The sequence below is a fragment of the Nicotiana attenuata genome, unplaced genomic scaffold (genome assembly GCF_001879085.1).
Source record: "Nicotiana attenuata strain UT unplaced genomic scaffold, NIATTr2, whole genome shotgun sequence".
In the NCBI taxonomy this organism is placed as follows: Eukaryota; Viridiplantae; Streptophyta; class Magnoliopsida; order Solanales; family Solanaceae; genus Nicotiana; species Nicotiana attenuata.
In genome coordinates, this window is record NW_017670761.1 from 333666 (window position 1) to 392930 (window position 59265).

The following is a 59265-nucleotide window of genomic DNA, read 5'->3' on the forward strand; positions in this document are numbered from 1 at the left end:
ACATATTCCGGGAAGTGGTAAAAAGCCTAATGATCCCCCTGCACTTTTATTTTGGGACAACGGGGCGGTATCCCGGGAGCTCGCTCTCGACGCCCCCTTTTTCTTCCAAAACGGAGTTCGGAATCGGGTATACGACATTCGGGAGGACAACTATATTGCTTTGCGAGAATTGGGTTTTTTGGTTTGAAGAGTCGCCACCTAATGATTATAGTGCATTAGGACACTTTAAGGAAGATTTTGAGATGAAGAACCAGAGTTTGGGTAAGGGATAGAAATTATCTCGGGGGGAAGGTGTTAGGCACCCCTCAAGATCCACTAGTGTGGTTCCCGGCCATGCTACAATTGTGACTTTGAATGCAAACAAACAAGTAAACAAGCAAGCATTGCAAATACGAGAAAACTATTACAAATAAGGAGCACAAAAGGTTAAAAAAAGTGCTGAATTTTAGGGAAGGAACAGTTTAGTTAAAAGTGCAAGTAGGAAGAAGTCAAGTACTTAGTGCGAACAATCTGAAAATTATGTGAAAAAACAGAAGTCGAAAGTGCAACAGCTTTTTAAGATTCAGAAAATTGTTAAACTAATAAAGAGGGAGGGGGTCCTAGGTTTATATATTACATGGATCATTCGCACAACACTGGTACTCAATTGTACGCATAGTGTTATCGTGTAATCATCATCTCCATGTCTACCCTTTCCCACCCCGTTAAGGTATTGGAGCGTGGAATGGTATCGTTTGCCTACTGCATGCTATTACCCGTCCCAAGCTATCAGTCCCGGGGCATTAGGACTTCTAATCCTAATAGGGGAAGAAAGGGATGGGGGCCTTTATGGAGTTTAAAGGACAAAAATTCTGATCGACATTCAAAAACAAGTAACAAGTAGGGGGAATGAACATACAAACAGGTAAGGCTCACATAAACCCCGTAAATCAGATAACATATAGTTTAGCATGCCTTTACACATACCGGTTTGGTCTTTAAAATTAAAAATTAAGCAGAGAGCGAACTGGTTCGATACATACGTTTAGACAGGAAGCCCACATTAGGCAACTTGGATCCAATTGTCAGAACTTAAGGTATTTTAAGCGAGTGATTTAGAAAGTACTGTTTCTAGAAAAGTAGTCTAATGCCAGAAAGTACAGACTGCAGTCAGTTTAGAAATAAGTTTTAAGAGAATCATGAGTATAAACCATAAAAGGAGTTCCAGAGTCAGAAATACTTAAGGAACGAGTAAACTGCAGAACTGTTTTAAAGACAATTTCAGGATGACCAAAACTGAGTTGGAAAATGTTTAGGCAGAATTTTAGAAAGAAACCATTTCAGAAGAGGTGCTGATTTGAAAAACTCAAATGTATACTGATTCAAAAGAGTTTTGTCAAAAGATTGAGGCTGAAAACATTAATACATTAGAGACCAGTTAACAGATTGTTATTGCTTAGGAAGAATCGAACAAACTTGATACAGAATCCTATGATATCTATATCTGATTTGAAAAAGTGTGTTAAGAACTGGTAAGAAGATGTAATTATTTAATTACCCTACAGTTTGCCTAATGCATATGCATTCCCTATAGGCATGATTTCTATATGCACTGATTACATGAACGTTAAGGTCCTATAGGCAGTATTTCTAGATGACTTATATCATAATTAAATGTTAAACCCTATAGGCATGGTATCTAGGTGACTTGAATCAGAAACATCGAACCATCTTACGTGCAGTATTTCTAGTGAAAAAATTAAAGTCCTAAAGTCATGATATATACCCTTTATTGATGCAAGAAAGTAAAACCCCTTCCACACCCTTTTACTAGATTCCCCGAGTTCTATACAAGTTATTACAACCCAATGAATCAACTGAAATAATAAAAATACATCAAAAACTAACAGCTAGATCCAAGCAGCCTAATTCAATCTTAATGTCCAATAATATGTATTTAACCAACTCCGGGGTCAAGATCTCCAAAGCCTTCTCATTAACCAGGGTGTTTCAAAGTTTCAAGGAACCTCAGGGATTCCACGCATTGCTTACACCCAGGATGCCATTATGAACAGGATGGTGCAGTGTGGTATAGCCAGGCATCCAAGTTCAGAGGGAGCTCAGGGGTCCCAAAGCATGGCTTGCAAGAGAGGGGCAGAACTTATAGCTAGGAGTAAGTGCAAAGTGAAAGGGAATTACGGGGCCATGACCGGTGGTGGTCATACCTAGCCATAAGGTAGGTTGGCACACCCCTGACCACTTGCTAGATGAACAAGTCAGGAGCAGACCTTTTGATGGTCAGACAAAGGTCTGGATAGTGATTAGGACACTATCAGACCTAAGTCAAGGCTCAAGCACATAATGGGGAGAATGGGAAGTGGGAATTGATTGAGTTAAGGAGTTCAATGAACCCAGTTCAGGATCATAGACAGCAATATTAGGGTGTTGCTATGCTCTGAACAATAAACTTACATACAAAGGGGTAAAAGAGGTAAGGGAATTCATAAAGCATCATATTCACAACAAACAAACAACTGTACAGATTATTTAAATGCTGGACTGTAAGATGAGGGGAAACACGTTATAATATGCTAGAAAACATGTGTACGGAATTAAACACATTGTTCTTGGGGCGTATAAACTAACTGAAACATACCGGTATAGAAGTAAAGAATGCAGAAGAAAGCAAGCAAAGTCCACAGCATTGTGAGTATTAGAAAGAGAGAATGAAAGGGAATTATGAACTTAGATGATATTCTGTGTTCGTGTGTAAAAGTGTAGAAGGGTAGCCTCATTTATAGTGTAGAGAAGCAAACAAGAAAGGTAAGAAAACCCTTTTAAAAAAAATATCAGTCTCAAATATTCTCCCTTTAGTCAAGGGATTTAATTTCAAGTGGTAAAGTGTAAACAAGGAAAGGAAATTTGAATAAAATCCTTCACAGTAGCATAAGAAGGGAAAATACACAAGGTATATTTAAGGAAAGGTTTCAATTGTACTTCATTTGTAAAGAGAAAGGAAAGCGAATCAATCAAACAATTAACAAAATCAATGTACTAAGTTTAAATCAAATGAACCAAACCAGAAATAGGTAAAGAGGGCTTAATCAAAGAAAATCATTGGCAATCAATCAACACCCCATCAAAGGGATCCAAAATCAATCAAGCAATCACCAAAAACCTTGGAAGAGGAGCTTCTTGCATATAAAGCAAACAATTCATACAGAAGAGTTTAACATTGAAGTGTTTAGAATCGTAAACAAAAGAATATGAGTTCAACCAGAGACTCATAGTGAGTCTGAAGGTACAGGGTCCCCAAAGTGGAACCCTAATTCAATTTACCAAGAAAAACCCCCAAATTCTAGGGTTTCCCCATCGAATCAAACACAGAAATGAGAAGTCAAGTGAACAGACTCAAGGAGTCTCATGAGAATCAGGCAAATACAATGGCGGGCTTGAGACAATCAAATAAAGGAAACCACTTTAAGGCATGAAGAACATGCTCAGAAAAAACTTTGGCATTTAAGAAAACATGCTTAACAAGAACACGAACATAGTTCAGGAAAGCAAAGCATCAAGAAACTCAGTAGTAAATATGCATGGTAGAAGAGTGAGAAAAATAGACTAATCATTTGAGCATACATATAAAAGTAGAAAGACAATACATGCGTAATAGAGGAGGAAAACATACGAGCATAATATAGACAAACATCTAAAATAAAAGAACAACAAGAATTGAAAGACTTTCAGAAACCCTAATTTTGAAAAACCAATGATTTTGAAAAGGAAATTTGGGGAAAACACTCAAAACGTCAAATATAGCATAGTTTCAACACAGATCTAGGCAAATAAACAAAGAAAGAACCTCGAATAGTTTAGGGTTTCTGAGAAACCCTAGAAATGAGAAGGCGTGGAAAGGGTCTGGTCTCGAACAGATCTGAGCCATAGCTAGGCTCTTGAAGCTCGAACACACCGGGACATGGCCGGAGAATCCATAGAACCACAGATCTACAACGGATCTGAACGGACTTTATCGAGGTCAGGTCTCGAAATCTCGAACAACCACGGTTTGGGGGAAAGGAAGGTAAGCACAGGATGTCCATGGCCGGAGAAGCCACGGACTCCGATGAGGTTGCTCGGAGAAGACGGCGGAGGCGATTAGGGTTTCGAGTGCTAGGGAGCGTTTGAGAGAAGGAGAGAGTTTGGGGGCGGCTGTCTGAGAGAAATGAGGGTTAGGGTTAGGTCGTTTGGAATTAAAAAGGAAAGGGTTATTTGTGGCCGTTGATCAAAAGGATCAACTACCTGGATTTAAAGGGATCCCGGGCGGGTTTAGTTTAATGGGTCAGGGGTTGGGTTAAATTAGAATTGGGCTGGCCCAATTGGGCATTAGGATTGGGCCCAATTGGGTTTAAGATTAAAATTAAATTGAGGCTAAAATTGAAATGAAATGTGGCCAAAAATTGAAATAGCCAATTTTTCCCCTGTTATTTTATAAAAATAGTGAACATGATTTTAAAAGAAAATTGAAGATGCTGAACCAATTAATAATACATATGTATTAATTTAAAAATATTAGAACTAATTTTACAATTATAAAACACTATTAATCGTAAAATAGGCTATAATTGCCTTTATATGCAATTAGCTTTAAAAATACCAAACAAATTTGTAAAAATATACAAAAAATTACCTTAATTATATTTGGTATAAATATGAGAATAAAATAAGTTATTCACAAAAATGATAATTTTGGGAATAATTATTGGATTTTGTACTGTTAAAATAGACAATAAATTGATTTAAAATAAGGAAAAATACCAAAACTCTTGGGAATGCTTATATATGCATGTATATGCTATTTTGAGGATATTTTGAGTACATAAAAATACATAGGGAAAAATTGGGTATCAACAGCTGCCCCTCTTTACCCGGGAAGGATGAAAGAGTTGTCGGGTAAAGATATGATGGCCAATTTTGACCGGAAGTGGCGATTTTTAAAGAATTTGACCGAGCTCTGGTTTCTGAGCTGCCTACATATCCCTGGTTTTACAGGAATCAGGCCGTATGTAGTTCAGGAACCATTGACGGAACATGCCGATGGAGATTCGAAAGGACGGACGTGATGCTTTTGGAGAGGCAAGAGGTATTTGGGAAGCTGATCAGCTGCAAGAACCGGAGAGGGACCGCTCCTGCTGAGACGGCCATTGTTAGCCGGTGTACCTGCAAGTGAGCATTATAGGTGTATATTGTGCATAAACTAAAACATGAAGCAAGTTCCCGTCGGACCATGAATGCTGTCCTCGGACGGTTAGGATGACGTCCTCGGACCATGATGTCCTGGGCCATGAAGCGCAAAATTAAAGGATTCGCAGGCTATGAAATGAAGTTCTCGAGCCATGATGATGGTGCCTCCGAACCATGATGCCTTTGAATAATGATGTGCAAGATATAAAGTGGGGTCCTCGGGCCATGGCATGGTGTTCTCGGGCTATGAAGATGATGCCTCCGAACGATGACACCTTTGGACAATTTGGCGATATTTCAGCCCATGAAATGCAAGGTTTGGCGGTATTTCAGCCGATGCAAAAACGTAAATGGCGATGTTTCAGCCGACAGAAGATTGAAATAAAGTTTAGCGATATTTCAGCCGATATGAAATAAAATGGCAATATTTCAGCCGATGTAAAAAGTAAAATGGCGATATTTCAGCCGACAGAAATTTAAGTAAAGTTTGGCGATATTTCAGCCGATTGCAAGACGTGAGGTGGCGATATTTCAGCCATGCAAGAAAGATAAAGTGGCGGTATTTCAGCCATACAGGTGGAGGTAGAGCTTAACCTCGGAAGGCAGAAAGGTTGCCTTATGCAATGCAGGGAATGCAGGATGGAGACAACGCTTAACCTCGGAAGGCAGAAAGGTAGCCTTATGCAATGAAGGAAATGCAGATGGAGACAACGCTTAGTCTCGGAAGGCAGAAAGGTAGCCTTATGCAATGCAGGAATGCAGATGGAGACAACGCTTAGTCTCGGAAGGCAGAAAGGTAGCCTTATGCAATGCAGGAATGCAGATGGAGACAACGCTTAGTCTCGGAAGGCAGAAAGGTAGCCTTATGCAATGCAGGAATGCAGATGGAGACAACGCTTAGTCTTAGAAGGTAGAAAGGTAGCCTTATGCAATGAGATAAAAGCGGGTAGTAACAAAAGATTCTTAGTTGACAGATGGTAGCCGATTGTGATATTGCGGCTGCTGGGAAATATTGCGTGCGGACAGCAAAATGCGGGTAGGTGTGATGGCTCAATGCGATTGCGTAATATGTTTGTGACTCGGGCGCCTGCATCCAAAGAAAATTGTGAGTTTTGTCAAGGGGGGAAAGGTTAGTTCATTTTCCCTTGGCTTCCGGCATTGCGCATCGTTGGGGTAGCGTCGCTAAACAGTAGCAATTCGAACAATAATTATGCATGATTTAGTAAATATAACATAAGTAGAAAACCGTTTTGTTTAGATGAACCAACGACTGCAACGTGGTTCAAAACATTGCAACCTTTCTTGCTCCGGAGTTTTGAGGGTCCTCCTCAAAATTCTGCCCCAGTTTACTAGGTTGGCACTTCTGACGGCTGCGCTGAATGACTGAAGAATCAACTTCGGAATTTTGAGGGTCCTCCTCAAAATTCTGCCCCAGTTTACTGAGGTGGCATCCCTTGCGATGAGTGGCTGAAGACTAACTTCGGAATTTTGAGGGCCCTCCTCAAAATTCTGCCCAGTTCCAATAGTAGGGAAAAATGAAATTTTTATTAAATTGTGACCGAACCCATAGGGCTGCCTACGTATCCCCTCTTAAACGGGAATCAGGTCAGGCGTAGTTCAAATTACATCATAGAGAAATCATAGGCGATTACACATAATATCGTTTCACTGCATCTGAGTTGATTGGCTTTGGCCAGACTTCTCCATCCATTTCTGCAAGAATAAGGGCTCCTCCAGTTAGAACCCGGTGAACCATGTACGCACCCTGCCAGTTGGGAGAGAATTTCCCCTTGGCTTCATCTTGATGTGGGAATATCTTCTTCAACACCAGCTGCCCCGGTGTAAACTTCCTTAGCTTAACTCTTTTGTTGAAGGCTCTGGACATTCTGTTCTGGTACAACTGTGGCAAACTGCATTCATTCTTTTCCCATCTATAAGGGCTAGCTACTCGTAGCGACCTTTTACCCATTATGCGTCGTCCAACTCTGCTTCTTGTATGATCCTCAGGGAGGGAATTTCTACCTCGGCGGGGATGACCGCCTCTGTACCATAAACCAGCATGTAGGGAGTTACTCCGGTCGATTTGCGGACTGTGGTGCGGTATCCTAGTAAGGCAAATGATAACTTCTCATGCCACTGTTTGTGACTTTCGACCATCTTCCTTAGTATCTTTTTGATGTTTTTATTGGCTGCTTCTACGGCTCCATTCATATGAGGTCTGTAAGCTATAGAATTCTTGTGTTTAATATTGAATGCCTCACACATTGCTTTCATTAAGTTGCTGTTGAGATTGGAACCATTATCAGTGATGATTGATTCTGGAATCCCGAATCGGCAAACAATATGATCATGGATGAAATCTGCCACAACTTTCTCAGTCACTGCCTTGTATGATGCTGCTTCAACCCATTTAGTAAAGTGTTCAATCTCCAACAGGATAAATCTTTGCCTGTTTGATGCGGTAGGATCGATAGGTCCGATAACATCCATTCCCCAACGGCAAATGGCCACGGTGAGCTAGTCGCAATAAGCTCGTTTGGAGGCACCTTTATCATGTCTGCATGTATCTGACAGCGATGGCATTTGCAAACATATTTGATACAGTCTGTTTCCATAGTCATCCAAAAATACCCTGCTCGGAGTATCTTCTTTGCTAAGACAAAACCATTCATGTGTGGTCTGCATGTCCCTGCGTGCACTTCATCTAATAGTCTGGATGCTTCCTTTGCTTCGACACACCTTAGCAAACCTAAATCGGGAGTCCTCTTGTACAAGATTCCTCCGCTGTGAAAGAGGTTGTTGGATAATCTCCGAAGTGTGCGCCTCTGAGTGGCGTTGGCGAGTTCTGGATACTCCCCTGTTGTTAAGTACCTTTTGATGTCGTGGAACCATGGCTTTCCGTCCGCTTCTTCCTCAACGTTGGCACAATAAGCTGGCTGATCATAAATCCTTACTGGGATGGGATCAATGAAATTTGTGTCTGGATGTTAGATCATGGATGATAGGGTAGCTAGTGCGTCAGCGAACTCATTCTGAACCCTGGGGACATGCTGAAATTCGGTCTTTGTGAATCTTTTCCTTAACTCCTGTATGTGGTGCAAATAGGGAAGTATCTTAGAGTTTTTGGTGGCCCATTCTTCTCGGACTTGATGTATACGAGAGGTCTCAGTCCCCGATCATAGTAACTCTTGAATGTTCATGTCAATGGCCATCTTGAGTCCCAGGATGCAAGCTTCGTATTCGGCCATATTATTTGTGCAAGAGAACCTGAGTTTGGCGGATACCGGTAATGCTGGCCGGTTTCTGATACTAGGACTACCCCTATGCCAACTCCTTTAAAATTGGCGTCCCCGTCGAAAAACAACCTCCAACCCTCGTAGGATTCTGTAATATCTTCTCCTACAAAGGACACTTCTTCATCGGGAAAATACGTTTTCAGGGGTTCGTATTCTCCACCGATAGGGTTCTCGGCGAGGTGATCTGCTATGGCCTGGCCCTTAACTTCTTTCTGAGTCACGTAAACAATGTCGAACTCACTCAACAAGATTTGCCACTTGGCGAGCTTGCTAGTGGGCATGGGTTTCTGAAGGATATACTTCAACGGGTCCATCCTGGATATGAGATAGGTAGTGTAGGCACAGAAATAATGCCTCAATTTCTGAGCAACCCAAGTTAGAGCACAACAAGTGCGTTCTAATAAGGAATACCGGGCCTCGTACGGGGTACACTTCTTACTAAGATAGTAGATGGCCTGCTCCTTTGTTCCCGTTTCATCATGTTGCCCTAGAACACAACCGAACACTTCATCAAAAACTGCAAGATAAATCAATAGGGGCCTTCCTGGCTCGGGCGAAACCAAGACTGGTGGCATTGATAGGTATTCCTTGATTCTGTCGAAGGCTTTCTGACAATCGTCGGTCCATCTAGTAGCAGCGTCTTTCTCTAGCAATTTAATAATGGGTTCACAAATGACTGTGGACTGGGCTATGAACCGGTTGATATAGTTGAGTCTTCCCAAGAAACTCATCATGTCCTTATTGTTCTTTGGCGGTGGCAATTCTTTGGATGGCTTTGATCTTTGATGGGTCCAATTCTATTCCTCGACGGCTTACGATGAAACCCAGCAGTTTTCCGGCAGGAACCCCGAATGCACATTTGGCAGGATTCAATTTCAGATTGTACCTTCTCAGTCTGTTGAATAATTTTCTCAGATCTTCCATATGATCAGCGACTTTCTTGGATTTGACGATGACGTCGTCCACATATACTTCGATCTCCTTGTGTATCATGTCGTGAAAGATAGTAGTCATGGCTCTCATGTAGGTGGTGCCAACATTCTTCAACCTAAATGGCATCATTTTGTAGCAATACATTCCCCACAGCGTGATGAAATCCGTTTTCTCTGCATCCTCCTCATCCATCCATATCTGATGATACCCGGCGAAACAATCAACAAAAGGCTGCAACTAATGCTTGGCACAGTTGTCGATGAGAATGTGTATGTTTGGCAATGGGAAGTCGTCTTTGGAACTGGCCCGGTTGAGATCCCGATAGTCGACACAGATTCTGACCTTCCCGTCCTTCTTTGATACTGGCACGATGTTGGCTAACCATGTCGGATATTCCACTACCCTGAGAACCTTGGCTTTGACTTGCTTAGTGACCTCTTCTTTGATTTTCAAACTCATGTCGGGTTTGAATTTCCTGAGCTTCTGCTTTACTGGCGGACAAGTCGGGTCTGTTGGCAGTTTATGAGCTACAATGGATGTGCTGAGGCCAGTCATATCATCATACGACCAGGCAAATATGTCCTCATACCCTTTCAAAAATTCCGTATATTCTTCCTTTTCTGATGGTGACAGGTGAACACTGATGCGAGTTTCTTTGACGTTCTCTGTATCTCCCAAATTAATGACCTCAGGTTGGACATAGGTCTGTTCTCAAAATTCTCAACCTCTCTAACGACCTCTTCAGGCATTTCATCTTCTTCTGAATCTATGTCCTTTTGTTGCGTTGTTTCGTTGCAAGTCACAGCCGTTTGTTCATCGTCAAGATAAGTAATAGTAATGCTGTATAAAATAGAATAAATGATGGAGAAAATTATAAGCGAGATATCTATGATAAAATGAAATGCTTTGATTGAATCCGTAATTGTTTGAAACATCGGAGCTCTTTTTCGAAATAAAAGACGATGCGGAAAGAAAATCAACTAGTAGAGTGAGCTAAAAATGAAATGCATGGTGCTTTTGTTTAGCCGTGCTACCCCGAAGCCTTCCGGGCCCTGACGGTCCTAATTGACCAATTGCTGAGGCGGTCTCCTTTGCTTGCGGCTTGTATGGAAGGGCCTTCCTCCCCCTCCTCCTCAAAAAGAACACAACAGTCCATATCATCATCCTCTAGGAACAAATTCTTCATGGCTGCCAATGTTTCATCTTCTTCGGACCCATATATAGTATCTGCTGGCTAGAAGGTTTGATTCAGGCTAGGTATCGGAAACTCCAATGGATGGTAGGGGCCGCGCCATGGTGGCGACCAGTTCTGGAATTCTTCCCAAGTATAGCCGTACCCTAAGCCAAAAGTAGTGTCATGCTTTTTCAGTGTGATGGGCTCAGTGATCCCCTGGAGATTCTTGCCGAGTCCCTTTCCAGGTTCGTACCCACACCAATTTAAGATGTTTTCAATCTTGTTGTCCCACCATTTGTCTTTGTCCACAGCGTTGACCCTTTCGATGTGGTGGTATGTCTCTCCGCCTATTCTCCTTCTGCCCCCGATCATTGGGATGGTCTGGCGACTATATATGGGATTACTACCGTCGCCATGAATGATCACTTCCTGGTGATTCCATTCGAATTTTACCGCCTGATGCAGGGTCGATGCTACAGCTCCGACAGCGTGGATCCAGGGGCGTCCTAACAGCAAGTTGTAGGATGCCGAGACGTCTATTACTTGGAAGTCGACGTCGAACCACGTTGGCCCCATTTGCAAGCACAGGCTAATTTCTCCAATAGTAGATCTCTGGGATCCATCGAAGGCTTTGACATTGATAGCCCCGTCTTTGATCTCGTGTAGGCCTTTTCCCAGAGTTCTGAGAGCTACAAGTGGACATATGTTGAGGCTGGACCCTCCATCGATTAGGACTCTGGTGGTGAAGTAATCTTCGCATTGCACGGTGATGTGCAGTGCCTTGTTGTGGCTCAAACCTTCTGGTGGCAACTCGTCTTCATGGAAGGTTATTTTATGGCTTTCCAACACTTGCCCCACCATATTCGCCATCTCACCCCCGGTTATATTGCTGGGCACATAGGCTTCGCTCAGTATCTTCATTAGGGCATTCTTGTGAGCGTCTGAACTTTGCAGTAAGGCCAGGATAGATATCTGTGCCGGCGTTTTGTTCAACTGTTTAGCGACCGAATATTCCTTAGCCTATATTTTCCTCCAAAGGTCGTCGGGCCCAGTCTCAATGGGACGTCCCGGAGCTTGTTTACTGGATTCGGCTAGGTGTTCTGGGGTGTAGACCCTCCCTGTTCTAGTCATTCCTTGTGCGGCAATTGCTTCTCCTGTCTTTGTCTTTCTTTTCCTCCTAGCTTCGGCAGTGTAATCCCAGGGTATGGCGTTTTAGTGGAACGGTGTTACTTCAGTCATTACTACCGGAATAGGCACCCTTGGTGGTAACACAGCAACTTCAAAGGGTGTAGGTGTCTTCGGAACCCCAAATTCAACCTCGATCGGCCCAGACGCCTTGGCAGAAGGAGGCGCTTCAAATTCAAGTGGTACAGACATATTTACTTCGTCGTTCTTGGAGGGCTGATTCTGTACAATAATTGGGTTGAGGGTAACTGCCGGATTCTTTGGTTCATCCCCTTCAGCAATCAAACCTATCGACCCTTTAGGGTCCCAATTATCCTCGACCTCAATCATATGAACGTCTCCACCTTTGTGGTCAGGCATAGGATTGTTGCGGACATTAGGAGCAGGCTCCTTTGCTACAATGACCTTGTTGTCGATCAGGGTCTGAATCTTATCTTTCAATGAACGGCACTTGTCAAGGGCGTGTCCTTTCATGTCGGAGTGATACGCACATGTCTTGTTGGGGTTGACCCACTGGGAGGGATTTTCTTGAGCTTTGGCTGGGATGGGAGTGACGTAACCGGCGGCTTTAAGTCTTTCATATAGCTGGTCAATTGGTTCTGCGATGGCTGTGTATTGTCTGGGAGGTTTTCGGTCGAAATTTGGTCTTAGCCTTGGAAAATTTTGGCGAGTGGGTGGTGACTGGTAGTGAGAGGGTTGAGTGTTATAAGCTCGGTAAACAGGTGCTGGTTGAGAGTATCTGGGTGAAGTGGGTTGATATGTGAGAGGTGGAGAGGACTGGTAAACGGGAGGTGGATAGGAAGGTGCGGGTGCTTGGTAATTTGGGATAGGCTGATATGTAAGTGGAGGTGATGGGTAGGTGTGGTATTTTGGTGGTGACTTGGCTCCCTGTGCGATCATCACGACACTTACATCTTTCTTCTTGGAAGCGCCACCAGTTTGTAAAGCATTATTGGTGGCTTGCAATGCTTCAAGATTTGTTACCATACTATTCTTGATGCCCTCTTCAATCCTTTCTCCGAGTTTGATGATATCAGAGAACTTTTGACCCTCGATCAGCATCAACCTTTCATAATATTGGGGATCCTAAGCCCGGATGAAGAACCTATTCATTTGTTCTTCTTCCAGGGTCGGCCTGACCTTGGCAGCTTCTGACCTCCAACGAGTAGCATACTCGCGGAATGTTTCGGTGGGCTTCTTTTTCAAATTCTGTATGTAGAACACATCCGGGGCGTTCTCGGTTGAACCAGAATCTATCCATAAAGTCCGATGCCATGCTTACCCAGCTCGTCCATTTCCTAGGGTCCTGACTGATATACCCGGATAGTGCATCTCCCTTCAAGCTCCTCATGAAGAGCTTCATGCGGATTTTCTCATCTCTTCCAACCCCAACTAACTTGTCGCAATAGGTCCTCAGGTGAACTCTGGGATCTCCGGATCCATCAAATATTTCGAACATGGGAGGTTTGTACCCCTCCGGAAGTTCAACATCTGGTTGAATTCACAAGTCTTCATAGTTCAGCCCCTCAATGCCTTTGCTACCTTCGACACCCTGGACCCGACTGGTTAACTTCTTGAGCTCGGTTGCCAAGTTCCTTACGAGGGAGTCTTTGTCATCAGACTCAGGTGCATTTGAGATCGGTTAGGTGTAGTGAGGTACAATTTCCACAAAGATAGGAGTGTTATGGAGATGGTCGTTTATGGTGTTTGGTGGCTCGGGAATGAGCAATGGAGTGTTGTTGCATGTGTTGCAAGTTTGGACATGAGCAGGCTGTATTTGCGGTTGCAGGGTGTTTTGTGGAGGTGCGGGATTTTGGGTGTTGATATCAGGAGTAGCAAGAGAGAATGATAGGCTTGCCAAGTTCCGAACTTGGTCCAACTCTTCCTGGAATTTCAGCAATTTTTGTTCAAGATGGGCAGCAGTTCCCTTAGCAATTGGGGTACCCTGAGAAGTTTCCTCTCTTTCAACTTCTTTTCTAGCATTTGTGTTTTCCATTTTTCCTTTGTTCTTGTTCCGGACAGGACTTGGAGGAGGAGGCGGTGGAGGGCCCTTGGATCTTGTGGAGTATGCTGATGGTGCCAGAATGCACGAACTAACCTTTGGGGAGGGGAATAAGAAATAAAAGAAAAACAAAAAAGGTAACAAGTTAGTGCGGGTTATAAGAAAAAATACTGCAGTATTTAAACACATTGTGCGGGAATATAAATTGCGTCCTAATTTTGGTGCCTCGTTGTGCCCGAGGTAGGCCTAGCGTCAAATAGTTTTGGAGAACTTATAATGCTAAATGCCTCATTTTATTGATAAAAATTAGACGAATCCCAAAACGACGCTAAAATTGCATAAAGTAAAATGTCACTAATGGCCATTGGCCTTATTACATTTTAAAGCGAAAAAGAAAAGAGACTCCTAACTACTTGGTCCCAGAAGGACCTTCCCCAGGTTGAATGCTCTCGTTGATCAAATCCTCCAGCTCGCATAGGTTAACCAGTAAAAATGCCTTTCCCAGGCGTTCTCCTTCGTTTCCCTCAGCGTTCTGGCAGTCGGTGACTCTTTTTCTTACTTTTCCTTCCAATTCCAGCAGACTGTATTCCAGATATTCCATCTTTTCGCTAGCCTTGGTGACCCTCTCTTTCCATTCATTGATTTGGTCACTTGATGGGATATTCCTCCACCAGGTCAGCAAGAGTGAGGGTATACTGACCATACCGAAGTCGGGGACCTTGTTCTCCATTTTCTGCAAAATAAAGGGTTAAGACCATACCCCCCCCCCCACGGACTCGACTATTTAAACCAATAATTAGCATAAAAGCATTTAGTTCTCCAAATAAATGCACAGAATATGGTGGCGTCCATTTGGGTTTCAAGGAAACCCAGTGGACTTTGGACAAGGCTATCTTAAAGAGTCATTATGTGGACAACATAACCGACTCGACTAGGTTTGACCATGATACATGTACAGTTTAAACAGAGTAAGGTTTCTATTGGGGTATTAGACAGGTACCCTTGAGCGGACAACTCAAGAGGGAAAGGCACGGAACCGTCGACTGCACCGCTGATCGACTGGTTTTACCGCAAATATGCCTTTTCCAAATTTAAGGGGTGATAGTATTGGAAGAGCGCAACTACTCATTATAAGCGTTGCTATAGTATTTGTTTGGCACGAGTGGAATATGATGTTGAAGATGCAGTTTACAAGAATGAAACATATTGACATGTATTTTCACGTTCATACAATAAAGTTTATAATGATTGCTCAAAAAAAAATTACAACAGTGTTGACGGAAAGCAGTAATTAAAGAAAAAGAAACAAAAGAAACAAGTCAGTTTCAAATAAAGGTATTAAACAAAAGCAATAAAGAAAGCAATAAAGCCACATATAGCATGTAATGGTAAAAGCCTAAAGAATCCCCAGCAGAGTCGCCATGCTGTTGATGCCCCCTTTTTCTTCCAAAACGGAGTTCGGAATCGGGTATACGACATTCGGGAGGACAACTCTATTCCCTTGCGAGAATTGGGTTTTTTAGTTTGAAGAGTCGCCACCTAATGATTATAGTGCATTAGGACACTTTAAGGAAGAATTTGAGATGAAGAACCAGAGTTTGGGTAAGGGCTAGAAATTATCTCGAGGGGAAGGTGTTGGGCACCCCTCAAGATCCACTAGTGTGGTTCCCGGCCATGCTACAATTGTGACATTGAATGCAAACAAACGAGTAAACAAGCAAGCATTGCAAATACGAGAAAACTATTACAAATAAGGAGCACATAAGGTAAAAAAAGTGCTGAATTTTAAGGAAGGAGCAGTTTAGTTAAAAGTGCAAGTAGGAAGAAATCAGGTACTTAGTGCGAACAATCTGAAAATTATGTGAAAAACAGAAGTCGAAAGTGCAACAGCTTTTTAAGATTCAGAAAATTGTTAAACTAATAAAGAGGGAGGGGGGTCCTAGGTTTATATATTACATGGATCATTCGCACAACACTGGTACTCAATTGTACGCATAGTGTTATCGTGTAATCATCATCTCCATGTCTACCCTTTCCCACCCCGTTAAGGTATTGGAGCGCGGAATGGTATCGTTTGCCTATTGCATGCTATTACCCGTCCCAAGCTATCAGTCCCGGGGCATTAGGACTTCTAATCCTAAAAGGGGAAGAAAGGGATGGGGGCCTTTATGGAGTTTAAAGGACAAAAATTCTAATCGACATTCAAAAACAAGTAACAAGTAGGGGGAATGAACAGACAAACAGGTAAGGCTCACATAAACCCCGTAAATCAGATAACATATAGTTTAGCATGCCTTTACACATACTGGTTTGGTCTTTAAAATTAAAAATTAAGCAGCGAGCGGACTGGTTCGATACATACGTTTAGACAGGAAGCCCACATTAGGCAACTTGGATCCAATTGTCAGAACTTAAGGTATTTTAAGCGAGTGATTTAGAAAGTACTGGTTCTAGAAAAGTAGTCTAATGCCGGAAAGTACAGACTGCAGTCAGTTTAGAAATAAGTTTTAAGAGAATCATGAGTATAAACCATAAAAGGAGTTCCAGAGTCAGAAATACTTAAGGAAAGAGTAAACTGCAGAACTGTTTTAAAGACAATTTCAGGAAGACCAAAACTTAGTTGGAAAATGTTTAGGCAGAATTTTAGAAAGAAACCATTTCAGAAGAGGTGCTGATTTGAAGAACTCAAATGTATACTGATTCAAAAGAGTTTTTGTCAAAAGATTGAGGCTGAAAACATTAAGACATTAGAGACCAGTTAACAGATTGTTATTGCTTAAGAAGAATCGGACGAACTTGATGCGGAATCCTATGATATCTATATCTGATTTTAAAAAGTCTGTTAAGAACTGGTAAGAAGAGGTAATTATTTAATTACCCTACAGTTTGCCTAATGCATATGCATTCCCTATAGGCATGATTTCTATATGCACTGATTACATGAACGTTAAGGTCCTATAGGCAGGATTTCTAGATGACTTATATCATAATTAAACGTTAAACCCTATAGGCATGGTATCTAGGTGACTTGAATCAGAAACATCGAACCATCTTATGTGCAGTATTTCTAGTGAAAAAATTAAAGTCCTAAAGTCATGATATCTACCCTTTATTGATGCAAGAAAGTAAAACCCCTCCCACACCCTTTTACTAGATTCCCCGAGTTCTATACAAGTTATTACAACCCAATGAATCAACTGAAATAATAAAAATACATCAAAAACTAACAGCTAGATCCAAGCAGCCTAATTCAATCCTAATGTCCAATAATATGTATTTAACCAACTCCGGGGTCCAGATCTCCAAAGCCTTCTCATTATCCAGGGTGTTTCAAAGTTTCAAGGAACCTCAGGGATTCCAGGCATTGCTTACACCCAGGATGCCATTATGAACAGGATGGTGCAGTGGAATAGCCAGCCCTCAGGCATCCAAGTTCAGAGGGAGCTCAGGGGTCCTAAAGCATGGCTTGCAAGAGAGGGGCAGAACTTATATCTAGGAGTAAGTGCAAAGTGAAAGGGAATTAGGGGGCCATGACAGGTGGTGGTCATACCTAGCCATAAGGTAGGCTGGCACACCCCTGACCACTTGCTAGATGAACAAGTTAGGAGCAGACCTTTTGATGGTCAGACAAAGGTCTGGATAGTGATTAGGACACTATCAGACCTAAGTCAAGGCTCAAGCACATAATGGGGAGGATGGGAAGTGGGAATTGATTGAGTTAAGGAGTTCAATGAACCCAGTTCAGGATCATAGACAGCAATATTGGGGTGCTGCTATGCCCTGAACAATAAACTCACATACAAAGGGGTAAAAGGGTAAAGGGGATTCATAGAGTATCAAATTCATGACAAACAATTGATTACACACATAACTTAAATACAGAAATATAAAGGAGAGGGAAACAAATATCAACTAAAGGAAATAGACAGAATTAAACACATTGTTGTTGAGGCATGTAAACTAACTGAGACATACCAGTAGAGAAGCAAAAGAAGTGCAGAAGAAAGTAAAGTAAACACAGTCCACAGCAGCACAAGTATCAAAAGAGAGAGTTTTAAGTGAAATTGAATTGTGAACTCAGATGGTGTTCTGTGTTCGTGTGTTCAAAGAGAAGGGAGGAGAGTATTTATAGTGTAAGAAACATGCAAAAAATAAGGCAAGGATTGCAGTTCAGCAAAAATTTAGGGGAACAAGTGTCAATTAAAATTAAATCAGTATCAAAGACTTCCTTTAGTTAAGGAATTAAAATCAAACGGTAACATGCAAGTGCTAAATAAGGAAAGAAATCACATAGGCTGAATATGACTAATAAGGAAGTATTTCAAGCATAGTACAGGTACGTAGCAGGTAATAGAGGCTAGGTTCATCAGACTCTAATCAATGGAAGGTCTATAAGAATCCAATACCAGTATAATCAAGGTAAGGGAATCAATCAACTTGAGTAGAAGAGGCAGGGTCGAAAAGAAAATATGTCAAACAACTCCAAGAAACAAGGGAAATCAAGACAATAAAGGAAAGAATCAATTACACAGAGAGATTCGAAATCAGTCCACAATCAAAGGTTATTTCGAGGAGGAAATTTAACCTATAAGAGTGCATAGACATTAAGCATGTGAGGCTGGATTTAAAACAAAGAGGAGTGTCATGCATTCAAAATCAGTGAGTAGAGGAAACAACTTCAGGAATTCAAATAGATCCAAAGAGACTAGGGTTTCGAAATGAAATACGTTCAGAAACAAGTCACGTAACAAGTAGCCTCAACAATTCGAATGAACCCCAAATTTTAGGGCTTTTACTAACAATTAAGTCTAGAGATGAAAGCAAGTAAGTGAGGCAAAAATAACAACGAAATAAGTACAGAAGTCATAAAAAGGACACGTTCTTCATAGTAGAAGAAAGTCATGAAAATCATAATAAGAGGACGGTCATGCAAATACAGTACAAGAGCTCGTAAAGACAAGGTAAGAAAACCACAGTAGAAGAAACACATGAAAATCAAAGAAACCCTAAATTGAACTCAAACGACTTTAAAAGGAAAACTTGGGGAAATCACTTAAACTGTAAAGTATAGCATAGATTTAGCATAGATCTAGGCAAACAAACAGAGAAGGAACCTCGAATAGCTTAGGGTCTTGGAAAAAAACCCTAGAGATGAGAAAGTCTTGGAAACGGGTCCGATCTCGAGTCGGAGGGGTCAAGAATCAGGCTTTAGAGCTTGAATACACCGGAGCATGGCCGGAGAGGCCAGATCTAAGAAGATCTAAAAGCGAACCATCGAAGTCAGCCTCCAAAACCTCGAACACCCATGGTCTAATGGCGAGGGTGAGTGGGTATAGGCCATCCATGGCCAGGACCGCCATGGATTCCGGTGGAAGTACGGTGAAGAAAAGGTCGGAGACGATTAGGGTTCCGAAGAACCTTCGAGAGAATTTGGGAGAGGGAGAGTATCCAAATGCGGCTATCAGAAGAGAATGAGGCATTAGGGTAGGGTTAGGCGAATAAAAAAGGAAAGGGGTGATCTGGACCGTTGATCAAAATGATCAACGGCCTGGATTAAAAGGTAATCCGGGCGTGTTAGATAAATGGGTTATTGGGTTGGGTTAAGTGGGATTGGGCTGGTCCAATTTTGGGTTTGAAATTGGATCAGTTTTAGGCTAAAATTGAAATGTAGATGGGGCTACAATTGAAATGAATTGGGGCTATAATTGAAATAGCTAGTTTTCCCTTTTATTTTATAAAAAATAATGAAAATGATTTTAAAAGAAAAATTAAAGATGCTGAACCAATTAATAATACATATGTATTAATTAAAAAATACTGGAACTGATTTTGCAATTATAAAATACTATTAATCGTAAAATAGGCTGTAATTGCATTTATATGCAATTAGCTTTAAAAATACCAAACAAATTTATAAAAAATATACAAAAATCACCTTAATTATATTTTGGTGTAAATATGAGAATAAAATAAATTGTTCACCAATAATGATAGTTTTGAGAATAATTATTGGATTTTGTTGTATTAAAATAGGCAATAAATTGGTTTTAAGAACTTTAAAAAAATACCAAAACTCTTGGGTGTGCTTATATATGCACATTTATGCTATTTTAGAAGTATTTTGGGTATAAAAATACATAGGGAAAAATTGGGTATCAACAACAGTAAGTCTCCCTGTCTGTTATAAAAGAAGTTTTTCCTTCATCTCCTGGATCCATCTTGATTTGATAATAGCCTGAATATGCATCTAAAAAACTTAATAGCCCATGCCCTGCAGCAGCATCAATTAACTCATCTATGTGCGGTAAAGGAAAGGAATCTTTTGGACAGGCTTTATTAAGGTCTGTGTAATCTACACAGAATCGCCACTTACCATTCTTCTTAGGAACCACAACAGTATTAGCTAACCAGTTAGGATATTTTACCTCACGAATTGAACCAATTTTTAGCAATTTTTGAACTTCCTCTTGAATCACCTTATTTTTGAAAGTTCCTTGCTTTCTTTTCTTTTGCTTGACGGGAGGATATGATGGATCTTCATTCAATTTACGAGTCATGACTTCCGGTGGTATCCCTGTCATGTCAGAATGGGACCAAGCAAAATAATCTGCATTAGCTTTTAAAAATTCAATCAATTTACATTTTACCTCCGGGCTAAGATTAGCTCCTATGTACACTTTTCTCTCGGGCCAATGTATAAATAACACCACGGCCTCTAGCTCTTCTATCGTTGTTTTGATGTTCTCGTTCTCCTCCGGTTCTTGAATGGTATCAGGTCTCGAATCCACATCCGTTTGATGTTGCTCAGGTGAGGTTGACATCGTGTTACCCTCACCTAAATTCTGTAATTGCTATTTGTCTTCACCCTTAACAGTTGAATCTGCAACGGAATTGATGCTTCTAGATGTTTTGTTGATCGCCTCTGATATGGCGTATTCCCCATGGAGATGGAAATTTAATAACTTGATGTAAAGTTGAAGGAACATCTTCCATGTCATGAATCCATGGCCTCCCAAGAATCATATTGTAAGTCATTTCCATATCTACGACTTGAAATTTGGTATCTTTAACGACGCCTTCTGCGAATGTAGCAGGTATTGCCTCCCCTTTTGTTACAACACTAGAGTTGTCAAATCCCGACAAAGTATGCGCCTTTGGAATTAATTTATCCTCTGCTTGCATCTCGCGCAATACTCGTATTAAAATAATGTTTACAGAACTACCTGGATCAACCAAAACTCGTTTCACGTTAGTGTCATGTACAAGTAAAGATATTACCAGTGCGTCGTTATGCGGAGTTATGAGTACCTCGGCGTCTGCGTTGTTGAATATAACATTCTCCTCTTCCAGTACATGTCGAGGCCGCTTCCCGTGGGTAATTGTTACTTTTGAAACCTTTTTATATGATACATCGTTGATCTCTTCACCCCCACTTATAACGTTGACAGTTCTCTTGGTCGAAGGTGGTTTTGGAGGCTCTTGCCTGTTCTTCATGTATGCTTGTTTACCTCTCTCACTGAATAACTCAGTAAGATACCCCCGTTTTAACAAATGATCAACTTCACCTTGCAGAAACCTGCAATGTGCTGTTTTATGCCCGTGATCGTTATGAAATTCGCACCAATGATCAGGGTTTCATCTGTTCGGATTCGATCGCATTTCCTTTGGCCATCGTACCTTATCTCCCATGTTTCTTAAAACAGCCACGAGTTCAGAGGTGCTTACGTTGAAGTTGTAACCACTGAACCTTGCCTTTAGACTTCCATCATCGTCTCGTGACCCGCGTGTGTTCCGATCATTTCCGAACCTCCATGAGGAGCCTGATTCCTTGTTTCTAGGTTTGTGATCGTACCTTTGATTATCTTGCCTTGATCGTGAGTGTTTTCCCGCAGGTCCCATGTATGGCTCGTACCTGTTTTTACCGGATCTCTTTTCATTTTCCACACGCCTTGAGCTTACCTTTTCTTCTGTTTTATGTCGTAAAATAATGTCTTCTTCAATCCTCATCTTTGTACTGTATCTGTTGTAGACATCATTCCACGTTGTTGCTGGGAATTCTCGAAGGCTTTTTTTGAGTCGCCTCATGGCTTCTGAACTCTTCTCATTCAAATTACTAGCAAAGGCTATGGGTGCCCAATTGTCAAGTACTCGTGGCAGCGTCATTCTTTCCCGTTGAAATCTATCTACGAACTCTCTAAGCAACTCTGAGTCTCCTTGCTTGATTTTGAAGATGTCTTCCATTCGCTTTTCAACTTTTTGAGCTCCCGAGTATGCTTTGATAAATAAATCTGCAAGCTCAGCAAATGAATTTATAAAATTTTCAGGTAAAAGAAAATATCATGTTAAGCCCCCTTTAGTGAGTGTTTCACCGAATTTCTTGACCAAGACCGACTCAATCTCTTGCTTAGTCAAATCATTGCCCTTGACATCGGTTGTGAATGCAGTAACGTGATCTCGTGGATCTGATGTACCATCATACTTTGGAATATCAGGCATCTTAAACTTCTTTGGAATTGGGGGGGGGGGGGCAGCACTTGGCTTCCATGGTTGTTGGGAATATTTATCTATATCTACTCCCTTGATCACGGGCGGTACTCCAGGTAATTGTTCTATGCGTTCATTTTGCTCCTTAAGCTGTTTCTGCAAGGTTAGTACTAGATTCTGTAAATCAGAATTAACTGGATTACCTGGGTCTCCCTCTTGTGTTTCACTAGGGGTTCTACCAATGCCTGAATTAATCAACCCAGAACGAAGATTGTCCAAAGTATTGTTGCTTGGAGTAGATGTGGGTAGAGCAACAAGTAATTGGCTAACAAAAGCCTGAAGAGCTTTATTGACTTGAGAGGCAATAAGTTTTTGCAAAGCCTCATTCATGGTTTCAACATTTTCAAATGGAGCCTGTCCATTTGTGTGAGATCCATCAGGAGTGCCTTCACGAGACCGTCGTGGGGAACCTCGTGGAGAGCCTCGTGGAGAGTCTCCCTAAAATTGCTGGATTGTTTGAATTTCTGGGTTTCCTTGAGTGTTGTCATTGTTGTTTGACATGATTGATGCAATCAAGAAAATCAAATTGAAATATAATTGATTATCAGATTCCCGGCAACGGAACCAATTTGTTTAACCAAAAAATAGATTTTTAGTCAAAGCTAGAAATTAGAAGAATCGGGTTACTGATAATCGGAAAAGTAAATAAAGAAAAAAATTTTAAAATAGCCAAGTATAAAAGCTGGTAAATCAGAGTATCTCTCCATAGTCGTTTTCCTCCAGTGGTTACATATTTCTCCTTTTATAGGACCCTTTGGGAATCTTTGGAGATGCACGTTATGCCTAAGCCATAATGAGGCTATTATGAGTAATTAACATTAAATGCTACGTTACATAATTATTAAATTGAATGTATATATTCCTTAACGGCCCCAGCATTTAATACCCTTTAAATGCCGTATTTGCATCTTTTTCTTTATCCAGATTCATTCGTCTCATTGTTCGTATGTAAATAAGCTTAAACAGGAACAAGGCACTGAATCTCTCGTCTCGTGCCTCTTTTTACCCGTACCTGTTTGTAACTCTTGAACCGTGGCAAATTACAACTCATTATCCATTCCACGTGTCAGGACACGTCATCATGTATATATGAACACAAATTTTCCCCAATATAAAATCAGCTTATGGTTACTTATAGGGTGTCTATGGTTCGATTCGCCCGGTTATTTTGTCAATTTTGTACCATACCAATTTTTCGGTTATTCATTATGTATAACCAAAATTAGACTTTTCGAAACCGTCCCAATTATATCGGTTTCTCTTCGGTATCGGTACGGTTCGGTTAATTTTCGGTATTTTTTTAAAATGTCATGTAAAAGTCACTAGTAGAAGTAGAATGCAATAACATACATACTTTTATAGGACTTAGTAAAACTCTCTAGACATTTTTACATTTTAAAGGGTGATGAATTAAGAAAATATGAAAGATGGCTAGAGTATAGATCCATCAACTACTCTACAATAGCGTAAAAGAAACTAAACAAGTTAATATAAAGAAAATATAAATCACATGAGTGGAAAGATATTAATCAAACTGGGACTGGGATTCAAGAATAAAGTCTATCGAAGATTAAATATTCAAAAAGATAAATTTAAATCATACGAAAGGAAATATAATAAATACATTGTAGTTTGCTACTCATAATCGCTATAATGCCTTGTGTCTTGCAAGTGAATATGCTGAAAATAATTTATTTTCGATGGGAGTAGCATAATAGGTTTAAGAATTATGATTTTGCGTTTATTACTTGTTGGCTTGTAATTGTTTTCATAATTCCAAAATCCAAGAAAAATTTAATATTCTATTATTTTTAAACTTAATATATAAATATATTTTTCACATGTAAATTTATTCGGTACGGTTCGGTATTTTTTCGGTTTATTTTCATAAAATAAAAAACCTACCCTAATTATCGGTACGGTTATAGATTTATATAAAAGCCTACGGTTTTATTAAAAGAAACCTAAAAATCGGTTCGATACGATACTGTTCGATCGGTTTAGTCATTTTAAGTATCTATTGACACCCCTAGTTACTTACGTTTTTCTTTCCCTTCCATTTTCAAAAAGATAAAGTACTAATTGCAAAAATATGGACATCCTTCAGTTTGTAGTCGAAATCATATATATGCTAATTAATGTAATGGAGTAACAGCGCACAGTATTACCGTTCACTATTGATTATTTTGGAAAAGTTTAAAAAAGACACGCTAAATTAAATGCTACCTCATGCTTGCGCCAAAAAGTTTAATTTGAATCTTTGAACTAGGAATATATGTAACTGATGTGAATAATATGCGTGATATATGTTGATTTATTAAAGCATAATCCTTTAACAATGGCTGGCTCTGAAAAATATAATCAATGCCTATAATACAACTCTGAAGTGGACTGTATATAATACATACTTGATGTCTAAGGAGAAGTATATTCAAAATTGGAGTAATAAATACTGAATTTCATTCTGTCAAAAATAAATGAAAGATTTTTCACCTTTAATTTCCTGATCTATTAACAGTTAAACACCAACTCATTCATTAATGCACATTCTTGGCCTCAATTTATCTTCTTTTTTTTTGTTGATGCCTCAATTTAATTATTTTTTACCTATGGTAAATTAGTATAATTTGATGCAAATACCGGAAGGGGTAAATATTTATCCCCCATCCACCCTTCTCTTTTTTTAATGGTTTGCTCATTGCAAGTTTAATTTACTAGTCCGGAATAATTTTTAAAACTGAGAAACAATAAATTGGTGAGAAAACAGAAGCATAAGAAAATTCCAAAAATGGGAAAAAAGACAAGAATATAGATGGTGGCCAAAAAAGGCAGGAAACATGGGAATAGATATAGACAAGCAAAAAGTAGAAGAAACATTAAATGGGGTATATATGCTAGCAGAAGAAGAGGTTGAGTTCTTCATTAGTTTCCATCAAAATAACACATGCATATCTCTCTCTATATATACATATCTGTATTATTATTATTACTAAAATTCCCATTGGAGTATCTTTTTCATTTTACTATAATAAGCTATTGTAACTGTAATGCCTCCTTCCTTACATAGTACCATAGCATTAAATTCTCAATCAATAAACATTTACTACTTCTTTTCTTGCTATTAAATCCAATAATATTTCATCATTCATCATCACACACAAAGTGCAAGTCCTAGTCCCACTTTCCCCTTACCTTATTGATTCATATGAAATTTCCCACATCAGATAATTCATGTACTTCTCTCAAAGTTGAAGCACCATATCTGTCCCCAACTACTGTCCTCTCCAATTTCCAAAATAAGTTGCAGTCCGAGCAGAAAATGGAAAGTCAAAGGACAGAAGAAGTGTCACAAAATCAAACAACAGATGAACAAGAAAACGATGATCTTATTTTAGATCTAAGCCTTAATACTGACCACGGGTCCAAGTCCAATATTCAGACAAGTTCATCATCGGATCCTAACTCTCGAGGTAATAATAACGAAACTGAGCCACGGGTATTTTCTTGCAACTATTGTCAAAGAAAATTTTACAGTTCTCAAGCACTTGGCGGCCATCAAAACGCACATAAACGAGAAAGAACAATGGCGAAAAGAGGTCAAAAAATTAGTTCAGCAGCCGCTAATTTTGGTTATGACAAATATTCAAGTATGGCTTCACTTCCATTGCATGGCTCATTCAATAGGTCTCTTGGAATTCAAGTCCACTCTCTGATTCACAAGCCCAGTAGCCCATTTGGTGCACCCTTGTACGGACATCCAGGTTGGTCAATTCGACGGCCTATTGATCAGCAGCCGGCTATTGGTCGACTTGCTCCGCCAGATTGTTATAGTAATAATACTTACAACGGAGGAACGTCGTCAGGTGGTGGCGCGGCTAGGTTTGATAATAATATTCAAAAGTTTCCTGCTGTGGTTGATGGTATTTCAGCATACAGATGGGATAGTGGTGGTGGTGGTCCTCATATTTCTAAGAGTAATAATCAAGAAGAATTGAAGAAGCTTGACTTGTCTCTCAAACTCTAGGAGTCCTAGTAGTAGAAATTTAAGTTGTTTTTTTCTTACAATTTTTCGTCCTTTGTTTTATTCAGATTTTACTTTCTTTTTCAAGCTTCGTACTAGCATATCTGGTCGGGTTAATTTAGGTCCACTGTAAATGTTCTTATGCGGCCGGCTGCAGTAGTAGTACTCTAGCTGCAGACGACTAGTTAATTCTTATGATGTGATTTGCAACATTTTGGTTTAAGATCATGCTCGAATCTTGCCTTAAATGGTATGTTAAATAATTGAGTTCAAAGTTTACAAGTACAGGAAATGCATGTTTCACAACACATACCAAGAAATTAGCTGTACATTTGGCCTTGGAAATTGATTCTATCATATATGGGAGCTTTAAAACAAAGTCAAATTGTATTCGGGTTCGAGCCGTGAAATCAGTCACTCACTGATACTTGCGTCAGGGTAAGCTGTCTACATCACATCTCTTTTCGGACCCTGCGTAAACGCGGAATAATTTGTGCACCGGACTGCCGTTTTATATATTTCTATAAGATCATAAGATCGATCTTGAACGTGAAGCATATGTCACATGCCGACAAAAATCCGTACTGTTAATGAATTAATAACAACTACTACTTCAATTAATCTTCCGGTTTCTATGGCTGAGATTTTATCCAAAATGGGCAGTGAACAGTTGATGAAATAGACTATCTTTTGAAAGGTCTTTCTCATTGAGTTGGTGGAAGCATGTGGAAAGTATAAGTTTCTGTAATGACTCTAGTCCACGCTCACTTTGATATCTTTTCAAGTCTAATAAAACATTTTTAAGCTATTCAATCACATCAAAATCGTCATATATTTTAATGCTGTAAAATCTTGATTGCATTGATTTCTTACCTAAGAAATCTTTTAAACAGGAACACTCCACAATTAGGTGGGACCAAATTAGACTTTATGATGGATTTAAAACTTAATCATGTTATTTTCTCAAAGTAAAATCCAACTCAAAGCAACAAACAAGAACAACTGACCTCCACTTAATTAATTATTACAAGGCATGATGTGCATGTAAAGATAGTTCATGATTAATGTTGAAGAAGAGATACTTGGCGCGTGCAAGAGAACATCCTAAATTGTCTATATTGTACGTGAAATCCAAAGAAATTAAAGGTTGTAGGGTTGGTGGGCATACTGAAATTATCAGAGTAAGTCAAGAAAATATGTTTCTCTAGTGTTTTTATGGCAGGAAAAACGACAAATAGTTTGAAAGCTTAAAAATGGACAACGTGGGCCAAATCTATGTATTTTCATTGCTTGATTGATGGTACTTTCTTCCTGTCATTTTTTCAGCAGCTAATGAAAGCAATATGTACAACTTAGCAGCTCCTCAACCACCACAATTAATCTCATTTTGCTACTTTGATCCAAAACATAAGCATTTGACATTCTAGCTATCAAATAAACAACGTAAGACTGAAATGACGATGATCTCAAAAAGGAAAAGACACTTGAGTTTATGCTCTATAAGGTTAGAATGGATTAGAATAGATATTTTCAAGAAACTATCTTTCCCATTTTGTATCATATCCACCCTTGATATTACTAGGAGTGTTCTTCAATTGAGGATCTCTTAAGAAGCTGGAGCGACATAGACAGTTAACTGCATTCATATAACTGACCCCAATTTGCTTCTTTTAAAACTTGTAGTGTAGTAGTGGTAATAGCTATTGTTAACTACCGATAATGCCACTTGCACATATGCAAGAGGAGTTATCTATACAAAAAACCAAAGGTTAAAGAATAGGCTTCAATTAAATTTCCCTAGTATATAACGTAAAAGTTTCACACTAAAACGTAGCAATACGTTGGACAATGCATGTCTTTATTACTTTTGCTGAAGTGAAAAATGCTTTATTCATTTGTGACTCACTCATTTTCCACATTCCATACTTCTAGTAAAATTAAATGACACGGAAGTAACAATTTGCTAGTTATGTGTAAAAAGTGACGAAAATTGCTTTCCACCTATCAAAAGGGCAGCCCGGTGCACTAAGCTCCTGTTATGAGCGGAGTCCGGGAAAGGGCCGGACCACAAGGATAAAAATGCTCATGTGATAAAGAGGACAAGATATCTAAATATCGAATGCTAAGAGGTCATTAAAAGAAAAGGTAGTACTAAATAATCAAAGGACATGAAGTAATAACAAGCAACCTGCAACTTAGACTTATTTCATTTTTTCTGAAAATGCTTTTTCCTCTGTTTGGTAGGTTAAGAAACTGTTGAAGAAAAAGGAAATCTCCACTTTCCCTTTCCATGTGCTTTTCAGGGAGAAACTGCCAGTTTATCTGTATGCTTAAATGATCTATAAGTTGGTTGTAGCCAGCCAATATGGTATGACCCAGAGGAGATATATAATGCTACTAGTTGTCTCAGATGTTGCTTTCCCTTTACAAAGCAACTCCCACCCATGACGATAACATTTAGATTAGGAAAGCAACAACATTGAACAAATCAATTCAACCATTAATATAGCACAACAAAAAGATGTTTTCAGTCAAACTCAGTTCCTCAAATTGCAATAAAAGTTTCACTTTTTGAGGGTTTGACCATTTTAAACCATTAAACAAACTCAACATACAGTACAGGTGTAGGTAGTGGTAGAAAATTGATGGCCAGTACCTTGAGACTACGAGGAAATAACAAGCACATTACCCGGGCAATAATTGATCTAGACGACCAATCAATCCCCTCTTCCCCATTACTGGATATAGCTTAGACCATAAAATAGGTCTGTTGAATCAATGAATATATCTTCATCATACTTGGACTCAATTATAGTGAGTGGATGCAGCTAAACAGTGAGAACTATATGAATTACAATGAAAACCTAACCTTCAAGCAAAATAAGACATCTTCTACATAAAGCTGTACCTTTCTTAAATTCTCCAGGATTACATTAATTAGCTTACAAAATGGATAAGGGAATCCAGATATAGAAATAGCACATAACAGTGAGTAGTTTTTCCATAAGAACTCTAAACAAAGAGAGTTGAGTTAGTCTAACAAATAGTGAATACCTACTACATTATCTCACAAGCACGCATACAAACAGGAGTGCAAGAGTCCCACTTAAACCAACATTAAATGTTAAATGCAGACAAGTGCAATGTAACAAACCTAACCTTCCCAACTAAAATAAAGAAAGTCAATTTGACTAGATAAATATCAGCAAACGATTCTGATAATATATCCAATGCATCTTCAGCTAATGCTGATATCTACCACCATTAAAAGTTAAAGGTATCTTGGTTATACTAAGCTACAAACGGACAATAAAGTTGGAGGATAGCTGGAAGGAAGTTTGATAGAAGATGTGCAGTAACTGCAGCATAAAATGCGAAACAGTCTATACCAGGAAATCAAGAATACTAGAAAATGACTAGAAAAAGAAAGGGACAAAAGAAAATAAGATGGTCTAGCCAAATATAATTTACCTTTACCAGCAATATAGAAACTGGAGTGTTTTCTGAAACAGGAAGAAACAACAGCCATAAGAGGACATGGTTACAACGAAACCTCCCAACGTCAAAAGAGGAACCTTTCTCAAAATTGAACTGGCAAAGGTGCTACTGAAGTAGGCCACACTTACATAGTATACCAATTTGCTACTAAAAATTATGACATACTGGATACTCTCTATGCATCAGCAGTATCTTTGAGTAAACGGCCAACATATAGCAGTCTGAAAACTTAACAAGTAAAAGTGGTGTGGCAGAGAGGTCGAGTAAAAGGATAAACCTATAACCCCAAACACAAGGGCTTCATGGCAAAGCCCCTACCTACACTTTGCTAACCATGTAGAGAAAACCTTGTAAATTGAAGAATGTGGTCTTGATTTTCAATCTTCATACAATACATCAACTAATTAGTAATGTTATTTCCTTTCTTGTTAGTAATGTTGATTTTGGTTAATGTAGTACGAAACCTTGAAGACAAACAAATCAGCATGGCCTGACTTCCAATTGAGCTAAAACAAAAGTGTCTCTTTCTCATTCCAAGTATAGTATCTCTCAAGTTATGACACCCAGAGCATGCTCCATAATTTAAAGTAACTCAACAACGCAACATCTCTCTATTTCTTCTCCATGAATGATTTGGCTTTTTCCATCCAGCGAATAAATTCAAGTTTATCTTTGTTCGTCATGTATTGATGTAAGAATACACAAAATTCATCATTTATTCCCCTTGTCTCTAGGAAATCATAAAGAGAATCCTGCAGTTCATCATCCAATTCCCTGCAAATCACAAGTTAAAAAGAAAACCAATCAAACTATCAGGCAAACTGCAATTGCTAGCAATTGGAGTACATCAGTTGCACAGGAAAAGGGAAAAGAAAGAGAAATATAGATGAACAATTAGGAGTAAGATCACCAAAAGCAAAACCGATCAAAACTAAATAATGACTGCTTAACCCTCAAATTTAATTATTCATTATTAAACAATGCAAGAATGATTCCAAAATGGCAGTAAAAGAGTTGAGGATATTTCAAAATGTTCAGTTTCACACATTTCCGACTCCTGAAGTTCTTACCAACCACATAAGCAGGTTCAACAGAAAACTCAAATAAGAATTTTTGGCAAGCCAGATGGAGATTAGGTAATTCAATCTCAGATACATACTTAAAAGGAGGGCCTGCATAAGGCTGATCCACTCTGACATTTTGCCCACGCACGTAAACTTTACGAATCTCAATGCTGTTCGGCCATGCAGAGCAAACGAACTCCAGCACATCATTGCCTTCTCCTTTGAAAACGTTCACAATCATGGTTATGTGAAGTTGCACATCATCTGCAACAGATGCATCATTACCTTTTTTAACAGGAACAGATGCATCAAACATGGTTACTTCAACTTTAATTTCTTCATTCTCTCCAAATTTCTTGTTTAATTTAATCCATTGCTCTCCAGGTCTTTCATCAATGATAAATGAATTAAATTCTCCAATAGGCTGCAGTTCGGTAATTGAAAAAGATTAGCACTAGAGACATTGCTGAATCACGCTATTCAATATCTGACAAAATAAGTAAACAACTAGTCAAAATAATAAATAATACAATCCATAAGATACTTTCTGCAACACGAATAAGTATACCACGTGTTGCATCCATAAAACAGAGCATAAATAAATAAATAAAATTATTAGATAGCTATTGTTAAAGACAATTGTGGAGCCAGAAATTTCAACGGGATTCCAAAAATATTAGAATGTCACACCAGGGAATTTGACACTATATTAGAAGTTTCCCTTATGTCATGGAGATTCAACAATTAATATAGGGAAAAGGTCCAAAATCGCCCCTCTACTATGGTATATAGTTTAAATTTGTCCCCCTTATACTTTTCGTCCAAATCTATCCCTACCGTTAACAAAGTTTGCATAATTGCCCTCAACCCTAACGTCCCTCCACTGTGGCACCCAACCCCTCTAATATTTTATCCATGCCAGCAGCCAAGTCAGCAGGTCCACTAATTAACCCACCCCTTTTTTCTTACTAAAATATTCTCATCTTCTTCTCCCTCTCTTAAGTCTTACTCCCTCCGGTCCACAATAAGTGACCAATTTGTTTTGGGTACGCCCATTAAGAAAATACTAAATTCTATACAAAAATACCTAGTATGACTAAACTACCCTTAATTAAATATTGCAGCATAGTTATAGTACCACTTACTTCTCTTCTCAAATCACTACATTATTCAAAATAAAATTTGAAACTTTTGCTAAAATTTTAAGAACGTCTTTGAAAAAACAAACTGGAGCCAATTTTTTCAATTTTTGCCACCAAAACTATCTTATAAAAGGAAGCTCAATTTCCAGGTTATTGTTAAACATGGCTAAAATGGAAAAGCACCAAATTTCTCCACTTTAAATTGATCTAAACATTCCTTTGGAATATGAGGATGAGCATGTTGGTGGAGAACAACTACCTGATCTTAATGAAGATGCATTTCCCGACCTCAATCTTATTCCCGATGAAGAAGATGACACACAACTGAGTGGAGAATTGCAAGCATCACTAGTGGAGAATTGCTGAAGTAGTTATTCTCGAGTCTTTGAATGACTTTTTGGTTGCTGCTATTTAATTTTAGTAATTTAATGAGTAAGAAAACTTTTTAGGGATATGTACATAAGGGTAATTTTGTAAAAACAAATTGAATTTTTTCTTGATTATATAAATGGACATTTTTTGTGGACCAAAATAAAAAAGCAAATTGGTCACTTATTGTGTACCGAGGGAGTAACTCACACACCTATACACTCCAAAACCTCCAAGTCGAAGCTGGTCGCCGTTCAAGGTGGTTCCGAACACACTTTGCAAAATTAGAATCATATATCTCCATCCCTATGTCAAGAAACATGTGTCTACGAAAAATACATCTCAGAAAAATATATGTATTATTGCCATCGATTTTCCGGCGAAATCGGCCTCTTACGACTTTTGGCCAGAATGACCAACGCCAAAAAATGTGTCAAGTATCACAACCCCCTCCTATCAAAGTTCCTAATAATTTTGAATGCCCCAATTGGCCGAATCAAGCTTTGAAGAATAGAGCACTGTTCCGGCGGCACCACCAACTGTACCTCTAATTGCCAGGATAAAATTCAACTCCACAAGCTCAAATTAACCACCCTCAAGCCACAAATCAGTCCAAACGGAACTCAAACAATGATTCGTTTCATCGTCAAGCCGAATTTTTTCTACGCCAAATACGCAAGCATTTTTGGGGTTGCTCTCAATGGTGTTATTATAAGCTGATTGCTAGTTGTTCTAACTTCGATTTCTGTAATTTTCTTGTTGATTGGGCCATCCAAAGTTATGTGGTTTGAGGTTTCACAAATGGGGTCTCGGATAATTCAAGGTTTCATGAGATTGAGAATGTTTATTTAAGAGTTTGAGAATTAGGGGATTTAGGAAGAGTTTGACGACTTGAGGCCGAAGGAGGTAAGAATATGCGAACCTTTGCAGCCTGTGATTAGGATCTTAGATTGTTTGTTGGGTTCTTCCATGGCAGAATTTCTTATTTTTACATCTTGTCATACGAAGGGTTTGGGGATCTGTGGGGTTTTAATTTGATGGGGTCGATGACTTGGCAGATGACATGGAAAAAACTGAGGGGGTCAGCTGCCACGGTGTAGATAAGGGTTAGGGGCAATTTTTAAAAGTTGATTAACGGTAGGGGCTAGATTGGACGAATAATATAACGGGTGGCAGAAGTAAACAATATAGTATAGTAGAGGGGCAATTTTGGACCTTTTCCCATTAATATATGTATAAAAAAGTTTTGGTACTCTATTTGCACAGTATAGTTTCCGGACGAAAGGGATTCAATTGAATCCCCTCAATTAAACATAGCTCCGCCCTTGGTTAAAGCTAGTCCACATCACACATATCAGCCAAGACACTGTTTTAGCATTTTCAGAGTTTAATTACCACAAAGTATATTCAGTAACATATGTAGATTGTAATAGAAATCTGGGTGCAGTAACATTCAGATCTGATCTTGTAAAGCACGAACTTTGTTATATTACGGGAAATTGTGCCCAATTGAACACATGTATGTCTCATCTATTCGGTGACCCAATATTTATAAGTCTTGGATACTTCAGATCATATGATGATTTAGCTACCGAGCAATATCTAAGATCTTCTTGTCCTTGTGAATTTTTCAAAAGTAAATAAACTTTCTCGTTTTGGTTCGGAGAATCTGCTTATCCTATCTATGGTGTGGATCAGACCAGTGCTTTTAACATGGAATCCTCACATCTTTGACCACCCCAGGGGGAAAAAGAAGAACAATGGGGCTTGACAAGGTTCATCTTTTTTCATGGTTAAGAAGGTATCATATGAAACGCCAATGTCTATTCAAATCAGCTAAACCTAATAAATTGATAAAGGTCCAATTGCTTGCTCAATGGGACTACCTGAAATAAACAAAATAGACTAATATGCTACACCACCATCATATATTAGCTTACTTTGCAACCACCACTTTAACAAATAAGCAAATAAGCTCGTATTTTGTTTACTACCTTTTTCTTCCTGAGCCTAATGTATGTATAACTCGAGATTGAGGAGTAGTAGTAGTAGCAGCAGCAGCAGCACTGGCAATTTCTCAATTGGCAATCCATTTATTCATTAAATTTTGTAGACATACTCACAGTTCAGCAGAGCGAAAACATTAATTTGAATTAGAAAATATTTTAACGCTTCCATGCCCAGCAATAATTCTATTGTTTCGAATCCCACTTTAGTGCAATCAATTCCCACATACTCCGACAAGGAAGGGATAAAAACTAACAAGGAATGAGAAAGCGGGTACCTGAGAGGGAGGAGAACGCTCAAGCTCGTAGCGAATCTCATAGCGAAGGAGTCTCAGAATGTTCCCTTCAAATGCTTCCCTCCGCATCTCCGATATGTAATTTCTACTCAAATTAAAGATGACTGGCCGGGGTTGCTGCTGAAGCAAAAGCCTTTTGGCCATTCCTCCTAAGGGTCTGACTAATCGACGAGCCATTGTCGATGGAATGAATAGGCAAGTTCCCAAAGGAAGCGAAGGGCTTAAGGAGGGTTTATAAGAGTTAACCATTCCTCATTTTTATCTGCGACAAGGGTTCCAAACCTAGCCTGTTGCTTTTAGCTGAAGAAGTGCTAAGCCGGGACTTTTGCTCCATTGGGCTACCCGTTATGAAATTGGAAAATCTTTCATGGGCCAAATGACCATTTGGTCCATATCCCCTGTTAATTCTCAATAATTACATAGTTTTACTTGCATACATGATTAGATGGATGATGGGTAAGAATACAAAAATAGCCAGATTTACAAGCGGTCATTCAAAAATAGCCACAGTTTTAAAAGTAATCGAAATTTAGCCACTTTTCATGTAAAGATAAATCTGAACGAACATACTATTCAAAATCCGAAAAAAATAGTTCCAGTTATATATCGGTCCAGCATAATATACTGGAGATTGGAGATGCTCCAATCTCCAGTATATTATACTGGAACTTTCCGCGTGTTGGAGTTCCAGCATAACATGCTGGAAGTTCATACACAGGTGCACCGATCTCCAGTATATTATGCTGGAACTTTCCATGTTACAGCAAAATAGTGGCTATTTTTGAATGACTTTGCAAACGCTGGCTATTTTTGAATGACTAGTCCGAAAACTGGCTAGCCCATGCTATTTTTACTAAATAGCCACCCGCCCAATAACTTAAACTAGAAATAGTCGGCAAATGTATAATATTTATATGATCCATGTATAATATGTGTGCAATCAGTATATAATATGTGTATAATCTATATATATACCGATTGGGAAAATTAGACAATGAATCCGACCAGATACTTGCGTAAAGATAACTCGAGATACTTAAGGTAGTCCTCCTTATTAAAACAGAATTAGACACTTAGGTATTCCTGTAAAGAAAGGACGCCATGGGTTCCAGAAATAATTGTAATAAATACTCATTTTATCAGGTATCTGTAATATATTTAAACGACGCCCGGCTCGAATTTGGATAGCAGAAAAATGGCTTAGGTGCCTTCTATTATCGAAATTATACATTCCCGTGTACCCAGATTCTTAACAAAACAATGATATCGTCAAATGTCTGATGCTCCAAAACTAAGCTTTTCTGCTAATGATCCATTAAAATGGCAGCAATGATCCTTAGCAAATGTTACATCTTCCAAATTTCTTCTAATTCACATTGATTTGAGAAAAATGAAGCAACAGCACTTAAAAGCAGTGGCTTTTCCCTGTTCTGCAAAGCTATGCACTTCGAACTCTTCAAAAAGCTTGACTATGCGAAATAATATATGCTAATGAATTCATTTCTTTGCGTCAGGGGAGGAACCTTCATTTTTTATTTGCTTTTGATCAGGCAAAGATGTTCTTGGTTGAGTTTTTCCATCACTAGAGGAAGTTGTCTTTTCCTTAGCGTCAGGAGTTCCTGGCTCGGTTGTTCCAGGTCCTTTCTTGACAGCATTGCTGACTGATCTTTCGGCAACATCATTTGATTGTTTCTTGGAATCGACCACAATTTCTTTTATGGTCTCCTCCAACTTATCTAGTCTTGCTTTCACCTCAGAAAGTTGTGGATCAGTTGCTTGTTTTTCCTCCTCAGCCATCAATTCCAGCTCTTTTGCTTTTGCTTCTTCTTCAGCTTTCTTTTTCAATTCGGCTTCCTGATAATTTTTTGAACAAGATAGACAACTAAGAACTAATACTAGCAAAAAGCAATGGAAGTATGCGTAAGCAAAGAAGCTTGATCTTTCAGGTGGAGGTACATAGGTAATGTTATCAGAAGAGTGCTCCTACCTTTTCCGATTAACGAATTTAATTTCAAAAAAAAAAAAGATGTACACCTAGAGGAAAAAATTAAGATGACACAGTCATTAGAACATGTTTTTGAGATAGCATAATAGACAGAATTCACTAGACAAAAGAAAGTAAATTAAGTAGCTTCATAAAATATCATACTTTAGAGAGAGTCAAGAAATTTTGAGAAGACTGCCTTTAGACAATTTATTAATTACTTTATTCAAATGGTAAAATTTTAGATGAGATCCATAGTTGATGTAATATTCCCATACAGAACACAAATGCTTCCTAAAACAATGCATTTCACATCTCAAAAGTAAATCTTCAACTTCCAAAAGACCTAGCAGCACAGTATAACTTACCACAGCAAGAGCTATGCTGAAACGAGTATGTTTCTAGAGATGTGGATGCAACTTCCCCAATTCCCGGGAAATTAAAACTGATTTAACTTGCAAAGGAACACCATTTAAACTTTCTTCTGCATTACACAGTCCTAGGTAGTAAGGAGAATTTATGCTCTTTCACCCCTTTAGAAAGATCTCTGTCCCTTTCTTTTAGCTTTCACACTAGAATTGATGACAGCAGTCCCAACAACAACAAACCCAGTATAATCCCACAAGTGGAGTCTGGGACGGGTAGTGCGTACGCAGACCTTACCCCTACCTCGAAGGTAGAGAGGCTCTTTCTGATGACAGCAGTCCCAAAGCTCCTATTTTGCAAGAAACAGTCTTATGTTTATACTAAAAGGTACTACTTTTCCATTATTTTCTTTTTAATCAAAGGACTTCATCAGATTTACAACCAATAATGGAGTATGTAGTATTCTCGCTTCTTCTACCATTCTTGCCCAACTATCAATGCAAAATACTATTTTCTTCACACTAAAAATATTAGGGGAAAAAAAACTGATCTCTTCAGACTGCCCAAATCCCGTTCTATGTGACAAAACATTCTTTTATTCCTCCAATTCCAAATGTCCAAAAATTACATAATGGTGTCATTTCCCATAAAGTACTCCTTTCCCTTCCGACTATATTAATATTCCAACTCACTGTCTCATCTGCCATTCTCAGTAGCAACTAAAAAATATTTATCCATATACAGGGCAACAGCAACTACTACACTAAAACTACTCCAACACCTCAATGCCAAGCAAGTCAGGATCCACTATATGAATCCTCACTATCCGTCGCCCCATTTAAGCTTATCTCAGTCCAAGGTTATATAAAAAGAATAAGAAAACAGTTTAGTTTTTGAATTAGTATTGGGAGATTCTGGTTTTGTTTTTTCGGAAAAAATGCAAGTGCTTGAGCTGTTTAGTTTGCTTTGGAACAATTGGTTCAGACCCTTTTACTTTTTCTGGGACAAATATCATTGAACTCCTAAAAATATTTAAAGAAGTTCTGTAACTAGATTAAAATCGACTAAACATATCTTTTCCTACTAAATGTATTTAAAAATTAAATAAATTCTTAAAGGAAAAGCAATCTCATGCCATCAAGGAAAAAAACAAAACAAGGGGCATAAGTATAACTTTGGATAGCATAAAAGTGAGTAAAGAACACATTTTACACTACAGGCATTGCCAATGACACGTTGTTTGCAATTTTGGTGTTATATTTCAAATTATCCAGGAGAAAAATTTGCATCGGTCTCTTATTAAATGCATTTCATCTAAAAACTCACTCTTCCAGACATGCCTCATCATCCATTTAGAGAAGTCTGCAGTCTCTTATACTTGTGGGCACAAGTATCCCATGAAGACTCTTAAGAGATATCCCACAATCACATAGTGTAAACAAGAAGTGACCTTGATAAATGGAGATCTACCACTAGCAAGTATCATTCTAAGATGGAAAAAAATAAAGAAGTCAAAGAAGGATAAGTTTACCGCCTCCATTCTTCTCATTTCATAGCGAGAATACTGAGCCACCAAATATACAGCTGTACAGGAAATGGCATTTCAGACAGAATTATCAGATGAAAATGTACTTCAAACATCAAATTAAAATGTGATAAACATGAAAATAGAGGTACCAAGTGAAGGCAAGCAGGCAAAGAAGAATTGTACCAGATGAAAATCAATCCTGATCATGAAAGAAGAGGGAAAAAATGTCAAACGACAAAAATAAGGAGCGCATTTTGTTAAAAGTGCGCTTGTAATTCAATATTAACAACCCGACAGGAGGTGGAGAACATATAAGAACAATAAGTAGAGATATTTACATCCGGAGTTCAATAGATTCCATGACAAACAGACAATAGTCATGCTGATGCAACTTAAAGGTTGAAGAATAGAAGGCATGTTCTAATTTCAAGCGCATAAGAAAAGTGAAATGAGTTATGCATGTGACCAGATTGTGTAAGCGGACATAAAATAGCAGGAATATGGTATTCAAAGTTCTTATATCTCAAGTGATAATACCTGAACAAAATATGTTATTCGCTACAAACTAGCAACTGCGGAAACAAAAATCCATTTAAATTTTAAGATATAGCTGGTGAAACGGGAAACATCTATTGGCTGTCAAGGAGATTAAAACCGCAGCATACTAATTGCTCTACGGAAAATGCATGTCCAAATTTGGTAGAAAATCTGCAGGTAGATTAGCAGTGCTTGGACTGAACAAAAATATTATATGAGTATTCAGAATCACATTTGTAAAAAAAAACTAGCAACAACTTAAGAGCCTGCCATCTTTATATTTTTGCTTATACAACAACAACTAAGTCTCAGTCCCAAACAAGTTGGGTTCAGCTATTTTAATCCTCAGTGACCATGTTACTTCATACATTTTAGCTTATGCAAAGCAGAAATGTGCATAAATTGTTGGGTGTGCGAACAAAGTCTCCCGCACTAGTGAAAATCAGTGGCAGCATATCACAACCCTCCAACCATGCAATCTTACTTTACAACATACCTCATATCTAGGCAACTCAGAAAACATTACTACTTACTATAAGACATGTTAAATTCAGCATTCAGATCTCAAAGCTAGTGTCCAATGATCATTTACATACCACTTGTAGCATGCTTCCTGATCATACTGTTTCAACTAATTTTCCAACACAGTTTCACATTGAAATCTATACAACTTTCATTTTGCCCTGATGAATTATACCACAGCATAAATGAAAGCATAGGCTTGGTTAAAACGCATTCGAGTGGAATGAAGAGAACTGAAGCAAACTGTTTGATAAAATGTCAATGAGAAATGCAACAGCAAAATTAATAAGCAAAGTACCCGAATTTCTTCTTCTTGGGTGGGTCCGTAAAAAGCATCTTGGCAGCAGTCATAAAGTCCAGGTTCTCCAACTGTTTATAAGCATCGTGACGACTTAAAGAAACAGAGTTGTTAACTTCCTCGGCACTATTACTACTGACCTTGCCGTTGTTATTGTTGCCGAGGGTGATTTGCTTGTTGTTGCCGCAAAGTGTTCTTCTCTGGAGGAGCGTAGATCGCCGTGAAAGACGGACCAAAATGCTTCTACCTCTAAACATTACACTCATCCTTCCCCCAACATTTCACCGTCCAAAGAGAAGCCAGAAGCAGGCGGCGTTACGGAGGAAAGGAGTGATGTTCTTTTGAAACTTGAACCGGAAACTAAACCGGACAGCTTAATTACTTATATGGACATAAATAAAACATACAAAGATACCTATTTAACGTGACAGAAATAAATTGGACTCATACAAGTGTTGTAGTTGGGATGCTAACTTGAGAAGGTTAAATAATTATTTCTGTGTTTCGACGTTAGTATCCATCACTTTATAATGGATTAAAAAAGAGTCCAAAATTTTTTAATATTGAAAGTAAAAGTTAGGAGAAGAAAATGGGAGGTGGAAATCGACCAGGTCAAAAGCTCATAAAATGCCTACGTGAACTCTCTAAACTGATCTAAGATCAAATATGGATGTCATTATAGATTGAATCAGTAAACAGTAGATAAGTGTATAGTCATTGCTCCTCTTAATAAATAAAATTTGCATATCGCCTTGTTACCCTATTTTGGGACAATAAATCATTATATAACGTCAAATTATTTTATCCATTAATTTTAAAATTGTCACACCTTCTTTTTTTCTGGGATTGCGGAAAGAAAGGAGTTTTTCCAATTTAAAAAGTGATAGATTTATTTAATTTTAAAAGAATCGCTACTTGGAATAATTTATTACAGTGTTCCAAGTCACCGATTTATTAAAAAACCTGATTCGGGGAAAGTTTAACTCTGAATATTGTATGCGAACACAGAAGTCCGGGTAAGGAATTCTGTTAACCCGGGAGAAAGTGTAAGGCACTCCCGAGTTCCGTGGCTTTAGCACGGCCGCTTAACAGTTTACACTTGGCTTATTTTATCCGGATTATTACATTCTTAGAGCCTTTTATGCATTACCACTTTTAACCATGTATTTTAAGTAGTGATGAAGTTTATTTTGAACAAGTCAAGATGTCGTATACTTGTTGTTTTGCACATATTGTAAATCATGCCACGCGAACGTACCCATAATTTACAATACGTTCATTATTATTTATTTGAAGTTAAGGATCAAGGCACGCGAGTGCGCACTTGAATTTGGGATAAAGTATCACAGTTATGTCACGAAAATCGTACTCATAACTTGATGATTTATTATTATATGCACCTAACAACATGCTAGCGATGTTTATGATTATTCTTTCTAAGTTCGAGATTATTGTAAGGCTAAAAATTTATGAACATGGGGTTGTGGGAAGTCAAAAATATTTTAGCTATTTGGAGTATTAAAAAGCTATTCACATTTGGAGATGTTTACAACATACCATTTCATATTATCAATACTAACTAGTACACCAATCTAACGATTATATCTAGTATTCTACTCTATACAAACCTCGAAGATTAACATAAACTTATCAAAACTCATTAGGAAAATCCCCTTTCATTCTGAATATTCCATACGATTCAACTATTCATGTTCATTAAATAATCCCAATGAATCCAATGTCAAACAAAGCAAAATATTTCTCTCCTATTATTCTTTCCTCTTCTGCCACATGCACAACCTCAAATTTCAATTTGAAGACTCTCAAACGCTGAGCAATAATCTAACTTATAATAGCCACAAAATCGTCTACTAAGCAGATCCTCTGTAACCATGTTTGAATTCATAACTTGTACTAATAAAGGCATTACCTTTTGATAAAGTGGATAAGGTAAAAATAGTATGGAAGAATTCAGGGATTATCCATATAATCTAAAATAAAGAACGAATTTGAACATAATAATGACGTAACTCAAATGAGCAAAAACTCAAACACCTTGTAGGCGGCAAGGACTTAGATTGAATTACTAGCTAAGTTGAACAGCCAGATCTCATAACATTTACTAAGACAGAATATTGAACCTTAACAATTTTAAGCATGAATCATAACGTCACCACACCATCAAAACTTAACAAAAAATCATACAAACATGCAAGTTCCTTAAATAAAAACAAAAGGGGTTAGATATGGACCTTTAAGATGACACTTCTCAATTTAACAAGAGTCTCCAAAGAAAGCTTTACAGTTGGATAAGTATCAACCAAAACCGGGACAAACTCGAAAAGGAGCTAACGAAACGCACATCGAACTCAACCGAAGCTTGTGAGTTTCATCGTATTTTGGGGCTGGTTTAGAGCTGGGTTTTAATGAAAAAAACTGCTTGGTTTTGCAGTGTTTTTTGGGAAAAAACTGCTGGCCAATTATGATTAGTTCTTTCTTTTTGTATTTTTCTTTTCAAAAATTCCGACTGATGTCAGAAATTGATCAATATTTGACCCACACATGGTCAAACTTGTATATAATGTACAAAAATAATTTTTTATTAAACTTTTTTCAAATTTCCGATCGAACTCGTTCGGAAAGTTTAAAATTAATATTTTCCGCCCAAGACAAAAATGTAATATAGCTTATAATTAAATATTTACGACCGAGTTCGGTCGGAAACACGATTTTAAAATAATTAAAATTTAAATTTAATAATATTTTTTTTTTGTGTGTGTGTAAATAATAAATATCTTTTAAATAAATAATATTTAATACTTATTTGATATATATATATATATATATATATATATATATATATATATATATATATATACACACACACACACTATAAGATACTATATGTACATTTTTTTTTGTGATTACTCACTCGGTGTCCGGCACCCGCATTTGGAGCCCGACCATATCCGGATTCGCGCCGCGTAGCGCTCCATTCGGGGGGAAGCGCTCCCTACCAAGGATTTTTCCATACCCAGGACTCGAACTCGAGACCTCTGGTTAAGGGAAGAGCAGTCTCATCTACTGCACCACATCCTTTGGTCATATACATTTATATAGCTTATATACTATACACTTAGCACATATATATATATATATATATATAGTTGTTCAATGTTAGTAATTTACCTTAATTATTAGATTTTTAATTTTTAATTTTTAATTTTCGGAATATAATTTTATATAATTATTTAGGATTTTTGTATATTTAGGATTTGTGTGACTAAATAGGATTTTTGAGCTACATTAGATTTAGATTTAGAATTGAACTACCTAAAATTATAATTTTTTTGGGTTTTTGGTTTTAACTATATTAGGTTTGTAACTTAAGGTATAAATTATGAATTGTATAAACTAGTACATTGCAACTTAATTCTATAATTTTGTAATTTAAGGTATAAATTATGAATTGTATAAACTAGTTCTTAAAAAAAATGGATGCTATAATGTTTACACTATCAAAGAATATAAGTACATTGTAACTTATTTAGGGGATTATATTGTTCTATTAGTGTTTATTGCTTTTAGAAAATTAGGCTTAACTAATTATGCTAGATTAATTGAGTGTGATAACAAATTATAATTTATTATGTAACTTAATTCTATAAAGTAATTTGAACTATGATTAATATAATTTATTTGTCCTCTATGTAGATGGAATATCGTAGTTGGATGTATAATAGGAATTATCCTATCGTCGGTTTTTTAGGGAGGAATTTATAGAAGGAGTTAAGGAATTTATTAGGCATGCAATGTGTCACGACCCGGATTTCCCATCCTCGGGAGTCGTGATGGCGCCTACTAATAGGAGCTAGGCAAGCCAATTAGTTTAACATTTCTCTCAACAACATTAACAGTATAAAGAAGAACGAGGCAATTAATATAAAAGCGGAAGTCTCGAAACATAAATAACTGAAACCAAGTGCGGAAATTCAAATACACCTCTACCCAGATCTGGTGTCACTAACTCACGAACTTCTACTGAATGCTAAATGCAAAGTCTGAATAAGAATACAGTACAGAATGATCCGATACAAGGGAAATCAAACGAAAGACAGAGATAAGAGAGACTCCAGGCCATTGCGGACGTCAGCAAGGCTACCTCGGAAATCTCCGGACTGAAGTAAGCTCCCAACGCTCCTACTGCTGTCCAAAAGCTCCTGCTCCGGTACTATGATCTGTGTAAAAAGCACAGAAGTGTAGCATCAGCACAACCGACCCCATGTGCTGGTAAGTGCCTGGCCTAACACGGCGAGGTAGTGACGAGGCTAGACAGGACCTACAAAAAACAACCTGTGCAGATATGTATATACAAAGGCAACAGAAATAACAATAGAGAATATCAACTAAAAAGGGGAAGGGGGCATGCTCGGGAAAAATACAGCGTACATAGATCAACGGATGTAACGACGAAACTATCTCAATACCATAGCTCATATATAAGTGGTCGGCGCGCCACACGATCCCATTTCTTAATTCATAAGTGGACGGCGTGCCACACGATCCCATTTCTTAATTCATAAGTGGACGGCGCGCCACACGATCCCATTTCTTAATTCATAAGTGGACGGCGTGCCACACGATCCCATTTCATAATATACTAGTGGTCGGTGTGCCACACGATCCCATTTCATAATATATATATAAGTGGACGGCGTGCCACACGATCCCATATTATAGTTCAAAATATCTGACTTGCAAAGAAGGCCCCATTAGGGGAATTCGACAACATAACACTTTAACCCGGCAAGGGTACAACTAACAACCCGAATATCCCGGCAAGGGAGAGTACGTAATAATAGTCTACACGTCCCGGCAAGGGAATAATCACAACACATCCTCTTTTAAATCACTTCTCTCTCGACTATCACATTCTTGTTCGAGCCAACGCTCCAAAATATGCCAATCACAATTCTTCCTCAACCGTTCACATTATATGAAATTTATCAATTTAACCAGGAAATTGTGTCACGTCATTCGAATTAAAAGCAGTTAAGACTCACGGTCATGCTAGACTCCGGTGCATAGATAACCGTCACCATACCTATACACCGTACTCCACATTTAGCAAGTAGCAATTAACATCCTAATCCTATTCCCTCAAGCCAAAGTTAGAACAAACACTTACCTCAAATGCTCCAAACTCAACTCAATCCTCTAGTATAGCTTTACCCTTCGAATTCACCACCAAACCGCTCGAATCTAGTCACAAATTACTTGAGTGTATCAACAAAGGCTAATCTAATAAATTTGAATGCATGAAAAGTGAATTTCCCAAAGTTTGTTCAAAAACCCCCAAAATGCCCCCGGGCCCACGTGGTCAAAACCCGAGGTTCGAACCAAAACCCGACTACCCAGTCCCCCACGAACTCGGATATATAAGTTATTTTGGAATCGGACCTCAAATTGAGGTCCAAAACCCCCAAATTTTGAAACCCTAGTTCTACCCTAAATTCCCAAATTCCCCCATTAAAATCTTTGTTTTGAAGTTGAAATTATGTTTAAAGATGCTAAGAAGCAAAGAAAATAAGTTAGAAATCACTTACCAATCGTTTTAAAGGAGAAGAATCGTTTGGAAAATCGCCTCTTATGTTTTGGGTTTTGAAAAAGTGCAACATGACTGAAAATCTCAGATTTATATACTTTGCTGAAGGACTGGCGCGGACCGCGCAAAAATGCCCCGCGGCCGCGCCGAGGAAGGGAGGGAAAACAACTCTCTGAACCTACCCAGCGCGGACCGCACGATTTTGGTGCGCGGCCGCGCTGGTGTCTTGCACCTGGGGCCTTCTCTCAATCTCCCAGCGCGGACCGCACGAACTTGGTGCGCGGCCGCACTGGTCAAACCAAGGCTGAGGGCCCCTCTGAATCTGGTCACGCGAACCGTGCGGGAATTACCGACCGCGCGGGAATGACCGCGGCCGCACTGGGGCCTGCAACACTGCAACATCTGTTACTTTAAGCCTAAGGCCTCCCAGGACCTACTCAAAACTCAGCGGAGCCCTCGGGGCTCCAAACTAAGCATACACACTAACTCAATAACATCCTACAAACTCATCTGTGCGATCCAATCGCCAAAACAACATCGAAATCATCAAATTAGGCCTCAAGACCCATGATTTCCTCCCAATTTTCAGAAGACATCAAGTTTAGAGTTTTTGTCCAAAACACGTCAAACGACGTCCAAATCTAACCAAACTTTACAGCAATTGCTTAAATCACATTTAAGACTTGTGTCGGGCGTCGGAACCAAAATACGAGCCCAACAGCACAGTCTTCTAAACAAATAACACTTTCAAATTCTTTAATTATTTTCAGAAAACAATTTCACACATTAATTCATTTCCTTGGACTCGGAACCTCGGAATTTGATTCCGGGCACCCCCCCCCCCAAGTCTCATATTTTCCTACGGCCCCTCCGGGACTGTCGAATTACGAGTCCGGGTCCGTTTGCCCAAAATGTTGGCCGAAGTCAAACTTAGTCAATTAAAACATCAAAATTTTTATTATCTTTCTCACAAATTCATATATATACGTTCCGGCTACGCGCCCGGACTGCGCACACAAATTCGAGGCAACCCCCAAGTGAGGTTTTCACGGCCTCAAAGATACGGAGTGAGTAGGAATACAGGTGATGACCCTTTGGGTCGTCACACAATGTCACTTGAACCGTCTCGAATTGGAGGGATGATTAGGTGTCCTTGTACGAAGTGCATGTGTTTGCATTTTTTTTGTCCGGAGGATGTTACGACTCATCTTTATAGAAAGAGGTTTATGGACAATCATTTTGTGTGGACTAATCATGGAGAGGTTGATGGTACTGATGCTGTATTTCATAACTTAGTTGTTGGTGAAAGTAGTAGGTCGTTGGAGAATAGCGTTCAACATCCTAGATACCATGAAATGGTTGCGGATGCTTTAAGGATGCACTTCGATTTTCAAACCCATGAAAGTGTTGAACAACCTCCTAACGAAGAGGCAAAATATTTTTATGAACAGTTAGAGGCCGCCAGTCATCCACTAAGACAAGGGAGCATGCACTCTCAGTTGTCTGTTGCGTTTAGATTATTAAGTATCAACTCAAATACCAATATTTCTCAAGCGGGAATGGATTCTTTCATTGGCCTTATGAGTGAACTAGTTGACCCAGCTTTCAACATACCTGAAGATTTCTATAAGGCTAAAAGATTGGTTTCTAAGTTAGGACTCTCGTCTATGAGAATCGATTGTTGTGAAGATGGTTGCATGTTGTATTATAAGGGTGATGCAGATTTAGAAAGTTGTAAATTTTGTGAAAAACCTCGTTTAAGCGGCTTTCCAGCGGGAAGAAGGCTGCTGCGAAGTCGATGCATTACTTACCTCTTATTCCTAGATTAAAGATGTTGTAGGCATCGATGAGTTCTGTTCCTCATATGAGATGGAACTATGAAAATAGAAGGCTGCCTGGTGTTATGTGTCATCCTTAAGATGAGGAAGCTTGGAAGCATTTTGATAGGACGTATCCAGATTATGCTAGTGAACCGAGGAATGTTCGGTTGGGTTTGTGTGCTGATGGTTTCACGCCATTTTCTGTTTCTGCAATACCATATTCATGCTGGCCAGTCTTTATTACGCCGTATAATCTTCCGCCTGAAATGTGTATGACTAGTCCATATATTTTCTTAAATTGTGTTATTCCCGGTCCCCGCAATCCAAAGAGTTTGATTGATGTATATTTGCAACCTCTGATTGATGAGCTTAAACAATTGTGGTATGATGGAGCTGAGACATATGATATATCAACTAAGCAAAATTTCAACTTGCATGCTAACTTAATGTGGACCACTAATGATTTTCCTGCGTATGGAATGTTGTCTGGGTGGATGACTACCGAAAAGTTAGCATGTCCTTACTGCATGGAAAATCCTAAAGCGTTCACTTTAAGACATGGCTGAAAACAGTCATGGTTTGATTGTCATCGTTAGTTCTTGTCGGTTGATCATGAGTTCAGAAGGATGAAAAATATTTTCATCTAAAAGAATACAGTTGAACATGATTTGCCACCTCCAATTTATTCCGGTGAGGAAATTTGGGAGGGTTCAGAACTTCACTAAAGTTACCGAGGCCCCAACTGGACAAAACAGGGCATATTTTGGGAGTTGCCATATTGGAAGGATAATGTTCTCCGGCACAATCTTGATGTCATGCATATTGAGAAGAACTATTTTGACAATTTGTTCAATACAGTGATGGATGATAAAAATAAGACAAAAGACAACCCGAAGGCTAGACTGGACTTACAAGAATATTACAGGCGACCTGAATTACATTTGAAGTCTGGGAACAATGGTAAAGTGTTCAAGCCTAAGGCCAGCTACACATTCACTTTGGAACAAAGACGACAGATTTGTGAGTGGATTACAAACCTAAAGATGCCCGAGGGCTATGTATCGAACCTGGGAAAACGTGCCGATATGGTTGAGGGAAAGCTGACTCATATGAAAAGTCATGACTATCATATATTCATGGAAACCTTAATCCCTATTGCATTTTGTGGTTTTCCTGAAAATATATGGAAACCCATCACATAGATAAGTTTGCTCTTCAAAGACTTATGTTCTACCACATTAAAGGAAGAAAACCTATTTCAAATGAGTCGGAACATTCCTGTAATCAGTAATAAGCCGGAAAGGAATTTTCCATGTGGTTTCTTTGATGTGATAGAACACCTTCCAATTCACCTTGTACACGAGGCGCGACTTGGAGGCCCGGTTCAATGCACGTGGATGTATCCATTCGAGAGGTAATGATCAAACCTTGATTTATTCTTGTAATTTTCTTTAACGTTATCGTCTAATATGACAATGTGAAGGACTATCGGCAAGTGTAAACGATTTGTTAAACAAAGGAATAAGATTGAAGGATCCATATGCGAAGCCTATCTTGCAAAGGAAACTGCCCATTTTTGTTCGTACTACTTTGACAGTCATGTGCTATGTGCTAGAAATAGGCCCAATCGGCACAATGTGGTGATTGATCCATTATATCCACCAATGTCCACATTCAATCAACCAGGCCGATGTTCTAAAGATCGAACAAAAAGGGGCCTAAGTAGTATGGAGAACAAATCAGCTTCAAATCATGTGTTGTTAAATTGTCCGGAAGTCCAACCCTTTCTTAAGTAAGTGTTGACGTAAGAATAATTTACATGGGCTACTATTTAATTTGGTTGATGCAACTAAAAAATAATTTTCAATGCGTCGCTTAGTGACTTCGTGAGTCAATTTGATCATGGTGCTGTATATTCTACATTTGAGGCATGGTTTAAAGAGTGTGTAAGTGCATCTTATATATTTTCTCACTTGTGAATATACTTGCTCACTTGTGATTTATTTAACGCTATATGTAGGTCAATAATCCAAACAACGGTGTTAATCAATTTTTGAAAGACATATCTTGGGGACCTGCACCTACGGTTACGACTATGTCTGAGTATTATGTGAATGGTTACAAATTTCACATCGAGAAATGCTCTAAGTATAAAAAAAAAAAGCAATATCAGTGGGGTGTGTGTCAAAGTTGGTGAAGGCAACCGGGATGGGGAAAATGATAATTATGTTGTGATCAAAGAGATTCTAGAATTGTCATATTCAGGTTGGCCAAATAAGAAGATCATACTTTTCCAATGCAAGTGGTTTGACCCAACACCTAGAAGAGATACAAATGTACACTCGCAGTACAACATAATTGAGGTTAATAAAAAGAGGAAGTATGATCCCTATGATCTTTTTATAATTGCAGAAAGAGTTCGGCAAGTGTGCTATGCTCCATATCCAATTGCGGAGGGATAAGGCTGATTAGTTGGTTGTAATCAAAACAAAGCCTGTTGGTAGGGTGAAAGTTGAGAATGTGCTAGATGTTGCATACCAAAATAACACCTCAAGTGTTAACCAAATGGTGGATGATCAGTTAGAATATTACTTGGAGCATCCTCAACGCATATTAGAAGAAGTTGATATGGAGGAAATAACAATCATAGAAAATGAGGATGAAGAATCACCTAATGAATATGAAATAAGAGAAGAGGAAGGATTTTCAGACGAGGAAGGATACGTCGACGAAGACGACTAGCATGTTAGTTTTTTCAAGCGTTCTCAACTTGTATAGATTTATATTCTCAATTCTAACATTTTCTTTAATTCATGCAGATGACCGGTAGAGGTCGAGGTAGGTCTAGGAAGGATAAAAGGCCTATGATCATAATGATGGTGCTACACCCTCGCTTCATTCCACTCCACACTTGTATCCTTCTGCTGCTGATGGCCGGCAGCAATCTTCTAGGCACACATCTATTCCACCACATCCACCTACTCATCATACTATCCATCATTCGCCCTCCCAGTAGTATTATTACCATTCTCCCCCACAGGGATATACCTCGCTTCCTCCATATGATCCTACAGGTAGTTACATGGGTCCATCGAGTCAGCAGTCACAGAGCCATGTGGTACGCCCGTCATCTGCTCCATTTGATTCATCACCAGCTGGATCGCATCCATCTAGATTATAGATGGCCGGATCGTAGCAGTGTTCAGGATCGCAGCAGGGGTCTGGATCAATGCATGGGTGTGGATCGCAACCATCTTCATCAGGGACCACGTCTCCCTATCCACAGAGTTCGTCTCCTAGCATTTCTTGACTTCGTTTACGGTATGGTAGCACTGAGCCAGATGCCTCCCCTTCTGCGCGCGCTTCAGATTCATCCGATGATGATGATCCAGATGAAGTGCGGTATGATCGTTATCATAGGATGATCATCAGGCCTAAGGGCAATGGGTAAGATTTATTTATTACTTCTTTATTTTTGCTGAATTATAATAGCTACTCTTATTTATTTAATGTAATTGCTATGTTGCAGATTCATACCTGATAGAATATGTGAGTCCACCAAACTATATAGAGACCAGGTCCTCTATGGATTTCCACTGGTAGTGCTAATGAAACAGTAAGTAAATGGAACAGGGAGTTTTTACGTAGAAAAATCCCTGCTCAAGGGGATAAAAAACTACAACCTACACTGGTAGGATTTCTACTTTATTATGAGCAACTTTAGATTACAACCTATGCAATCTACGAATTAAACTCTTAATCCCTCACTAACTTGTAATACACCTATTACAAGCCATTTTGCAATACACCTATTACAAAGACTTCAACTCATGACTAACTCTAGTCACGACACAAACACTAAAGGTTTATGGTTTACAAGGGGTTCCTAAGTAAGCTTCTAGATAAGCAAAGTAGGAATTACAATGAAGAATAATTACAAAGTTACAACTCAACTAAGGACATACAATATACTTACTGTAGGAACTGGTCCGTAGTAGTGTTATTCTTTGCTCTTGATGCACTTAAGAATTGAATGCTTGACAGATGAACGGTTGGAGTGCTTGAATTAATTCTCAAGTGTTCAAGTGATGTTTTGTTGTAATACTCTTGTTAATACAACTTGGATGACATCACTTGAATGATATAATCACTTGGTTGGTCAAAGGGGAGTGTCTGCAGTACTGTGCTGCACTATTTGCGTGTATAGTGCAGGCAACCACTTTCCATCTATAAGTAGTTGACTTCGTCACATTAGCTCGAGTCCGTTGATTGAGTTGTGTACCAAGTGTGACAGGTCCCTTATCTGGTTCTTTGACAGTAAGTTTGTTAGATCATCAAAACATAAAGCTAAGGTACTATAAACCCATCAGTTTCCCCCTTTTTGATGATGACAAACTTAGAAATTGATAACCCATATTTGGAGTAAAATAAACCAGATGAAGTAACAGGAACTTCGCAAGTTCCCCCTAACTTTATGCTTCCCCCTTAATCAGATCCATGTTTCAATTATTATTCCCTCTTTTGGCATTATTAAAAATACACAACCAAGCAATCAGCATAAAGAAGTCTAGCCTAGAAAACTCATGCCACATATGTGCATACCACATGATAGAAAAGAGAAGCAGAGAAACATAAGCATTTATAGCAAAAGAGGATAGCTTTCATTACTTTGTATAAAACATAAGCCTTTGCCATTACAACAACGGTAGATTTGGATTGTTGTCAGCAGGAGCAGTACAAGGAAATTCCATCCACACCATAAAATAAAAACAAAAACAACTACCATAGAGTCATAAAAAACAACGGCGATAATCTGGAAACTGGTCACCGAAGGATTAGCCTAGGGTACACTAGAGGAAGAGGGCTTTGAAGCTGTAGAAAGAGTGTTGAAAACGAGATCAATTCGAGCATTGGCCGGAATTTGCTCTGCGAGCAGTTTCTCCTTCAGGTTCTCAACTTGTTGTTGAGATCAGCATTTTCTTTGGTCAGACGAGCAACCTCTGCATTTGACCCTGGTGCCCCTTGAGCTTGCTGATTCTCCAAAATGGGATTCCTTGCCTTCAACTTCCTAATCTCCTCGGTAACACTATTCTGGGCATTGATAAGTTGTGAGATCGTCGAAATGCTTCCTACCCCTCCACCTTTTTCAACACATTTACATTCCTCCAAAGTAGTTTGGGAGAAGGTCTGCTTCTTGGTCCCCATTTTGGGCTGTCCCAAAGGCACATCAAAGAACTTGAAGATATGCGTGAGAAGAAATCCATAAGTAAGACCATGGTTCCCATCTTTGAAAGCTGCCACCTTTTGCATGTGCTCAATTATTATGGCTGGTAGATTAACAGCTAGGAACCCATCTAGTGCTTCCATCAAATACAGATCAGACTTGGAAGTGATGGATCTTCTCTCGGCACGGGGTAGACGGACCTTGTTTACCAACTCAAATAGGAGCTAATAAACAGGAAGCAGAGCTTTCTTATGCACCTGTTCCCCCCGCTGGACTGCGCCCTCCTTTACAATAGCATGCCTAAAATTTGAACCACAGACATCCTTGACAGAAGATATACCATCAGCAGGGACCTTAATTATGTCTCCAAGCAGAGCAACATCCAGAACAATATCAACTCTATTGACCAGTATGGTCAGATTCAACAGTGAAGAGGTCAGCATAAAATCTTTGGACCTCATCCTCATAAACTTTGGGCACATACAATTTGAACAGATGGCCCCACTGTTGAAATCCAACTATTTCAAGGATTTTTCTCATGCCAGGCATCTCAGATATTTCGAGGTCAAATGTGCGACCCCACAGAACCTTCTGGTACCTCAATCTTTCTTTTTCGGACATACTTTCACGTTTCACTTTCTTCACAAAATCAAGTTCCCTCACAATTTCCAACTTTCTTTTCCCAGACTTCACGCTCGACTTACCCTTTCCACTTGATCTCACTAGAATGTCCTCATCAGACAGTGACTCTTCAGCCACTGTTTGTTTCAACTTGTCACTGCTTTTTACTGACTTTGAACATGGCGTTGAAATACCTTCCTCTAAAGCATTTTCAGTGGATCGCTTCTTCTTCTGAGATCTCTTGACCAAGGAAATTGGTTCCTCTGTATCCTCATCCACTTCCACTACAGGGATGTTCTTATCACACACAACCTCTTTATTTTTCACCAGCCTATTTTGCTTCTTCTTGCTACTCCTTTTACTCTTCTGCAGGGTAGACTCAAGAGCCTCATTTGCCTGCAACCTAGTAGTAGGTCTCTTAGGAGAGGGCGCAAGAGTGGCTACTAGATTCCTTCTGGCAATGAACGTAACTAGAGCGACATTGTCCTGATCTTTTTCATCACTAGACCTCATATCAGGAGCCAAAATTTCCAAAGGCTCAACATCAAAGTGAGGAGAAGGAATAGGGTCGAAACTGACTGTGACGACCCGACCAGTCATCTCATGAGTTACTGCTCTGTTTCCCCTATTTCTGCTTCCTTATGCTTTGTTTATCCGTGTTATGTGGTATCGGGTTGGTCGGATCGAATCCGGAATGATTTTGGTAAGGTTTGAGACACTTAGTCTCTTTGGAGTGAGTTTAGGTTGGAAAAGTCAACCGGATGTTGACTTGTGTGTTAGAGGGCTCGGATGTGAGTTACGATGGTTTGGATAGCTTCGGGAGGTGATTTGGGACTTAGGAGCGTGATCGGAATGAGTTTTGGAGGTACGGAGTAGATTTAGGCTTGAGTTGGCGAAATCGGATTTTTGGCGGTTGACTGTTGATAGGTGAGATTTTGATATAGGGGTCAAAATGGAATTCAGAGAGTTGCAGTAGTTCCGTTGTGTCATTTGGGATGTGTGTGCAAAATTTCAGGTCATTTGGATGTGGTTTGGTTGGGTTTTTTATCAAAAGCGTAAGTTAGAAGATTTTGGAATTCTTAGGCTTGAATCTGATGCGAATTTAGTGTTTTGATGTTATTTTGAGCGTTCCGAAGGTTGGAACAAGTTTGAATGAGGTTATGGGATATGTTGGCATGTGTGGTTGAGGTCCCGGGGGCCTCGGGGTGAGTTTCGGGTGGTCAATCGGACAATTTTCATGATGTTTGGAATTGCAGAAAATTGCAGATCAGTGTTACAGGGAAATGACCTTCACGTTCGCGAGTGGATCCTCGCGTTCGCGAAGCGTTAGTTGGTGAAGGCTGGGATTTAAGCCTTCGCGTTCGCGAGGAAGGCTACGCGTTCGCGAAGGGCTGGGTGTTTGGTCACCGCGTTCGCGTGAAGTGGACCGCGTTCGCATAGAGGAATTTGGTCAGCTGGACTTGAGGTATTTTATTCATCGCGCTCGCGAGAGGGGTAACGCGATCGTGAAGGGTTGGTCTGAGGAAGCATCGCGTTCGCGCTGGGCATGTCGCGATCGCGAAGAGTAATATTTGGTCAAAGTTATTTTGTGCTTCGGGAACGCGAGGCGTTGATCGCGTTCGCAAAGAAGGACTTCAGACCTGGGCATAATGTTTAAATAGTCGTCTTGTCCGCGATTTTGGGGTTTATTTCCACCATTTTTGATCATTTTTGGAGATTTTTGAAGAGGATTGAAGAGAGATTCAAGGGGAATCACTTGGAGGTAAGATTCATGGACCTAAAACTCGATTCTAATGTGAAATATACCTAATTAATCATGGAATCTAAGCCTAAAATTGAAGAACTAGGGCTTGAAATTGGAGACCTAGAATTTGGGATTTGAGGGGTCATTTGTGGATGGATTTTGATGCTTTTGGTATGAATGAACTCGGGGAGTGATAAGGAATCCATTGATGTGAATTTTATCAGAATCCGAGACGTGGGCCCGGGGGTCAGGTTTTGGTAATTTCGGGATTTTTGTTGTAAATTGATTATTTTCGCTTGGGCTTCGTTCCCTTAGCATATTTTGACGCGGTGATTCTGATTTTGGATAGATTCGACGTGATTGGAGGCCGATTAGAGGGGCAAAGGCATTGCGGGCTAGAGTTTGAACCGGATTGATATGAGTAATGATTGTAAATGATGTCCTGAGGGTATGAAACCCCGGATTGCACATCGTTGTGCTATATTGAGGTGACGCACACGCTTGGTGACGAGCGTGGGGTCGTGCACTGTTGGGGATTGTGACTTAGTCCGTCTCGAATGACTATTTTACCGCGTATTTGACTGAAATCTATTTGCTATCATCATGTTTTGGGCTGAATGCCATATTTGGGCCTCGTGCCAACTATTTGAACCCTTAGGAAATTTTTATTGATATTTCCTCACTGTTTTGACTTTATACTTGAACTCAGTCATGCTATATTCCATTGTTTTTCCTAACTCAGCCATGTTTACTCTGTTTTAACACTTAAAATTATCTTTTAAATGATATTTTGGCTGAGAACCATGTTTTACTTCTGCCCGAGTGGCTTGTGAGGGTTTTGACTGAGTAAGGCCGAGGGCCTATGATGTGAGGAAACACTGATTATGATTATGAGGCCGAGGGCCTGAGATATGTACGCCACGAGGTGGCTTGTTGATATGGGGCCGAGAGCCTAGTGATGATGCCACGAGATGGCTTGATATTGCGCTTGCGGCCCCTCCAGGAGTCTGCACACCCCCAGTGAGCGCGGGTACCCATTGTGATGTGAGATATAGCCCGAGGGGCTGGTATTGTTCTGAGATATTGCCCGAGGGGCGGATTTGTTGACCTTGTGCCCGAGGGGCGGACCTATATGTGTTTATCTTTCTTATCCGTCTGTCATTTACCTGTTTAAATTGTTGAGAAGGCATTTCATGAAGTTTAAGCCGAACTTAAATGATTTTACATATCTTTACTGATTTATTGTTTTTACTGGTTTTACCGCTTCATTATAGCCGATAATGTGCCTTACGTGTTTTCATATCTCTCAGTCGTTTATTTATGATTATTACTCACTAAGTTGGAGTACTAACTTTACTCCTTGCACCCTATGTGCAGATTCAGGCATTGCCGATCCTGCTAGCGCGAGTTGAGAGCTCCCGGCAGACTTCGGAGCCCACGAGGTAGCTGCTTGGCGTCTGCAGTCACGTGTTTCTCCCCCTTTACCTCATTTTTATCTCTTTATCAGTTATTCTGTAATAGTTTAGTAGGCATTTCAGACTTGTAGCGTATTGATAGATACTCATGACTAGTGACACCCCAGTATCGGGCTGTGTTGAGTTTATCTTCCGCAACTGTACTGTTAACTGTTTACTTTTGATTATTTATCATGTTTTAGACTTAATTCTTATTGTTTAATTGCTTAAACTAGAATGTGTAAGTGTCGGCTGGCCTTGTCTTCACGAGAGGCGCCATCACGACCGGGTCCGGGTTTAGGGTAGTGATAAGTTGGTATCAGAGCCTAGGTTACATAGGTCTCACGAGTCATGAGCAGGTTTAGTAGAGTCTCACAGATCGGTATAGAGACGTCTGTATTTATCCTCGAGAGGCTGCAGAACCTTTAGGAAAAACTTCATATCCTTGAAATTCTTGTTGTGCGAATTGTTAATCCGAGTACTAAACTTCTGTTATTCTATTCTCTCACAGATGGTGAGGACACGCGCTACCGGTCAGGATGGACGACCACCAGTACCACCAGCTGTGGCCACTAGAGGCAAAGGACGCGGTCGTAGTCGCGGTAGGGACAGAGGTATGGCCCGCGCAACAGCTAGGGCAGCACCTGCAGATCCACCAGCCGCCCCAGTTCAGGATCAGGTCCGAGTTGTGGACGCTCCAGCAGTACCAGCTCAGGCACCAGCTGTGCCCATTGTGATTCCGGGTTGGCTTAGATCCTATCAATTTGCACTGGCCTAGCTCAGGCGGTCTCAGCTAATACAGTCGCAGCTACTTCTCAGGCCGGGGGAGGCAGTCAGACTCCCGCCGCTCGCACACCTGAGCAGGTCGTGCAGGGACTTCAGACACCGGGGGTGCATCCAGCCCAGCCAGTTGTAGCTGTTCAGGACTATGTAGTTCCTGCCATGCTAGAGGACGAGCAGTGTAGGTTGGAGAGGTTTGGTAGACTTCAGCCTCCGACTTTCAGCGGTGTAGAGGGCGAGGATGCCCAGGGTTTCTTAGATAAGTGTCAGCGGATGCTTCGTACAGCGGGTATTCTGGAGACCAGCGGGGTCGCTTTCACTACTTATCAGTTTTCTGGAGCTGCCTTCACTTGGTGGGAGGATTTTGAGAGGCATAGGCCTGTTGGTGCAGCACCCCTTACCTGGCAGCAGTTCTCCGTTCTCTTTTTGGAGAAGTATGTGCCGCAGTCTCGCAGAGAGGAGCTGAGCAGGTAGTTCGAGTGGTTCCGTCAGGGGGAGATGACCGTGTCGCAGTATGAGTTGAGGTTCTCTGAGTTAGCTTGTCATGCTATTTGGTTGGTTCCGACAGATAGAGAGAGGATTAGGAGGTTTGTTGATGGCCTCACTTATCAGCTTCGTATTCTCAGGGCCAAGGAGAGGGTGACTGGTGCTACTTTCGAGGAGGTTATGGACATTGCTCGTGAGGTTGAGTCTGTTCGTCGCCAGGAGCGAGAGGAGAGGGAGGCCAGAAGGCCTCGAGGATCTGGTAGTTATAGTGGTGCTCCTTCGAGAGGTCAGTTTCAGCACGGCAGAGGCCGTCCATTCAGGCATGCTCAGCTAGCTCGCCCAGGTTATCATGGGGTGTCATCAGTTCAGGGCTCTTCTATGCTAGGTGTATCTGCTAGTCACTCCGGTGTGAGGGGTTCCCTTCAGTCCCATTCTCCAGCACCTGGAGTTGTTATGAGTATGGAGAGATGGGTCATATGTGGAGACAGTGTCCTCGTCATATTGTGGGTTCATCTCAACAGAGAGGTCAGTCATCGGCTTCAGCACCAGTTACTTCACCACCACCCGCCCAACCAGTTAGGGGTGGAGGTCAGTCAGCTAGAGGCCGTCCTAGAGGGGGAGGTCGTTCAGGTGGCGGTCAGGCCCGTTTCTATGCACTTCCAGCTAGACCCGATGCTATTGCTTCCGATGCTGTTATTACAGGTATTGTTTCAGTATGCCACAGAGATGCCTCTGTATTATTTGATCCCGGTTCCACCTTTTCTTATGTGTCATCATACTTTCCTCGTTATTTGGGTACGCCCCATGAGTCTCTTGTTTCACCTGTTCATGTATCTATTCCGGTGGGCGATACTGTTGTTGTGGATCGTGTGTACCGATCGTGTGTGGTGACTATTGGGGGTCTGGAGACCCGAGTGGATCTTTTATTATTATCTATTGGTGGATTTCGATGTTATTTTGGGCATGGATTGGCTATCTCAGTGTCGTGCTATTCTAGACCGTCATGCTAAGACAGTCACATTGGCTATAACGAGTGTGCCACGGATTGAGTGGCGAGGTGTGACTTATTATATTCCTAGTAGAGTGATCTCATTCTTGAAGGCCCAACGTATGGTTGGGAAGGGTTGTCTTTCGTATCTAGCCTTTGTGAGGGATGTCGGTGCAGAGACTACCAGTATTGATTATGTTCCAGTTGTGAGGGATTTTCCCGATGTGTTTCCTGCAGACCTACCGGGCATGCCACCGGATAGGGATATTGACTTCGGTATTGATCTGGTGCCGGGCACTCAACCCATTTCTATTCCGCCGTATTGTATGGAACCAACGGAGTTGAAGGAGTTAAAGGAGCAGCTTCAAGAACTCCTTGAGAAGGGGTTCATTCGGCCTAGTGTGTCGCCTTGGGGCGCGCCGGTTCTATTTGTGAAGAAGAAGGATGGCACTATGAGGATGTGCATTGATTATACACAATTGAACAAAGTAACAGTTAAGAACAAGTATGCTTTGCCTCGCATTGATGATTTATTCGACCAGGTTCAGGGAGCGAGAG

General features: G+C 39.7%; 3 protein-coding genes across 4 annotated transcripts; 1 reads left to right on the forward strand and 2 right to left on the reverse strand.

The window, feature by feature from the left end:
- Positions 1-25261: 25261 nt before the first annotated feature.
- LOC109243080 (zinc finger protein 1) lies at positions 25262-29848 on the forward strand. Its single transcript, XM_019409973.1, has one exon. The coding sequence runs from the start codon at positions 25560-25562 to the stop codon at positions 26376-26378; it is 819 nt and encodes a 272-aa protein (XP_019265518.1). The 5' UTR covers positions 25262-25559; the 3' UTR covers positions 26379-29848.
- Positions 29849-30210: 362 nt separating this feature from the next.
- LOC109243081 (uncharacterized protein At2g39795, mitochondrial) lies at positions 30211-35040 on the reverse strand. The gene is made up of 3 exons (XM_019409974.1): positions 34733-35040; positions 31033-31361; positions 30211-30647 (listed from the first exon to the last, which is right to left on the reverse strand). Exons 1-3 carry the CDS (start codon positions 34997-34999, stop codon positions 30485-30487), a joined length of 759 nt encoding a protein of 252 aa, XP_019265519.1. The 5' UTR covers positions 35000-35040; the 3' UTR covers positions 30211-30484.
- An 895-nt stretch (positions 35041-35935) lies between these two features.
- On the reverse strand, positions 35936-42457 carry LOC109243082. Of its 2 annotated transcripts, XM_019409975.1 has the most exons (5): positions 42238-42457; positions 39986-40345; positions 38778-38827; positions 38632-38684; positions 35936-36604 (listed from the first exon to the last, which is right to left on the reverse strand). In XM_019409975.1, the coding sequence occupies exons 2-5, from the start codon at positions 40249-40251 to the stop codon at positions 36248-36250; spliced, it is 726 nt and encodes a 241-aa protein (XP_019265520.1). In that variant the 5' UTR covers positions 40252-40345; positions 42238-42457; the 3' UTR covers positions 35936-36247. The 2 variants fall into 2 exon arrangements, with proteins under 2 accessions (XP_019265520.1, XP_019265521.1); XM_019409976.1 differs by lacking the exon at positions 42238-42457 and having other exon boundaries at positions 39986-40469.
- Between the last annotated feature and the right edge of the window lie 16808 nt (positions 42458-59265).

What these genes read in the sequence shown, in the direction of transcription:
- LOC109243082 (XM_019409975.1), bottom strand. Translation starts at nt 40,251, where the DNA reads ATGAGTGTAATGTTTAGAGGTAGAAGCATTTTGGTCCGTCTTTCACGG. An exon ending in TGCCTGCTTGCCTTCACTTG is followed by an intron (nt 38,685 to 38,777) that starts GTACCTCTATTT and finishes TTTCCTGTACAG; the next exon opens with CTGTATATTTGGTGGCTCAG. An exon ending in AAATGAGAAGAATGGAGGCG is followed by an intron (nt 36,605 to 38,631) that starts GTAAACTTATCC and finishes AAAAATTATCAG; the next exon opens with GAAGCCGAATTGAAAAAGAA.
- LOC109243081 (XM_019409974.1), bottom strand. Translation starts at nt 34,999, where the DNA reads ATGGTTAACTCTTATAAACCCTCCTTAAGCCCTTCGCTTCCTTTGGGA. An exon ending in AGCGTTCTCCTCCCTCTCAG is followed by an intron (nt 31,362 to 34,732) that starts GTACCCGCTTTC and finishes ACCGAACTGCAG; the next exon opens with CCTATTGGAGAATTTAATTC. An exon ending in TATGCAGGCCCTCCTTTTAA is followed by an intron (nt 30,648 to 31,032) that starts GTATGTATCTGA and finishes TGTGATTTGCAG; the next exon opens with GGAATTGGATGATGAACTGC.
- LOC109243080 (XM_019409973.1), top strand. Translation starts at nt 25,560, where the DNA reads ATGAAATTTCCCACATCAGATAATTCATGTACTTCTCTCAAAGTTGAA.